We start from the raw sequence: 71602 nt of genomic DNA, 5'->3' as shown, positions 1-71602 counted from the left end.
CTTCGTAGTTTGCTTAAAACGATATATTCGCAATCTTAGGGTCAAAGGACTATTGACCTCAGTATGATTGTTAGAAGAATCTATGATGTCTGGTTATGAGGCATTGAGAGTTGGGGACTCTATAGTTCTTCTAGGTATCTTCCGAAGGTACTGAATTGACCAGTGCACTTCTAGAGACAATATAAGAACAAACCATTTAACCTCTTATGTCTCGAAGTCACTATGTATGAATTGCATCATGCTTACCTTAATCCTGAAATGAGACATGCCATTTCACACCTTAGTATTCTCATTTGAGAAAGTCAAAGTTCGGACTCACTATGTGATTCCGAACAAGGCCTATTGGTGAAGTACTAAGTTGTGAGTCTGTCATGAGTAACTTTGTGAAGTTCTCATAGATATGGAATTCATGTACAAGATTGCTGAAATGCAATGTATGTCACCTCATGCTTTGTTCCTTGAAGTGTGAATAAATGAACTGGCCAGTGTCCAAATTGAGTCCTGACTCTTTTGGATGAAACAATGTGACTTGTTAGCTCCTCGTCAATACATTGTTTCTAACTTATTCACAAGCGACAAAGGAGTTGAGGAAATAACAGCTAGAAGGGTAAAATGGTAATTTAGTAAATCCCGACTAGCTGATGACATTCATGAAGGGTAAACATAGATAATATTCAGTGGATCCGCTCATTATAATTAGGTGAATTCTTGAGTAGAAAATAAATTCATTTGAACCGAGAGATTATCAGTGTCAACTCTTTAGTGGAGTCAGTTGGCATTAAGCTAAACTTGGAAAAGGTTTATGAACTTTTGAGTCCAAGTGTTTAGCTCAAGCTTTGTTCATTTGGGTCCATGAGGTCACTGTCACGAATCACATCGAGTAGGAATAGTTAAACTGAAAGCTACGTCAAAACAAGAACGAGACAGTTTTACGAAAATTGTCAAAAGGGTATTTTTGTCTTTTTGGACATAGGACGAAAAGAATGTCAATAAATTTTTTTTGACATTGTCATATGATGACAAATGAAATAAATATTACTCAGCCATATTAGTGTAATTGGGCCTTGAGGATTAATTTCATTTCATAGAATTTTACTTGAAAATTCTTAATGGGCTTTTCTTATGTTGTCATGAACAAATGAAGAAACATCTAGAAGCTCCTTCTAGAAGCTCAAATTTCGTCCAACCCAAGGAAAATAAGGCTGAATTTCGTTCATGCCATAGTGGGAAAGAGAGTTTATTTTGTGCATTGATGTATGAAGATACTTGCCAAAAGAAAAAGGGGAAACAAATTTCCTTAAGAAGGAAAGTGCTTTTTCGGCCAACTAAGAGGAAATCAAATGAGGAAACAAATCCTAAGCCTTCATGAGGCATGTTGGACGTGCAAGGCAATAGGAAAAGAGGAAACTACCTTTTGAAGGTAATCCTCCTTCTATAAATAGGAGCCTCATTCCTCACATTTCATTCATCCAAGTTTAAGAGATTTGAGAGACTTTCTCTCTAGAACTTTGGCCGAACTCCACTCTCTCTCTAGTTTATTTTCGATTTTGTTTTGGCACCTAGGTCCTCATTTGACCTAGAGTTTAGCTCTGCGACTTCAAGACTCGTTCTTAAGTCGTAGTGTTTAAAAGTGCCCACTCACTGATTCCTTTTATTTCGAGTGATTTAGTGATAGAAACTATCGTGGTTGCTCGAGGTGCCGAGGAAAGAAAGAGAGACGTGCTGCGAGGAGACGAGCGTTGCAAACTTTCCAAAAGCTTCTACAAAGTTCAAGCTTCAAGAAAGGTTAGTAAACTTCTATACTCATAATAGGTTTTAATTACATGTACTTGCTCTTTGTCTAGGTTAGTAAAAACTGTTTTTACTTGAAAAGAAATTTTTTAAAATTCCGCCGCTTCCCGAAGCGTTTAATCTTTTTCTTAAACCCTAGATCAATTCCAACACCGACATCCCCGATATCTCTCTCACAAAGGGGAGCTCCGCTGCCCCATCATCCGCTGGGAAGTTGGCCAAACGACCGAAGCGAAGGGGTGCCTCACCAAAGGCGTCCGATGAGACCCACACCCACGCCCGGCGGCTAGGGGGGTCACTGTCCTCGACCAACCTCACGTTGCCCCGGGCACGGGCCATGTGAAACCCCGGCTGCCCTGGCGCCGGGAAGACAGCAACCAGATTGCGGAAGTCATCCACGGTCATGGCACGCCGCGTCTGGCAATGCCACTCCATGAAGCATGTAGCCAACAGGCGATAGAACGCCGGGCTCATTTGACACGCATGGACCCCTAGCCGGGTCAGAATCTGCTGGAGGATCGTCGGGAATGGGAGGCGCAACCCGCAAACAAGGCTCCCGATCGTCACGGCCGCTTACCCGTCCCTTGGACGAGAGGGCCTGTCCTCGGGGGCAGGTCTCAGCAGCCCCACCGAGGGAGGGATGTTATACGTCTCCCAGAGCGTGCTAAAGACTCGGGAAGTGAGCGTGCTCGCGGCATCGATTCCCCTGCAGTCTAAGCCGACGGGGGCAACAGAATCGCCTACTCCGTGCATGCGAGTCCTTTCCAGAGACCTGGCATAGGTGTAGCCCGAGGCCTCCACGGACTCGAAAGCTGACCAGGCCGTCTCCAGCACTTTTCCGTTATGTTTCTCCTTCCCCCTCGCGGGAGGAGCCTCCAAATCCTCTCCGGGGCCTTCCGAGCCCGACCCTATGGAGTCGTCGGAGTAAATCTCATCCAGAAAAGATTCGGACGGCACTATCGAAAGCTCAGCACCCGAGGCATCTAAGTTGGAGGCCCGGTGAAGCCCAGCACATACCGTCGCTTCACCTCGATGCGCAAGCAATGGGGCGTCAAAGGACGCCTCACGGGACACTAGGTTGATCACCAGCCGTGACGAACGCGAGTCCTTGGACCCTTTGTCCTCCCCTTCGGGGCCGCACCTGGTAGGTAGGCCACTCCCGGGCCCCGCCAGCTCGGCTACCGCCGTGGCGTCAGTCTCCAACTCTGCGAGCCATTCGTCGGCCGCACCAAAGTATTCCTCAACAAAAATGGGAATCCCGTCGAGTTCCTCAAAGGGACCCTTGGCCGCCCCCCCCCCTCCCCAAATCTTTGAGAGGGCAGAAAGAGTCAACTTTGGGATCATCAACATGGGAAAAAAGCTCACTCCCCACTGAAAAAGGGTAAAAAAGTCGGCTGCCCAGAGGGAAATTTCAAACTCAAAGGAATTTTCCAATTACCCAAAGGCTGCCAGGTGTGAATAGAAAGGGAGGGAGCTCTCCTATTTAAAGGAGAGGAAGGAGCAAACCCTGCTCCTTCCCCCCCCCCCCCCCTGCGTGCGCGACACAAGACCCGGCCCGCATGTTGGCCTCGCACGCGCACCAGTCTGCCAGCGCCAGGCCGCGCGCGGGCCTTGCTGCCCAGCCGACCCGGTCCGACCCCCCAGGGTCCGGCCAACAAAAAAAAAATGTGTGTGTGTTGCGTTCACACACGACCAAAGGTAAATGACCTCAACGCCCTCTCTTTTTCTAATGTTCACGACTTGTGTCCCGCAAGCCGTAAACTTGGGGGGGCTAATGTTACCGGTCGTTTTTTGGGCACCGGAAATTCAAAAACAATTCAAGGCCGGCCGGGTTTCCCCGGCCGGAAAGCCCAACGAGCCCCGACCCGCAAGGCCTGAGTGCCCCGACGCACCCACAGCCCGATGGGCCTGCGCGCGCGCCAGCCTTCCCGCGCCCACAGGCCGCGCACGCACCTCCCGACCGGCCAAGACCCGTCCAACCACCTCCCGGCCGGCTAAGGCCCGTCCAACCGACTCCCGGCTGGCCAAGGACCGCACAACACTTCCCGGCCATCCATGTCCCGTTCGATCGACTCCCGGCTGGCCAAGTCCCATCTGGCCGACTCCCGGCCGGCCAAGGCCTGCACAACACCTACTGGCCCACCAAGTCTCGTCCGGTCGACTCCCGACCGGCAACCTCCCGGCCAGCCAAGGCCTGTCCGGCCATTGGCCAGCCCAAGGGCTTGCCTCGGCCAATGGCCGGCCCTAGACATCCTCGGCCATTGGCCGGCCCAAGGGCTTGCCTCGGTCAGTGGCCAGCCCTAGACATCCCCGACCATTGGCCGGCCCAAGGGCTTGCCTCGTCCAACGGCCGGCCCTAGACATCCTCAGCCATTGGCCGGCCCAAGGGCTTGCCTCAGCCAATGATCGGCCCTAAACATCCTAAGCCATTGGCCGGCCCAAGGGATTGCTTCGGCCAATGGCCGGCCCAAGGGATTGCCTCGGCCAATGGCCGGCCCAAGGGTTTTGCCTCAGCCAATGGCCGGCCCAAGGGCTAACCTCGGCCATTGGCCGGTGTTATCGGCCCGTCTCGGACCGACGAGGACAAAGGAGTCACTTCGACCCGTGCGACCGGCGCGAGGCCTCGGACGGCGAAACCTTGCCTCGGCCACTTGCCGGCCCAACCAACCCATGGCCGGCCCAAGGCTCAGCCGTCCATGGCCGGCCCAAGGCACAGCCGGCCAATGGCCGGCCAAAGGGTCGGGTTCAGCCGGCCATGGCCGACCCAAGGGTCAGCCGGCCAATGGCCGGCCGAAGGTCCAGCACCTTCACTCGGCCAATGGCCGAGTGAAACATTCAGCCGGCCAGGCTGTTCACTCGGCCAATGGCCGAGTGAAACTCTCACCCGGCCAGGCTGTTCACTCGGCCAATGGCCGAGTGAAACTCTCAGCCGGCCAGGCTGTTCACTCGGCCAATGGCCGAGTGAAACTCTCAGCCGGCGAGGCTGTTCACTCGGCTAATGGCCGAGTGAAACTCTCAGCTGGCCAGGCTGTTCACTCGGCCCATGGCCGAGTGAAACTCTCAGCCGGCCAGGCTATTCACTCGGCCGATGGCCGAGTGAAATCTTCAGCCGGCCTGGCTGTTCACTCGGCCATTGGCCGAGTCGGCTCCATATGCTCAGCCGGCCATTGGCCGGCCCAAGCTGTCAGCCGGCCAATGGCCGACCCAAAATGTTCACTCGGCCAAGGGGTTCCCAAAACACCCCTTGGCGGCCTATAAATACAAGGGTCCCTCCCTTGACCCAAGTAATCCAATTTTGAGTCCCAAAACGCTGTCGAACTCGTACTTCACTCGTTTCGCTCATCTTTGGCCTCTCACCACCTCTAAAACCTCTATACTCCACCTCAATCCTAATAATGTTGAGCATCGAAGAGGTAAACAGAGGCACCCCCTCTATTTTCCCTTCCTAGTTCACCTGTTCTTTACTCCTTTTCAGGTACTCTGACGAACTCAAGGGACATTCACAGCTAAGGGAAGACTCAGGATACCGAGTACGACACGCTCGAGCCCGAACGCGACCACTTGGTCAGGCCTTGGGTCGAACCGTTTGGGGCTCCTAAATCGTTGTCCGAAAACGTGCGATAACATTTTGGCGCTAAAATGAGGGCATCTCCCGAGCAACGCTCTCCCTTCCATTCCTCTTTCTTGCTACTTCTGCGACTCTCGAGAGATGAGTCATGCCCCCGCTACCTCCGTGGGCGCCCGAGCGACTAGCTCGAGGTACGGCCTCCGAAGCCCTGCGCATCGTCTAGGAGGGCAACCTCATGATAACGAGAGCCAGCCCCGAGACCCGGCGAATGACCCCGAGGCCGCAGTCTGAGAGGACGCGGCTCGAAGGCTCGCCGAGCTCCTAGACCGCCCCGGCGTCATCGGCGCGCTCATCGCCGACCTCCTCGACTCCAACAACGTCGACGACGTCAACCATGACGAGAAAGACCCCGATTACATGGCGAAGTCGAGAACCAACGAGACCAACCTCGACCACGCTATTCACGAAAGGGGACGCACGCGCACGCTTCCAAGGGGACACCCTCGGGCGACCGCGTCGAGACGTCAACTTTCTAATGAGCACGCGCACGCGCCCTCGAGGGGACACCCTCGGGCGACCACGTCAAGGCCTCAAGTGTCGAGTAATACTCGGGGACGCTCGACCTCTAGGTCCCGAAAGGGACGCTCCAAGCTCACCGTCCGCGTCCAAAACCCCCGGGGAGATGACGACGTCAATGGCCGTGGCGTCTATCGAGGACGTCACTCGAATGACGTATCCTCGCCTAAAGTGATAGGGACGGGCACCGGAGACTTGAGAGATCACCTCAATTCCCGAAGGGAATCTCATGGGAGCAACTTGAGAGAAAAACTCAACGCCCAACGCGGGATCGAGAGAGAAGTCGTCTTGGGACATCAACCACCCAACGCTGTTAACCGAGCACCCAACAAGAAGCGCGGTACCGCACTTGTGGCACCGGCCGTCGGTCCCGACTCGCGAAGGAAAAGACGCAGGAATGGTCAAGTCCCTAATGACCTTCCTTCTCCGACCCCGAAACAATCCTTTGTCCCTCTCAACATGACGCCCGACTGGATCCTGAGCTTACACAAAGAGAAGCTAGGATCCCCGCCTCCACTGAAGAGGGACCCCGCAACGCGAGACAAAAGCAAACGGTGCGAATATCACCATGACCACGGGCACGCAACAACAGAATGCTACCAGCTTAGGAAGCAAATTGATTCCCTAATTCGAAGTGGGGACCTCAAGGAATTCGTCGCGTCTGCTAGAAAGCCGTTATTGTCACAGCTTCCGCCATTAAACTCACGCCCGAACTCACTCGACTTTGTAATTGCTTCATTTCAATTATGTGATTTTCTTTTTTCCAAGGAAGGCCAAGTGCCATGGCAACCTGTAACGACCTCCTTACTGCAATAAAGAGTTATTCTACACATGTCAACACACGCTATTGTACACCTCGAACGCGAGAGTTTCTTGGTCTTCGTCTCACAAACGCAAGAAACTCGGGGGGCTAACAGGGAGCAATAATTAATCAAAATAGCTCAAAAACAAAAAAAAAATAATAAAAAGTATAGCAAAGTCTCAAGGGGCCGATGGTTAGGCCGGAGGTCCCAGAGAGAGACAGTCTACTTTTCTCCTCGAGTTGATTTCGCTCCTCGAGTCGAGTACCGAGTCCACGAGTCGACAAGCTACTCCTCGTGCCGACTCTACATTTCTCTTCGAGTTGAGTTCACTCCTCGAGTCGAGTACCGAGTCCACGAGTCGACAAGCTACTCCTCGTGCCGACTCTACTTTTCTCCTCGAGTTGAGTTCACTCCTCGAGTCGAGTACCGAGTCCACGAGTCGATAAGCTACTCCTCGTGCCGACTCTACATTTCGCCTCGAGTTGAGTTCACTCCTCGAGTCGAGTACCGAGTCCAAGAGTCGACAAGCTACTCCTCGTGCCGACTCTACTTTTCTCCTCGAGTTGAGTTCACTCCTCGAGTCGAGTACCGAGTCCACGAGTCGACAAGCTACTCCTCGTGCTGACTCTACATTTCTCCTCGAGTTGAGTTCACTCCTCGAGTCGAGTACCGAGTCCACAAGTCGACAAGCTACTCCTCGTTTCGACTCTACTTTTCTCCTCGAGTTGAGTTCACTCCTCGAGTCGAGTACCGAGTCCACGAGTCGACAAGCTACTCCTCGTGCCGATTCTACATTTCTCCTCGAGTTGAGTTCACTCCTCGAGTTGAGTACCGAGTCCACGAGCCGACAAGCTACTCCTTGTGCCGACTCTACATTTCTCCTCGAATTGAGTTCACTCCTCGGGTCGAGTACCGAGTCCACGAGTCGACAAGCTACTCCTCGTGCCGACTCTACATTTCTCCTCGAGTCAAGATTCACTCCTCGAGTCGAGTACCGAGTCCACGAGTAGACGAGCTACTCCTCGTGCCGACTCTACATGTCTCCTCAGGTTGAGTTCATTCCTCGAGTCGAGTACCAAGTCCACGAGTCAACAAGCTACTCCTCATGCCGACTCTACATTTCTCCTCGAGTTGAGTTCACTCCTCGGGAAAACTACCGAGTCCACGAGTCGACAAGCTACTCCTCATGCCGACTCTACATTTCTCCTCGAGTTGAGTTCACTCTTCGGGAAAACTACCAAGTCCACGAGTCGACAGGCTACTCCTCGCGCCGACTCTACGTGTCTCCTCGAGTTGAGTTCACTCCTCGAGTCGAGTACCGAGCCCACGAGTCGACAAGCTACTCCTCGTGCCAACTCTACATGTCTCCTCGAGTAAAGATTCACTCCTCGAGTCGAGTACCGAGTAAGAATGAGCCACCTGAGTCCCCAAACGTGACACGCGCGCCATGGCATCGCACTCACAAGGGCACAAGACTTGACCCAAGAGACTCAACCCGAAAACGTGACCAGTGCACTAAGGTGCCACACTCGCCGGGGGATCAAGTCTGCACCTAACCCCGCCTATCACGTGACACGCGCGCCCAAGGGTGCCATGCTTATAATAAGGTATGGCCACACAAATGTGGCACCGCGCTCGCCGTCCAGCTCGTGCGCCGATAGGCAGCGAGTCACAAATGGGTTTCAAAGGCTTGCGTCCGCCGGACATACCTGGTCTAGCCAGCGTCCACGGGAAACCTGGCCACACAAATATGGCACCGCGCTCGCCGCCCAGCTCGTGCGCCGATAGGCAGCGAGTCACAAATGGGTTTCAAAGGCTTGCGTCCGCCGGATGTACCTGGTCTACCAAGCGCCCACGGGAAACCTGGCCACACAAATGTGGCACCACGCTCGCCGTCCAGCTCGTGCGCCGATAGGCAGCGAGTCACAAATGGGTTTCAAAGGCTTGCGTCCGCCGGACGTACCTGGTCTAGCCAGCGCCCACGGGAAACCTGGCCACACAAATGTGGCACCGCGCTCGCCGCCCAACTCGTGCGCCGATAGGCAGCGAGTCACGAATGGGTTTCAAAGGCTTGCGTCCGCCGGACGTACCTGGTCTAGCCAGCGTCCACGGGAAACCAGGCCACACAAATGTGGCACCGCGCTCGTGGCCCAGCTCGTGCACCGATAGGCAGTGACTCACAAATGGGTTTCAAAGGCTTGCGTCCGCCGGACGTAACTGGTCTAGCCAGCACCCACGGGAAACCTGGCCACACAAATGCGGCACCGCGCTCGCCGCCCAGCTCGTGCGCCGATAGGCAGCGAGTCACAAATGGGTTTCAAAGGCTTGCGTCCGCCGGACGTAGTTGGTCTAGCCAGCGTCCACGGGAAACCTGGCCACACAAATGTGGCACCGCGCTCGTGGCCCAGCTCGTGCGCCGATAGGCAGCGAGTCACAAATGGGTTTCAAAGGCTTGCGTCCGCCGGACGTACCTGGTCTAGCCAGCACCCACGGGAAACCTGGCCACACAAATGCGACACCGCGCTCGCCGCCCAGCTCGTGCGCCGATAGGCAGCGAGTCACAAATGGGTTTCAAAGGCTTGCGTCCGCCGGACGTACCTGGTCTAGCCAGCGTCCACGGGAAACCTGGCCACACAAATGTGGCAGCACGCTCGCCGCCCAACTCGTGCGACGATAGGCAGCGAGTCACAAATGGGTTTCAAAGGCTTGCGTCCACCGGACGTACCTGGTCTAGCCAGCGTCCACAGGAAACCTGGCCACACAAATGTGGCACTGCACTCGCCGCCCAGCTCGTGCGCCGATAGGCAGCGAGTCACCAATGGGTTTCAAAGGCTTGCGTCCGTCGGACGTACCTGGTCTAGCCAGCGTCCACGGGAAACCTGGCCACACAAATGTGGCACCGCGCTCGCCGCCCAGCTCGTGTGCCGATAGGCAGCGAGTCACAAATGGGTTTCAAAGGCCTACGCCCTCCAGACGTAACTGGTCTAGCCTGGTCCACAGAAAACCCGGTCACACAAACAAGACACCGAGGCCCCCCGAGGCCCAAGCCGCGCAAATCGATTACGCCCTCGTCGGCGAATCAAGAAAATAAGACGCTCACCGACAAAACCGTGCGAGTCGACTACGATAGTATGTCGAGAACATAAGACACGCAAAACGAAAGACATCGAAAGCCATCCCTCGTAACGCGCGAGAGCCGTCCCTCGTGACGCACCAAAGCCGTCCCTCGTGACGCATCAAAGCCGTCCCTCGCGACGCACAAAAGCCGTCCCTCGCGACGCACAAAGGCCTTCCCTCGCGATGCATTAAAAGCCCTTTTGCGGCACGCTTGCAAACCCGAGAGCGTTTGTCCCGCGTCCGCACGCCGACGTAAGCATTGAGTTTCCACTCGACCTACGCTCGACCGAAAACTCGGGGGCTAATGTTATCGGCCCGTCTCGGACCGACGAGGACAAAGGAGTCACTTCGACCCGTGCGACCGGCGCGAGGCCTCGGACGGCGAAACCTTGCCTCGGCCACTGGCCGGCCCAAGGCCCAGCCAACCCATGGCCGGCCCAAGGCACAGCCGGCCAATGGCCGGCCAAAGGGTCGGGTTCAGCCGGCCATGGCCGACCAAGGGTCAGCCGGCCAATGGCCGGCCGAAGGTCCAGCACCTTCACTCGGCCAATGGCCGATTGAAACCTTCAGCCGGCCAGGCTGTTCACTCGGCCAATGGCCGAGTGAAACTCTCAGCCGGCCAGGCTGTTCACTCGGCCAGTGGCCGAGTGAAACTCTCAGCCCGAACGCGACCACTTGGTCAGGCCTTGGGTCGAACCGTTTGGGGCTCCTAAATCGTTGTCCGAAAACGAGCGACAACAGCCGGCCCTAGACATCATCGGCCAATGGCCGGCCCTAGACATCCTCGGCCAATGGCCGGCCCAAGGGCTAACACCGGCCAACGGTCGACCCAAAATCCTGCTCGGCCAAGGGGGTCCCCAAACACCCCTCGGTCGCCTATAAATGCAGAGGTCCGTCCTCTCCCAAAGGTAATCCGAAATTGAGTACTGAAACGCTACTGAACTCGTACTTCACTCGTTTCTCTCAAGCTTCGGCCCTCTTAACACCAAACTCTCTATATTCCACCTCAATCCTACTAATGTTGAGCGTCGGAGAGGTAAACAGAGGCACCCCCTCTGTTTCCCCTTTGTAGTTCACCGCTTCCGTCTTTTGCAGGACCAACTGCGGACGAGGAAAACACCATCGACAGCTAAGGGACGATTTGGGATACCAAGTCTGACACGCTCGAGCCAAAGCGAGACCACTTGGTCTGGCCTTGGGTCTGACCGCTTTGGGCTCCTAAATAGTTGTCCGAAAACGAGCTACAACACGTGGATAATTTTTAAGTAATTTTTTTAGATATGGAGTCATTTTTTTTAGAGATCTGAAGACGTTTTATAAACGTCTTGAAAAACATAGACTTTTTAAGTCACTCACAGAGAGGTCATTTTTTTAACGACTCCGAATATTTTTTAAGTCAAGTTCATGATGTCTTAAAATGCAATATATGTAGTAGTGGGTAAACATAGATAATATTCCATGGATCCACTCATTAAAATTAAGTAGAATTCTTGAGTAGAAAATATATTCATTTGAACCGAGAGATTTTCAGTGTCAACTCTTTAGTGGAGCCAGTTGACATTAAGCTAGAACTTGGAAAAGGTTTGTGAACTTTTGAGTCCAAGTGTGCTAGCTCAAGCTTTGTTCATTTGGATCCATGAGGTCACTACCACAAGTCATTAGAGTAGGATTAGTTAAACTAGAAGCTAAGTCAAAACAAGAACTAGACAAGCTTTACGAAAATTGTCTAACTTGTATTTTTGTCCTTTTGGACATGGGATGGTATGAATGTCAATAAATAAGTTTTTTGACATTGTCATATGATGACAATGGAATAGGATCACATGGCCATAATGAGTTATTTGGGCCTTGAGGATTAATTTCATTTCATGGAATTTTACTTGAAAATTCTTAATTGGCTTTTCTTATGTTGTCATGAACAAATGAAGAAACATCTAGAAGCTCCTTCTAGAAGCTCAAAACCATCCATACCAAGAGGGAAATAGAGTTTATTTTGTGAATTGATATATGAAGATACTTGCCAAAAGAAAAAGAGGAAACAAATTTCCTCTAGAAGGAAAGCTAATGGGCGGCCAAGGGAGAGAAGAACAAATGAGGAAACAAATCCAAGGCCTTCTAGAAGGCACGTTGGATGTCCAAAGAGGGTAGAAAAGAGGAAATAATATTCGCTCATGAATATGTGATATTATATAGAAAAGAGGAAACTACATTTTGAAGGTAAACCTCCTCCTATAAATACTCCACCTCATTCACAATTCACAACACATAATTTTGAGATTGAGAGCCTCTCTCTACTTTGTGGCCGCCCTCTCTCTCTAGAATCGCTTCTTGTTCTTTGTTTTGGCACCTAGGTCCTCATTAGACCTAGCATTTGTTTTAGCTCTTTGGCTCAAAGACTTGTTCTTGAGTCATTGTGTTTAAAAGTGCCACACACTTAATCCAACCATTCTCTTAAGACTCTAGTGGTAGAAACTTTCGTGGTTGCTCACAGGTTCAAGAAGACTAGTGGGAGAGGCGTGCTACGCGGGGAGACGAACGTTTCAACCTTCCAAAGGCTTCTCAACGTTCAAGCTCCATTTGAGGTTGGTACCGAGTAAAAACTAAATGTAGTTTTAAAATTTTAAATTATATGTTCATGCGCTTTGTCTAGGTTGTAAAAACGTTTTACGTGTTTTAAAGAAATTTTTTATATTCCGCAACTTGCTAGAAGCGAGAAATCTTTTCTTAACCTTATATCTATTCCAACAAGTCCGGCCGGCACAAAATGTTTTTGTTTTTCCGGTTTCCCGAAAACGACCGGTAATAAGTCTCGTTCTCGGCCGCGGTCACCTCCCGACATTTCATCGCCCCAGCATGACAGGCCTCCTCCGCCCCAATGTCGTAGTCGTCCTGCAAATCGGATGTCCGCCGCTCTGCCTCAGCGAGCAGAGAAAAAAGGCGAGCATTTTCCTCCGCCAAAGAGTCGCGCTCGCGCTCTGCCCGAACACGTGCTGCTTCACTCGAAGTAAGCCGGCTGTGAGAAGTCTCCATGGCGTGTGACCGGGCATCCAGCTATCGGCGGAGTTCGATAGCAGCGGTCCGAAAAATCTCTGTTGACCGAGATGCCACTTCACAAGCTCGACGCTCCTCAATCAGCTCTCCCGCCATATTGGCGACCGACGCTTGAGGCCTGTCACATCGATCCTGAACGACCCGGAGCTCCATTCGAGCCTTTTGAAGTTGGTCTCGGAGCGTCTCAAGTTCCGCCCCCGAGTGCGAACCACGATTGACCTGAGCCAGCCTAGACTTCGCCTGAGCAAGCTCCTCTTGTGCAACTCCCAAATGCCGGATGAAGTCGTGCAGGATCTTTTCGCTCCGCACGGCTCTCGCGTATGCCTATCGCAACAAGCAAAAACAGAGGTCAAATATGAACCTACACATATCGAAAGATAAAGAGAGGTACTGACCCTTTGAGCGTCGGTAACCCCAGCCTGGAAGAAGGCAATGTCACTCTTTGACACCACGCCCTTCCACCAAGATAAGGGAGATTCTTCAAGATGTAGAAAACATTCGGCTCGAGACTCCCTGGCGTCTATCTCCACTGCAGAGTTCACCCTCTTGGACTCAGTACGCTCACCAGGAAGCACCGAGGCAGAGGCCCTCTTCAGGTAGTTCAACGCGATCCTCTCTCGTCCGGCGGTCGGCAACCCTGGAACGGATCTCCGCCATCCTTTTGGGGTTTCGGGAAGCTTAAGCCAGCCTCCGAGCCCTCCTCCTAGCAACTGCACCTGCTAAACCACAAACGTTAAGGTTTCAATTAATACAGGAAATCTTAAATAACAAAGGCACCTCGAGAAACAGGGACAGCTGGCTTGGCCTCGAGGCTAGGCGGCTTGTCCGCCCGGAGCGCCTCCTCGAAGCCTGGGGTGAAAGACGGGAATCACCCGGTCAGCGCCATCAGCTCAGGAGAGCGGAACCGCTCGCCCACCTTGCAAGCCTCATACATTCCCGATATCTCCCTCACAAATGCTAGCTCCATCGCTCCCTCGTTCGCCGAGAAGTCCGCCATGCGACCAAAACGAAGGGGTGCTTCACCAAAAGCGTCCGTCGAGACCCACACCCACGACCTGCCGCTAGGTGGGTCATTGTCATCAATCAGCCTCATGTTGCCGCATACACGGGCCATGTGAAATCCCGATTGCCCCGACGCCGGGAATACGACGACTAAATTACAAAAAGTCATCCACAGTCATGGCACATTGAGTCTGACAATGTCACTCCATAAAACTCATCGCCAGCAAACGATAGAACGCCGGACTCATATGGCAAGCATGAACTCCTAATCGAACAAGAATACGTTGAATAATATGCGGGAAAGGAAGACGCAACCCACAAACAAGACTTCGTATTGTGATGGTAGCAAACCCGTTCCTCGGGTGGGATGGCCAGTCCTCGGGGCCAGGCTGAAGTAATCCCATCGAGGAAGGGATGTTATATGTGTCCGAAGCGTGCTGAAAACTCGGGTGGCGAGCGTGCTCGCAGCATCGACCTCCTTGCAGTCCAAGCCCTCGGGGGCAATGGAATCACCTACTCTATACCAACGAGTCCTCTCCAAGGACCTCTCAAGAGCATGGGTTCCATAATTAGTGATCCCAGACGGCGCATAGTCTGGAGATCCCTATGACAGAAAGACCGCTTTGGCCGTCTCCAACACTTTCCCGGTATGCTCCACTCTCCCCGCCACGGGGAAAGCATCCAAGTCCTCTCTAGTACCCTCTGAGTCCGACCCGAGGAGGTCATCAGAGTGGATTTTGTCCACGAATGACTCACACGGGGCCATTACGGATTCAACGCCCGAGGCTTCTAAGTCAGACGCCCGGGGAAGCCTTGCAGACTTGGCAACATCATCTCGCTACTTGGGCGAGGGGGCGTCAAAGGATGCTTCACGGGAAACCAAGTTGATCACCAAACGCGACGAGCGTGCGTCGTGAGGACCTCTTCCCCCCCTTCGGGGCCGCACCTAGTTGGTGGGCCACTCTCGGGCTCCGCTAACTCGGCCAGCGCCGCAACGTTAGTCTCCAATTCAACGAGCCATTGATCGGCCACGCGAGAATCTTCCTCGACATAAATTGGAATCCCGTCGAATTCCTCAAAGGGACCTTTTACCGCCCTCCTAGAATCCTGAGAAGGGCAGGAAAGGTCGACCTTGGGACCGTCGACTTGGGAAAAGAACTCACTCCCATCAAAGGATGGAAAAAATAGGCAAGCCCCAAAATATTCAACTCAAAAAATGAATTTTTTAATTTTTGAGGCTGCCAGGTGTGAAGAAAAGGGGAAGGGGGCTCTCCTATTTATAGGAGAGGAAGGAGTAGGAGACCTACTCCTACACCCCCCCCCCCCCCCCCCTCCCCCCCAATGCGCGCGCACAAGGCCCGCCCCGTGCGCCTGGCCTCGCGCGCGCGCGGGCCCGCCGGCTGGCATGCCGCGTGCGGCCCACGAGTCTTGTGGTCCAGCCGGTCGGCTAGGACTCGGCCCGGCCTCGGCGGTCCGACCGCTGCCAAAAAAAAGGGAAAGGAATGACCTCAAACGCCCTCGAAGATTAAAGTTCACGACACGTCATTCACGAACTATGAACTTGGGGGGCTAATGTTATCGGTCATTTTCGGGAAATTGGAAAAACAAAAATATACGGCGCCGACCAGACTTCGCCGGCCGGATCGCCTACTGGGCCCCCGGCCCATGCGCATGCCGGCCCGCATGCACGCGGCCCTGCCAGGCCCCAGCCCGCGCGCGCCCTGCTACCCCGCCCCACGCGCGCCCCTGTGCCCTCGGGCCTCCATCCCTCGCGCGTCCCACACGCACCTGGCGCTGGCCGGGCCACCTTCCCGCACGCAACCCAGCGCCTGCTGGGCCCCTGCACCCGCACGCGCCCCGCGCCCTGCCGGGCCTCCTGCCCGCGCGTGCGCCCCGCGCCCTGCCAGGCCTCCTGCCTGCGCGCGCGCCCCGTGCCCCGCGCCCGGCCGTCCTATGGGCCCTCATTGAGGCCGGCCCATAGCCTCCACAAAATCTATAAATACCTGCCCTTCACTTGAAGGAGGAGGACCGAAACCCCTCTCTTGAGACAATTCTCTCTACTCTCCAAATGGCTCTCTTGTGACATTTCAAGAGTTCTCTCCTCCTCTCCAAGCTTGACTCAGAAATCCGAGAACCCCCCTCACCAATAGGGAGTGCATTCCAATTCTGAGACTCAAGTATTCACAACGCACACGCTGCGCCCTTGCTTCTTGACCCTTGAGTTAGAACGCTAAGCTACGAGTCAAGCGACCCCTCTAAAGTCTTCAATAGAAGCTACGAGCAAGGTCCTTCTCTAAAGTCTTAAGTTCTTAACCTCCGAGTCGAAAATAGCCACTACCGCCATATTGAACTACGTTCAGACCTGATCCCGGACCACGGGTACGTAGGCAGCCAACATTTGGCACGATCACACCTCCCAAAACACACCTCCGGGTTTAGAGGTTGCAACTCGACCTTCGAGTTCACACTTTGGCTCAGACGCGATCACTTGGTTTGGCCTTGGATTGAATCGCCCGTAGTTTTAAATCGTTGTTCATTTTCGTGTGACAACAGTTATTGCAAGGTGAAGATGGCGAGGAGCATAATGATGACGATCACGACGAAATCGAAGGCGTGTTGCTCGTTGACATTGGGTCTATTGCTGGCCTCAAACAGGGGATTGATTTTAAATTGAGAAAATCACAGATTAGAGAAGGTTTTCATGGGATTGATTTTTCTGTTGCTTTTTCAAAAAAATTATGTTCATATTTTCGCTAGAGAGGTTTGGCTTCGTCGGAGCAAAGAGTAAAAAATTTCGTAGGAGAGGTTGGCTTCGCCGGAGCAAAGGGTTCGGTGGCGAAGAGGTTGGCTTGGCTGGAGAGGAGGATATGCCCGGATATGGGGTTGGTGTCTCAGACCAGTACCAATTATGGATGTTGGATTAACCGAAAATACCTTTATTTTGAGTATAACGTGAGACGTACGTGGTTACTTTAACAGATGGTAAGCCAAAAAGAATAGACGTAAGGATAACACTGAAACAATGCCAAAGATTAACGGGGAATAGATCGAGATTTTAAAGTTCGAGGGTTGTATTTTCGTCACCGTCCATATAATCCAGTGGCAAATATGTCTTTTATTCTTAAAATAAAATAAAAATTGGTTATTTATCGACGGATACGCAAAATCGAACCCGCGGAGCCTTGGAGAGAAGACGAAGGCGAGGACGATGATGGCGGAAGATCTGGGCGTAGAGGCGAAGGAAGCGGCGGTAAGAGAGGTTGCGAAGCTCTTACCTCTGACGGAGCTTCTCCAATCTATCTCTTCCATTAAGGCCGATTACATCACTCGCCAACAGGTTATTCCACTTTTCCGATCCAATCCAAACAAACTCTCTCCATTTCTCTCTCCTCTCTCAATCACGCGACTCATTTCTTCGTGATCTCAGGCTAACGACGCTCAACTCAGCACAATGGTGGCCGAGCAGGTATGTCTTGATATGCTTGTGTGCGTTTCTTGATGACTCTCCGAGTTCTCTCTCACTCTCTCTTTTCTGTAGTACAGGTCGAACAAGCAGAGGCTGGCCTTGAATCTCTAGCTTTGTCCGAGAAGACGATTAACCATCTCCGTGACAATTTTCTTTCGATTGAAAAGTAAAAGTTGTTTTTTTTTGTTTTTTTTTGTTTTTTTTGTTTTTTGTTTTGTTTCGTTATGTTTTTTGTTTTTTTTTTTGTTTTGTTTTGTTTTTTTTTTGTTTTTGTTTTTTTTTTGTGTGGGTGTGTGTGTGAGTTTCCTAGCCTTGAATTAAATAAAGTGTTTGAGATGGCCACAAGATGGATAACTTTTGGATTGATAAAAAAGATTTGAATTTCATTTCTGTTTTTTTTTTTAATTTTTTTTTAATTTTTTTTAATTTTTTATTCTCGTGTGTCAGGTTATGCCAAGAGTGTCAGAATTTGATTGATAATCATGATCAGATTAAGCTCCTTAGCAATGTGAGGAACAACTTGAACACGACGCTGAAGGTTCGTGTGTTTGTGTTTGATCCTTGTATAGTTTCTTATCCACTACTTTCTTTTTATGTACCTGTGGTGAGTGGTTATGAGATGATTTTGTTTTGACTTTGGTAGGATGTCGAGGGTATGATGTCCATTTTCGCGGAATCAGCCGAGGCAAGAGAGTCAATGAGCGATGAAAAAGAGCTCGTTAACACGTATGAGGTGAGCTAGTATGTTGTTATATTCTTCTGTTCTTAATCTCTTTTGAACTAGTTTGGTGATTTGTCATGTTATATTTGCTGTGTGTAAACGTGTCTTTCTGATGATAATCATTGATATGTGATAGAGACTAACTGCTCTTGACGGAAAGCGAAGATTTGCGCTAGCAGCCGCAGGATCGCACAAGGAAGAAGTTAGCCGACTGAGGTAATTTTCATTTGTTAATTCGTTTGGTTTAGATTTACGTTAGAGATCTAGAACTCTGAAATTTTAGATAATGGGGACAAGGGTATCTCACAAGTTCGAAAAGCGAGTTTATTTAAATCTTGGAAATAGGATAAGTTCGATTATGCTGATAATGATAGTGTAACAGAGAGCAAAATGCCCCCTTTCAAGTCAGTGTATAAGAAGATACAGTGACGCTGACTTGGCACAAAATTACCAGTATATATAGTCATGCGTTTTTTTGTCTTTTTTATTTCTAACACAAAGTAGAATGCCATAATGGATGGCGATCATATCTGGTTTTTATTTTGGTCAGTTTCCAGAATGTTCTTGTAGTCTGAGTTGAATAAATTTGTTTCGTTTCATTATCTAAGTCTAACCAGTAATAAATTCATGCATATATATCTCAGAGAGCATTTTGAAGACGTTGATAAGACTTGGGAAACATTTGAGAAGACATTGTGGGACCATGTATCCAACTTCCACAAACTTTCCAAGGAAAGGTAAACGGTTATATTTTAAAATGAACTGTAAGATAACTCAACAGATGTCTGTGTGCGTGTTTCTATTTATGGTGTTTTAGTAAAACCTTGTATTCCAGGAAGGGCAAGAAAACATAAAGAAGAAGAAAGGTTATTTTTGGAGAACGTTTCCAGTTTTGATATTTCTTATAAAAAGAGAGAATTTTGTTAGTTCGAATCGCCTCGAATTCAATGACATACATACGGCTTTAGATAATTTTGTAAATTTTCCATGATTGGGGAAAGTTCATGCTTGAACGTACCGTAGTTATTTTCAAGCTTAAGAGTTCTTAATTTAAAAAGGGCTTTTAGTCTTTTTATGCTACATTGTTTGACAAATAAAATATTAATGGTAGACTTGTGTCTTGAGCTCACATGCATAGCAAGCTCAGATTAAGTTTGATTATTTGAACACTAATATTGTATTTGCTAATCTGAATCTTATTTTGCAGCCCACAAACTCTGGTTCGTGCTTTGAGGTAATGGCCGTAAAACATCTCTTAATATGACCTTATGTTATGTTGCAATTTTGTTTTGATTTGTCCCTTTTCTGAAATGCACTTTTTCTTTTTGTAAGCTTTTTCCTATATGTTTGTGAATTAAATTGTTTGGTCACATTCCAGATTACTTATTTATTTATTTATTTATTTATTTTTTTAATAACACTTCCAGATTACTTTCTACCTCCATTTTACCTGTAGAACTTTAGAACTAATCTACATTTTCCAATAACTTTCATATTTACCTTCAAGTTTGGCTGTGCGCATCGGAATAAAAAACTCATACGAAAGCTGAGCTTGATTCTTTGAGATACTAGTGGTAAGAGCAATTCTTGGGACCTTGGATTCCCCCTGGATGCAACAATTGGATGCCAGGGGCACGTGGATATTTGTCGGGTCTACCCCGGACACCACTGTTATATATAAAATAAAAAAAACAAATTAAGCCAGTCAAAGAAAATCTGTTGCCTCACCTCCTTATCTTTGGCCAAATTTTTTGGACTACTTGGAGGTTAACATTTGTTATCAACACTGTATATACTTTTGTTTTTATCTTTTTGGATTATCTCTCTCTCTCTTTTTCCTATACATCATATTTACTTTCAAAGGAAGTACTTCTGTAGGTTTAAATCAATAATACTACCAAAAATATAATAACAATGTTTCTCATTGATCCTTGGTATGATTCAATCTACACTGTCAAATAAATTGATACGCGTTTTTTTTAACCAAGTGATTTCATTTATCTTCTAGGGTGGTTGAAATGCAAGAAATTCTTGATCAGCAACTTGCCGAGGAGGCAGCTGAAGCTGAAGGTGGCGGTGCTATGGCATCAATTGCAAATCCTCGAAAAAATTCCAAGTATAATTACTGTTTTCAGTTTGCTTTTTTCCTTAGCCAGCTCTATAGTGTTTGCATCTAATTCATAGCTGATTTTTCCCCTTTGCTTACAGGGCATCTCCAAGTACAGCGACTTCGAGAAATTCAACTCAGCAGAAGTTAAAGGTTCAGGGTAAAGGTTATAAAGACAAATGCTATGAGCAAATTAGGAAGGCAGTTGAAAGGAGATTTAACAAACTTCTCACAGAGGTATACCATTTAGTTTTCCAAAGAGAGATGAACCACTTTTTTCGACGCCATTCATAGCATACCATATTTTATTCTTCTTTTTTCCCTTTTTTGGTTCTCCTCTCCTTTTCATAATATAGCTCACTTGACTTTATTTCTGGATCAGCTTGTTTTCCAGGACCTCAAAGCAGCACTAGAGGAAGCCCAAGTGGTATTCATAACTGATCTCCTCATCTTCAATTTTTATGTGTAGTTTTATGTTCAAGTTTTTACTGAAAACATATCTTTCTTTTACTGAGCGTCTTTTATTATTCCAATTTCCAAATAAATCTGTTATGGTGAGACCTTTTTTCAAACTTGTTCGCTAATAATAGAAACAAAGATAGTAGCACAAGGCAGCATTAAAATTATTTATTTTCTATGTATAGTGAACAGCTTCATTGAGACTGGAAAACAGTAGTATAATAAAAAATAAAAAAAAAGAGAGGATGATTTATCCATATGACTAATAAACCCATTGCATCCGTGAAAATATAGAGAAGTTGAGCCACCATGAAACCAAATTCTTATCGAATACTTCCATTAATTCTGACTTGTGGATATTGAGCATGCAACTATTTTTTAGACTGTTTGGTTGATTGAATTGAACAATTTTGTAGAATTTGCACACCAAACCAAATGCTCATCAACATTTTTAGGGATTTTGGCTTGTTTAGCTGATGTGTGCACGTGTGTCTTGTTTCTCACAAGACATACTGCTCATCAGTCTTGCAAATTCTGAAAAGATACAAGTTCTCCCAAGAGCTGTTGCTGTTTATTATCTGCAAGCACTGTTGTTCATTTTCTTCTTTGTTTTGAAACTTCTGGGTTTAGTTGATCATACCAGTGTTCTCTTATGGATGCTTTAGATAGGTGAAGAGCTTGGAGATATTTATGATCATGTGGCCCCATGTTTTCCCCCAAGGTTTGCCCCTGATTTTTGTTTTTAGTATAGTGAATATTTTTTAGATCTTCCTTTGAAATGTGAAGTTAGCATTGAGGCGCAATTGTTTACTGAAGGTTATATGTCGCAAAGCACAAGCTTTCTGTAGTTAGTCTCTGGTTAGAAATTAAGGGCATCCAATGTTACTTTGATGGGTTAATGGAAGTGGTCAAAGGTCCTTAGTTAACATGCCTGTTCCAAAATCAGTAAAATATGACCAGATAGAAAAAAAAGGTTTTTCTAATTTTGATTTCTTTCTAATGGAAGTGAATCCAATATATATTCCTTTGTACTGATAGTTTCTTCTGCAATTTCTGCAGATATGAGATATTCCATCTTATGGTGAATCTATATACGGAAAGGTTTATTCAACTGCTTAGATTGCTCAGTGATAGAGCAAATGAGTTAACAAACATAGAGATTTTGAAGGTGCTTTTCCCACTTTCTATGTTCAGACATTGTTTTCATTTTCATAGATTGCACTGTTACTTGATAGAGAAATCTAGCTTGGCTTAGTAATGTAATAATTGGTTTCTACCGACTAGTTGATCATTTTCAAGGAAAAAACCTTTATTTTTAATCATGTTAACGCAGTTCAAGCTCACTTAATACTGGGTAACAAGCAATCGGAAGAGATTCAACAGCCAAAAACATTTAATCCTGTGTATCATATTTCGCATTCTTATTGCGCTGTCTGGTGTATCGCGCCACTAGGTAACAGGCTGGGCAGTTGAATATCAAGAGAATCTTATCGGGCTAGGTGTAGATGACTCGTTGGCTCAAGTCTGCTCTGAGAGTGGTGCAATGGATCCCCTCATGAATTCGTATGTGGAGAGAATGCAAGCTACAACAAAAGTAAGACTGTCGACTGAAAACTAGGATGTAATTTTGAAAGTGTATATTGTCCAAGTGAATTTCTTGATCTGTGCAGAAATGGTACTTAAATATCCTAGAAGCTGACAAGGTTCAGCCACCAAAGAAGCATGAAGATGGAAAGCTATATACACCAGCAGCTGGTGATCTATTCGGGATTCTTGGAGAGCAAGTGGAAATTGTTCGAGATAATAGCACCGACCTCATGCTTTACAGAATTGCTCTGGCAATTATTCAGGTTAGTTTGCTCTACTATAGCTTTCGAGGTATATTTGACAGAAATATATGGTCCAGCTTAACAGACTTCAATTTATATGGGCATGTGGCGCAATCCTTTGACTTTGTACTAACATAACAAGTGAAACTATTTTGATTTAGATTAGAGAGTTTAACCGGTGTTAATAATGGCACATGATTTAACATTGTTAGAATGTGAACATAATATTGGGTAGTTATTATAGAATGTGAACGTAATATTGGGTAGTTATTAGAATAGAATATTATGTATTTACTGTAATTCATTACTTTTATGTTTCTCGTCTAAACTTGTATAAATACCCATTACGTGAATGAGAATATACAACCTTTTCTCTCCAAAACCTCTCTGATTACATGGTATCAGAGCCATCCGAAAATTCCCAAAATTCGAAATCAAACATCCCTAGGATCAATAAGCGATCTAGCGCTCCGTTTGAATTAGTTCATTAAGATGTTTGGGGTCCATGTCCTATTACGTCCAAACCAGGTTTTCGATACTGTCACTTTTGTGGATGATTTTTCTCGTGTAACTTGGTTATTTTTAATGAAAACGCGTTCTGAATTATTCTCATTATTTTGCTCTTTTTGTGCCGAGACCCGTACTCAATTCAATATCTCTATTCGCACCTTCCGTAGTGATAATGTCAAAGAGTACATGTCTAGTCAATTCCAAAATTACATGACCCAACATGGCATGCTTCATGAAACATCATGTGTTGATACTCCGTCCCAAAATGGAGTTGCTGAACGCAAAAATTGACACCTTGAAACTGCACGAGCTTTGCTATTTCAAACAGGTGTTCCAAAGTGTTTCTGGGCTGATGATATCTCTACTGCATGTTTTCTTATCTACCGTATGCCATCATCTGTTCTTCAAGGTGCGATTCGTTACAAAACATTATTCCCTCAAAAGCCTTTGTTTCCCGTTAATCCAAAAATCTTCGGTAGTACATGTTTTGTTCGGGATGTTCGTCCAGGTCTCACAAAGTTAGATCCAAAATCCTTAAAATGTGTGTTTTCGGGATACTCTTGTCTTCAAAAAGGGTATCGATGTTACTGTCCTAGTCTTCAAAGGTATCTTGTGTCTATCGATGTCACCTTTCTGGAACACTTATCATACTTTACATCTGAGAAACCAACCTTGCTACCTTCCGAGGACGATGATCTTTTAGTCTATTCTATTACTTCACCAGACGTTCCATCTCCCTCACAGGTACCACCTCCTTTAGCACCCGACTCCACAGACACCATAACACTTGACTCCACAGACACCATAGCACCTGACTCCACAAACACCATTGAACCTGCTCCTAGCATTGCACCTCCTCCTCCTCCGATCAAGATCTACACTCGTCGTATCCGTCCGGTACCACACACGCTCATTGATCCTTCAGAGACATGTCCTACACCGGGTCTTTCGTCATCAGATCCACCTCCGATCGATGATCTTCCCATTGCATTATGCAAAGGTAAAAGACAGTGTACTTATCCCATCTCTTCATCTATCTCATATAATCTTTTGTCATCCTCCTCATATGCCTTTGTTTCATCCCTCCACTCTATCACCATTCCTAAAACTGTTCGTGAGGCATTAGATCATCCAGGTTGGCAGAAAGCAATGACAGAGGAAATGAATGTCTTAGATGACAATGGTACTTGGGAGTTGGTTACTCTTCCTTCAGGGAAACGGGCAATTGGATGTAAATGAGTCTTTACGGTCAAAATGAATCCAGATGGCACGATTGCTCGATTGAAGGCCCGCTTGGTCGCTAAAGGCTTTGCCCAGACATGCGGCGTTGACTAATCCGATACCTTCTCTCCTATTGCCAAGTTGACATCCATCCGACTCTTCATCTCCTTGGCAGCAACTCATGACTGGCACCTTCACCAACTTGACATAAAAAATGCATTTCTACACGGAGACCTACATGAAGAAGTGTATATGGAGCAACCTCCTGGTTTTGTTGCTCAGGGAGAGTGTGGCCATGTCTGTCGTCTTCGAAAAGCGTTGTATGGGCTGAAACAAAGCCCTCGTGCTTGGTTCGGAAGGTTTAGCCATGCCCTTGAAGAGTTTGGGCTTCGAAAGAGCAAATCTGACCACTCTGTATTTTTCAGGAGCACCAGAGATGGTGTCATTCTCCTAGTTGTTTATGTTGACGACATAGTAATTACAGGGAGTGATACTACCGGCATTTCGTTTCTCAAAGCATTTCTCCACACTCAGTTCCAAACAAAAGACTTGGGCATGCTAAAATACTTCTTAGGTGTTGAAGTATCGAGAAGCAAAAAAGGTATATACTTATCGCAAAGGAAGTATGTACTTGATTTGCTTTCCGAAACAGGAAAATTAGGCGCCAGAACATGCAGTGCCCCAATGACTCCCAACATGCAGCTTACTAAGGAGGGAGAACCAATGGATGATCCTGAAAGATATAGAAGATTGGTCGGCAAGTTGAACTATCTCACTGTTACTCGTCCAGACATTGCATACTCCGTCAGCATAGTAAGTCAATTCTTGGCGTCCCCGACAGTTGATCATTGAGCAGCATTGGAACAGATCTTGTGTTACTTGAAAGGAGTACCAGGGCGTGGAATCCTATACTCAAATCATGGTCATAATCGGATTGAATGCTTCACAGATGCAGACTATGGAGGGTTTAAGATAGACAGAAGATCAACTATTGGATATTGCGTATTTTTTGGAGGAAACTTGGTCTCATGGAAGAGCAAGAAGCAACATGTCGTATCAAGATCAAGTGCGGAGTCGGAATACAGAGCGATGGCCCAAGGAACATGCGAGTTAATGTGGATACAACAGCTATTGACTGAATTAAGCTTCAACGTCACTTTGTCAGCAACATTATGGTGCGACAATCAAGTTTCCATCCATATCGCATCCAACCCAGTTTTCCACGAGAGAACAAAACATATTGAGATCGACTGTCACTTTGTTCGCGAGAAAATTCAACAAGGCTTGATTTCCACCTCATATGTAAAAACAGGCGATCAAATAGGAGACATTTTCACGAAGGCACTTAATGGGTTTCGGGTCGAATATTTTTGTAACAAGCTGGGCATGATTAACATATATGCTCCAGCTTGAGGGGGAGTGTTAGAATGTGAACATAATATTGGGTAGTTATTATAGAATGTGAACGTAATATTGGGTAGTTATTAGAATAGAATATTATGTATTTACTGTAATTCATTTCTTTCTTTTACGTTTCTTGTCTAAACTTGTATAAATACCCATTACGTGAATGAGAATATACAACCTTTTCTCTCCAAAACCTCTCTGATTACAAACATGATTCTTTAGGTGATGATGGACTTCCAAGCAGCTGAAAGGCGTAGGCTTGAAGAACCTGCTTCTGAGATTGGTTTGGAACCTCTGTGCGCCATGGTTTGTAGTTTCGTATTTTAATTTAACAGTCGTTGAACAGAGTTTTTGACTTGTTTAGAACATAACTCGCAGTCTACTCGTTTTGAAATTTATAGATAAACAATAATCTTCGCTGTTATGATCTTGCAATTGAGCAAAGTAATGGAATCATAGAAGCTCTCCCGCCTAACTATGCTGAGCAGGTTATGCCATATCTTCCTCAGTCATATTTATCTTCTTATTTAACTGAGTTATAACTTTTGGGGCTGATATGATTTGTTTTATCATCTTCATGAGATTACAAACTTTATCTTTCATTCTTGTGATTGATCATCTGATTTATTCACAATATATTGTGGTGAACTACAGAGTTCTCATAAACTCAATGCAGTTGGGCCTGTTATTCTTCCATTTCTGACCTATTGTTGCTGGTATTGGGTAAGTTTGGCTTTTCACGTTTATCTTATTCTTTCTACACAGGTCAACTTTGAGGATACTTGCAAAGGGTTTCTTGAGGTTGCAAAGGTATTAATGTATATGCATAAATATGCACCTTTTCTTAGGTTTGGCTTCAATAATGAAGATTATACCTATAAATCTGTGTGTATTACCAACATGTTTCCTCCATTTAGTTCACCTTCAGTGAGCAATATACTTGTACCTTCCTTTATTTACGTCTCTTTTGTCCTAATGTATAAATAAAATAATTTTAGTTTGGTATTTGATGGCTAATTTGCATCTTGCTTCTCTATATCCATTTGATGATTACCACAACGTTTAAATGCTTCAACTGATGGCAGGAGGCTGTACACCTAACTGTTAGCGTCATATTTGAAGACCCAGGAGTACAAGAGTTACTTGTGAAACTGTACCAGAAAGGTAATTTACTTATTATAGCTCTATGCTTCGTGTAGTCTCTCCCCATATATATATATATATATATATATATATATATATATATATATTTAGTTAAAGGTAACTCTAAATGAAATAAAAGCAGTATATATATAAATTCATATCCAAAACACTATCCGAGTCATAAGATTAGGAGTGTTATGGAAACTGGAACACTGACTCAAGTTTCATGAAATATAGTTATGAGTTTGTCAGATTGTAAATTATTGCACGACTATCGCATTTGTTACTCGATTCCTGTATAAGTTAAATTTTCTCTTGATGTTTCAGAGTGGTGTGAAGGACAGGTTACCGAATATCTTGTTGCAACATTTCATGATTACTTTACAGATGTGAAGATGTAAGCCTATCTCTTCCTCGTGCTTAACTTACGAATTGGTTATTTTGGTTTATTATGGTTGATTGTATGAGATTACGAGTAGAACATAACAATCAGACGTGCAAGGTTTATACCCTTGGCATTGCTCAAAATGCATTGTAGGTGGATTTGTTTTCTTTGTACCACTTTTAGTGTCAATGAAGATATTGGATAATATTAATATTTCCGCAGATTTCAGTTTGTACTCTTTAGCAGACGTGACTAGGGATTGGTATAGTGGTGTAATTCCTGTTTCGGGTTGTATTTCTGCTTTTTTCTGACCGACCGAGGTTTGGCTTTTTTGGGTGACGGGGTGGTTTTTTGGTTTGGTTTTTGGGTGCGCTCCGTACCATTCGTCGGCAAGCTTTGTATTTTACAGCTTGTCCGCTTATTATCAAAACATTCCCTTGTTTCTTAAAGTAAATAAAAAATGAAACCATTTCCTCAGATGTCATAGAAAGCAATCTTTAAAACATTGAGAGGAATGATTTCATTTTTTATTTTTTTATTTACTTTAAGAAACAAGGGAATGTTTTGATAATAAGCGGACAAGCTGTAAAATACAAAGCTTGCCGACGAATGGTACGGAGCGCACCCAAAAACCAAACCAAAAAACCACCCCGTCACCCAAAAAAGCCAAACCTCGGTCGGTCAGAAAAAAGCAGAAATACAACCCGAACCAGGAATTACACCACTATACCAATCCCTAGTCAGGTCTGCTAAAGAGTACAAACTGAAATCTGCGGAAATATTAATGGGTGGTTTTTTGGTTTGGTTTTTGGGAGCGCTCCGTACCATTCGTCGGCAAGCTTTGTATTTTACAGCTTGTCCGCTTATTATCAAAACATTCCCTTGTTTTCTTAAAGTAAACATTCCCTTGAGATTTAAAGCACCCTTAAGGAAATCAGCCTAAAGGAAAATCGAAAGCTCCACATCTCCTCGAAGATTACTTGGGCCAAAGAAGGAGACATCAACTCCAAATATTTCCATCTGCTCTTAAACTCGAGGAAAGCCAAAAATGGGATTTGGAAATTGGAGAGAAACGACGGAGTGGTGATTGATGACTCTGTAGAGATTGTTCGAGAGATCAACGAGTTTTACTCCTCTCTGTTTCGGGCGGAACCGGTCAGAGTTTTCGAAGATGAAGGCATTCTGTGGCAACCCATTTCGGCTGAAAGTAAAAGAGACTTGATTGCCCCTTTCTCTGAAAAAGAAATAAAAGTGGCTTTGTTTAGTTTGGCTCGAGATAAATCCCCGGGTCCGGATGGTTTCTCTATGGCTTTTTTTCAAGACATGTGGGAGGTTTTGAAGACCGACATCTTATCAGTCTTTTCCGATTTTTGGTACAACGGAGTCATCAACCATAGTGTTAACGAGACTCACTTGTGTTTGATACCCAAAAAAGTGGAATCGAGGAGAGTCGCTGATTTCCGTCCGATAAGCTTGATCTCGAGCTTATACAAACTCATCTCTAAAGTGCTTTGTAACCGTATCCGCGAGATAATGTGGGAAACAGTGGCGGAAGAACAGGCTGCTTTCGTGGAGGGCCGTCACATGTCCGATCTCATTCTTATCGCTAACGAGGTGGTTGAGGCTGTTTCCAAGAGCGGGGAGGAAGGAGTGGTCCTTAAACTCGATCTAGAAAAGGCGTATGATAGAGTTAATTGGGAGTTTCTCGACTTGGTTCTCGCCAAGAAAGGATTCGATCCTTGATGGAGAAAGTGGATCTCCGGCTGTCTATCTTCTTCTTCGATTTCGGTTATCGTGAACGGAAAACCTCGCGAAAAGCTTTTTTGTTCTAGAGGATTGAGGCAAGGCGATCCGATGTCTCCTTTTCTCTTCACGCTGGTCGCAGATGTCCTCTCTAGGATGATATCACGAGATTGTGCTTCGGGTACGTTTACTCCTCTTTACGTCGGTGCGGAAAGGCTGCCTATCTCTCATCTCCAGTTTGCGGACGACACTCTTATTTTTGGCCATAACTCCCAAGAAAACTGGTCTCAACTCCACAATACAGTCAAGCTTTTTTGTGAGGTCTCCGGGCTGAAGGTGAATCTTCCCAAAAGTTCTTTTGTCGGTATCAATATCTCCTCTTCATCAGTTGCGTCTTTGGCTGGCAACTTTGGTTGCTCTTCGGAGTGTTGGCCGATCTCCTACCTCGGAGTGCCGCTCGGAGGAAATCCAAGGAACAAAGACTTTTGGGATCCGGTTGTTGCTAAAGTGGCTAAACGCCTTTCAGGTTGGCAGCGAGGTTTTCTCTCAAAAGGGGGAAAGCTGGTTCTTATTAAAGCCGTTCTTTCGGCCATTCCTAACCACTTCTTGTCAATCTTCCGTATGCCGAAGGGGATTTGTGGGATCATCGAGAAGCTGATGAGAGACTTCCTATGGGACGGGTACGAAGATGCTAAGGGGGTTCACTCGGTTTCTTGGGATGTTTGTTGTCTCCCGAAAAACAAGGGAGGTTTAGGAATTGGCAAAATCGAAGACAAGAACACTAGCCTCCTCGCAAAGTGGCTCTGGAGGTTCCCGAAGGAGCCCGAATCTTTATGGCACCGTACTATAAAGGCTATCCACGGTCTCAGGGACAACGGTTTCGACCCAGGGATCGCCTCCTCTTCTACGCTCCGAAGTCCTTGGAAATCCGTTTTCTCAGCTAGTGACTCCTTCTACTCTCGCGTTAGCTGGAAAGTTCACGATGGATCTTTAGTTCGTTTCTGGAAAGATCCCTGGCTTACCGACTCTACCCTCGAAGCGGAATTCCCTGGTCTGGTTAGGATCTGCCTTGCCCTTTCAGAAAAAGTCGGTTTCTTCGTCATTCCGGACCCCTTGGAAATCGGGAAGGTTTCTTGGGACCTTAAGCTTTCAAGAAATCTTTCGTCGAGGGAAGTAGATGAAGTCTCGAACCTTCTTTCTAAGCTAGAAAACGTCAAGATTTGGAATGGTATGGTAGACCGGCGAGTGTGGCTTGACGACTCCGAAGGTTTCTCGGTCAAATCCATGTCTTCTAGCATTTCCATCTCTTCGGGCCGCCCCGAGTGGCCTTTCGTTGACCTGGTTTGGAAAGCAAAAGTTCCGTCGAAAGTCCAAGTTTTCGGATGGCTTCTCGTCTCCAACAAGCTCAGTACAGAGGACGTCTTACAGCGCCGCAGCCCTCAGATGACTTGTTTTCCCTCGCGTTGCTCCCTCTGCTGTAGTGATGTTGAAAACCGCGTCCACTTGTTTAGAGACTGCAGTTTCTCTTCCGGAGTTTGGCACAAGATTTGCTCTTCCCTCTCAGTGGTCTTCCCTCCTCAAGTCGGAATTTCTTTCGAGGATTTTTTTCTCTGGTTCGGATCGGCGGGAAAAGACAAAAGAGCTCGGTCCGGGTTGAAGACCATTTTCCTCGCTGTTTGTTGGGCCCTCTGGAAGCTTCGCAACAAACGTATTTTTGAAGAAGAGCCTGTTTATTTCGACAGTTTTTGGGATCACTTGTTCCGGTCTATAGGTTTTTGGCTGGGAACTCTCGACCCCGATTTCAGTTCTTTTAGCCTCGCCGATCTTTCTAGAGATTGGCCCAGCGTTTTCTAGCTTGTATTTTGCTTCTTCATAGTAGAAGCTTTCTTTTTTTACTCTTTTTAATATATTTTTCGAGTTTCTTTTAAAAAAAAAAAAAAGTAAATAAAAAATGAAACCATTTCCTCAGATGTCATAGAAAGCAATCTTTAAAACATTGAGAGGAATGATTTCGTTAATTTTCTTGCCTTAAATAATGCCAATCAAACGGGGTTTGATCTTTATCAGGTATATCGAAGATAGATCATTTAGAAGATTTGTTGAGGCTTGCCTTGAGGAAACAGTGGTTGTTTATGTCGATCATCTTTTGACACAGGTATTATATGAGGAATAAATTTGTGGATTTTAGCCACATAACATTAAAAAAATGTGAAAGAGAATAATGGGACTTGGCTTGGCTCCTAGTCTTCATGTCCTTGTTCATGAGTCTTATATAACTCTTTTGTTTTGATATAACTATGACTTTAGAGAAACTACATCAAAGAAGAGACCATTGAGCGGATGAGACTAGATGAAGAGGTTCTGATGGACTTTTTCAGGGAATACATAAGTGTTACCGTAAGCATACCCACTTTCTTTCTAAAATATTTTTATTTTTTTGTTATTTAAAGTTCCTTTCGAGCTTGTTTCGTTTGAATTATTTTAATATTTGGTTATGGCTCGTCATATTTGTCAACTGTTACTTATGCGCTTTATGATTACACCAAACAGAAAGTGGAGAACAGAGTCAGAATCATGAGTGACCTGAGAGAACTTGCTTCAGCAGAGAGCCTTGATACATTTACGCTCATCTACACAAATATTCTTGAACATCAACCTGACTGCCCGGTAACTACAATCTTATTTCCTATTTTGCTTTAGTATCCCACTTTTCACGTCGCTTTATTAGTCAACCACGGCTTTTGTTTTATCACTGAATCGTCACAAATTCCACTACACTCAAAATTATAAACCATATTTGAGCTATATCATAATGATATTATAGTACTAAAGTTTGTGCTCTTGAATTATGTTAATACGACTTACTGAGTGTCTGGATACCTCCATTGCAGCCTGAGGTTGTCGAGAAACTTGTTGGTCTCAGAGAAGGCATACCACGGAAAGACGCAAAAGAGGTAATGCCAATTTTTATTTATTTTGTTTGTTTGTTTTTTTTTTGTTTTTGTTTTTTTTTTTGTTTTGTTTTTTTTTGTTTTTGTTTTTGTTTTTGTTTTTGTTTTTTTTTTGTTTTTTTTTTCGCGTCCATTAGGATTAAATATTAAACTGAAGCAGTCTTAGCATTTGGGTTTTATTAGGTTCAAACATTAACTTGGGTTAAAAAAATACTGTCAAAATACAAATGGTCATTGTTTAATTTCCAGCAACATATGCATGGCTTTTGCCTGGTTTTCTTTCATGCGGAGATGATGTGCATTTATATATTTTTCACAGGTCGTACAAGAGTGCAAAGAGATTTACGAGAATTCTTTAGGTGATACCAGAAACCCACCAAAAGCTGGTTTTGTATTCCCAAGAGTTAAATGCTTAACAGCTTCCAAGGGATCTTTGTGGAGGAAGCTAACCTAGTAATTCTGAAGGTTTTTCGAATCAGAATATTCACCTTCGAATTATTTGTATTTTTTCCCCCTCGGTTTTATTAAATTTATTTTCGTTTTCTTTGTATGTATATTAGCATCAACACTGCGCATGAGTTCATTTTTCAGAGGAAATAGGTATATGATGTTTTTAGTGGAAGCGATGGTTTTAGAAAATAAAAATATTTGTTAAGCATTTTATTTAGTGGATTGTATTGAAACAAGAGAATGGCTTTGAACTGATGTTGGATGGGATTCTAATTATTCCTGACCTAAACATTTTTCTCAGTAAATAAATTTTTTTTGAATCGTGCATTAAAATATTATTATTATTATTATTATTATTATTATTGTTATTCTTATCAATGGCTAGACCTCCGCCACCAAGACTGGCATCCTCTTCCAATCTCCAAGAGCTGATCAAGCACAAAGTTGGGGTGATTTTTGTCGACGGTGAATAGCGTAGTGGCGATCCTTAGTGGTCAAGAGTCAAGACCTCCCAAGGTGGAGCTTAATCCCGAGCTTCTTCCAAATAATAGTCGAGACATGTGGTTAGGTGACAAACTCTTATTACTGTAGTAATATTAGCTTTATATTCTACGTGAGGGTAATTTAGGCTTATAGTATTTTATTATCTCGACAATAAAACTTGCTCTTTGTATTCTTTGATTAGCTCTTTCCACTGTTATATTATGAAAACCTAGTCCCTTTTTTGTTCTCTCACAAACTTCATCTTTACTTTCCATCCTGATAACACAGGACACCCACGCTTAAGTAGCTTTGACTTGTTACGATATGATTCGCGTCTCATTGGCCGAACTATTTTTTAGAATTTTCACTCTTTTTCACTTCAATTTTTTGGGTTTCCATTCGAATCTTGGGCGATTTGCTACGATTTCCATGCTATTGTGCGACCCTGTTCTGGTATGACTCTAGTTTTACTTCGACTTTCATCAATTGATGGCAGATTGATTAGGGTAATTTTGATCTCTTGATTTTGCCTAGATCTCGATTGGGGATTTTGTTTGCTTGGTCTGGTTTGTTGCAAGGTAAATATTTGGATTTTGTTTGTTTGTTCGTCTTGACGGGTGAAAAAGAATAAGGTAAAAACCTAGTCTACTTTGAGAATGGTAGACTTCTATGTCATTTTCATGTTTTTCTCTTAAAAATGCCCCACATTTAAAGCACAAAAAGGGGCATTGATTAAAATTTGCACCTAGGATGAGGCATAGATGCTTACCGTAAAAAACATTGGGGCAACCATGTTCATTTTCCCATCTATCTCAAAGATGAGTCGTTTTAATCCATCATTGTGCAATGAAAATAATGATTTTTATTGGAGTTATTTCATGATGAATTTTTGAAAGTAAAACATTAGGGGTTTATGTTTTTGGAACTTACACGAAGTTGATGAACGATAAGGATGAGAGCTTTGCAGAGGCGTTTGATCTCTGAGATGCCTCCAATTTAAAAATTATCACTTGGGTCAACTGTTCAATAATCTATATGTATACAGTGGCAAACGACTAATGAAGTTTCGAAGCACTTCAAATGTTGTATTCGCGGTCTAATTTCACAAAGCAGTATCAATTGGAGATTATTATTTGAGCTCTTCAACTTGATAACACGAGCATCCAAAATATCATTTAGTATGTTTAATATTTGCGATCTACCTTGCTTTCGCTGAATCACACGAAATACGAGCATCTTACACTGCTTGAAGAGAGGAACAATCAGCGACGAAGCCAGGAAATTACTCTGGTATTTTTCTTGTCGCCCGCCTTCTACCCTTTAAATAGTTTTACCTAAACCGAAACATTCTGGAGCTACAAAGATAGTTATTATTGGTCATGATAAATCCCAATTTATTACCTCCTCACGTCCAATAATGCCTACTTGGGAGGCTAAGGATAAATTTATGTTACCAATTTGACAATTATTTTGATCTTTATACAAAAAAAAAGGATTCGAAGAAAAAAAAAAGGTACTTCTTGTCGACAAAAATCGGACAACGTGGAAGACTTCGGGCGATTCGACCCAAGGTCGGACCAAGTGAACGTGTCCGAGCCGGATTGTAAAAACTCGAAAGTTACGAGTTCCCTATCCTAGCTCAAGAACCTTATTCGCTCTCCGCGAAGATCTAAGAAATAAGAAGAATAAGAAAATAAGCTGGAAGGGCACAGAGGCGGTGCCTCTAGCGCGAGCTCCAACGTTTAACATTAGTCTGATTGCTATGCGTATGAGGTGGGGGTGCCATTATTCTTTGAGAATATTTAAGAGAATCAGACACGGTCAGAGTGAAAGTGTGTGTGGAGGGTCCTAAGCAGCGTTTCAGAACTCTGGAAACGAGTGATTTTGAGAGAGAAAATTGTGTGTGCCTGCCCTTTCTGAGGAGGGGTATTTATAGTTCTGAGGAGAGCTCCTTGGTCGTTTGGCATGGAGAGTGCGGAGTGGATAGGCTAACGCGATGGCACAAGGTGGTTCGCGCACGCGTCGACACACCGGCGCGCTGTGCCAAGTGATGGGCGTGGCACGCTGAAGTTCCTTTGCGCCGCACGCGCGGTGTGATTTTGAAGGAGCACATGTGGGGCGGTCCTCCGTGCTTGGGAGTGGCGCGTCGAAGGGATGGCGCGGCGCACCAAGCCCTTTGTGCACCGTGCGCCTCTTCGCGCAGTGCGTGTGTGCTCTGATGGGCCCGAACTTGGTTTTTAGGCCCGTTTTGAGTAGGCGTTGGCCTTTGTGCACCTTGATGGGCTTGTTGGCCTGCATTCCTTGCCAGTCACAAAGAATTTAATAACTTTAAAAAACGACCGGCAACAGTACCCCCCCAAGTTCGTTGCTTGGAAGACTTTTAGAATCTTCCAAGTTGTTTGAGTGAATTTTGCTCTCTTGAGTCTTCATCTTTTAGTGAGCGTGTCTCTTTTCATCTCGTTGAGGTGGATGGATTTGTTGCGCTTTGTGGACGTCTTTAATGCATCGCTTGGATGTCTTTGATACACCGCCTTGCTTCTTCAGTAAGCCGTTTTTTGGCTTGTTCAACAGTCATTGATTTGATTGTATCTCGGAGGACATCCTTTATTGCATCTTGCTGGTGTCTTCAGTGTATCTCGATGGATGGCTTTTGTGCACCTTGTGGGCAACTTTGGTGCGTCGTGAGAGACGGCTTAAGTGCGCCTTGCGAGACGACTTAAGTGAGCCGACTCAGAGCGTCTCTTGTGCGCCAACTCAAGGCGTCTTTGGTGTATCAACTCGGGGCGTCTTTGGTACGCTACTTGGAGCGTCTTAGGTGCGTCGACTAGGAGCATCTCTAATGTGCTAACTCGGGGCGTCTTTGGTGCAACAACTCGGGGCGTCTTTGGTGAGCTACTCAGAGCGTCTTAGGTGCGCCAACTAGGAGTGTCTTCGGTGCGCTACTCGGAGTGTCTTAGGAGCGCCAACTCATGGCGTCTTTAGTGCGCTACTCGTAGCATTTTTAGTGCGCTACTCGGAGCGTCTTTAGTGTGCCTAGGAGAGGCATCATTTGTGAACCTAGGAGAGCCGTCTTTTGTGCACTGCTTAGAGCGTCTTAGGTGCGCTTAGGAGAGGCGTCTTAAGTGCACCAACTCGGGGCGTCTTTGGTGCGCTACTCAGAGCGTCTTTGGTGATCGGAACGTCTTTGGTGCACTACTCGGGGTGTCTTAGGTGTACCTAGGAGAGGCTTCTTAAGTGCGCAAACTCGGGGCATCTTTGGTATGCTACTCGGAGCATCTTTGGTGCATTACTCAGAGTGTCTTAAGTACGCTACTCGGAGTATCTTTGGTGTGCCTAGGAGAGGCGTCTTTGGGTGCGCTAACTCGGGGCGCCTTTTGTCATTGCAGAACAAGCTAACGCACGAGATTGTTTTGGCACTCGGCCCAAGAAGCGTACTCGCTTAGTCACGTTAGGACGAGAAACGTCATCGCATGATGGAGTAGCGCAAGGCGTACACGCTAATTCACGGGATCGCTTAGGCACTTGGGCCCACAAGCGACATCGTGAGATAGAGTAGCGTAAGGCGTACAAGCTACCAAACAAGATCATGCCAGGCCGTGTGTCCAAACCAAGCTATCTGTTAGCTTAGGCTTTTTTCCCGCAAGTGCGCGAGAGCTACCATTTTTCTCCGCAACTCGCAGTTTTCAGAGTCTTCATCCTCCCCACAACGGTCATCATGGAATATTTTTTTTGAATGAAGTCCTCTAGGGAAAAGAAGTGTCATTGCGAGCTGCTGGTGTATATAGCTTTCCATCTTCATGCTTCTTTTTTGGATGAACCTTGTCAGCTTCTAGGATATTTAAGTACCATTTCTACACAGATCAAGAAATTCTCTTTATTATTGATCATTGAGCAAGTCTGCATGTTTCGATCTTTGCTCTTTATATGCTTTATTATTGATCAAAGTTTAAACCAATATTTATGTATGCTTTGATCCGACTATATGTGGTGGAGTCCCTGGGCCGAGGCAATGAGCGTGCAACAAGCCTTGGCGCACACACACGAAAAGGCTTACGTGTGCGTCTTGGATTTAGGTGCGCCGCACCATGTGCTAGGCATGCGCGGAAGGATTTTAGAGGGCGCGCACGTGCGGCCTACTTCGTGCGTGTCCGTGGTGCATACAAGCTTGGGCTCAGTTCGGGCCCGTTTTAGTGGGCTATTGAGATTTAGCTGAACGGCACGCTTGATGGCGTCTTTCCTAATGTCGGGGTCGGGAGTATCTTCGCTCTTGGCTGGGTGAGAGTGGGTGTGATCACCCTTATCCTCGTTCGGGCTGCTAGCCTGGCCGAGGAGTTCCTCGATGTGGCTCTCTTGTTTTCTTGCCTTGCGAGGTGGTCTGTCAGTCAACGGACGCTCTCTTCAAGCTCAATGATACGAAAGTTCCACGGGATTTACTCCGGGATAGGAGGTGCGATCGCTTTTAGAGGCAAGTTTTGGTTTTTTTGCACAAGCCAGCGCAGATTATATTGGGATTTTTCACCGCAGGGATGTGCGCCTCCCTCAGATGTGTTGCGAATTTGATCGTTCATATTTTCTCAAGTATGAGAAAATTGAATTTTTAGAAGAATAAGAGAAGATGATTGGAATTTTTTATTATCTAAGTCGGAAAGAATTGTTGTGGGAGCTCGTGAATGTTTCTAGATACTTCTAGCGTCAAAATTTTGTCGATGAAAATCAGACAACGTGGAAGACTTCGGGCGGTTCGACATAAGACCGGACCGTGTGGCCGCGCCCGAGCCGGGTTGTAGAAACTCGAAATTCATGAGTTCCCTCTCCTAGCTCAAGAACCTTCTTCGCTCATCACGAAGTTCTAAGAAATAAGAAGAATAAGAAAATAAGCTAAAAGGGCGCAGAGGCAGCGCCCTTGGTCGTTTGGCATGGAGCGCATGGAGTGGATTGGCTAACGTGGTCGCACTAGGCCGTGCGGGCTGAAGTTCCTTCACGCCGCACGCGCGGTGTGATTTTGGAGGAGCACTTGACGGGCAGTCCTCCGTGCTTGGGCGCCGCGCGCCAAGCCCTTTGAGGGCCGCGCGCCTCTTCGCTCGGTGCGTGCGTGCTCTAATGGGCCCGAGCTTGGTATTTGGGCCCGTTTTGAGTAGGCTTTGGCCTTTGTGGGTTATGATGGGCTTTTTGGCATGGAATTCCTTGTATGTCCCAAGGACTTTAATCATTTTCGAAAACGACTGACGACAACAGTAGTTGCTTGTTAACTTATTATCAAGCTTATTGAAGGTAAATTTTTAAGAGTACAGATTTAGCGTTCTTAATGATGATCACTAAGAAGTTCAAAAGTATTGAATTCGACTTTACTCGATTCTTTAGCATCGTTATTTTTCCCTCGTAAATAGGTTTTACAAGCTTAACTACATTTTTCATAAAAGTATTTTGTTCTCCATCAAATTCGTCAATACCATTGAAAAATTAGAATATTACCTAAAATCTACATAACTACTGAACAATAAGAATTGGTTAACATTATTTAATTAAATACAATCTTGCTAATATTATTTAGTACGAATATTAACTACTCTTTCATTTTACAATTAACTGCTCTGAGAAGCTTTATGCAAGGAAAAAAAAAAGTGAGGGAAAATAAGCTTACGTGTGATTTTCCAAAAATAAAAAAAATAAAAAAAATAAAAAAAGATGAAAGGTTATTGTTGTCGCACGAAAATGAACAATGATTTAAAGCTTCGGGCAGTTCGACCCAAGGTCGGACCAAGTGGCCGCACCCGAGCCAAGGTGTGAACTCGAAAGTCTCGAGTTGAGGTTTCCTCCAGTCGGAGGTGCTCTCTGAGGAGAGAATTGGGTGAATGGGGGGTGTGACTGTGCTTCCTGTTAGCTTCCTACGTACTCGCGTTGCGGGATCAAGTCAGAACGTAGTTCAAGGCGTATATAACACTGTATGAGGCGCGGAGCCTAGAGGGTGTGCTCGACAGAGGAGACGGAACGCAGAGGAGTCCTCGGAGACGTCTCAAAACTCTAAAATCAAGTGACCCGAGAGAGAATGTGTGTTTTCTTTCTTTTGGAGACGTAGGAGATTCTAAATGGAGAATTCCGGGCGCGTTGGACGCGTAGGGGATTTTCAGTAGAAAATCGTGGACGTAGCTGATGCGTTGGACGCGTATGCGATTTTCAGTGGAAAATTGTGGACGCGTCTTGTGTGTTAGACGCGTAGGGAATTTTCAGTGCAAAATCCTAGGAGAGGCTTGCGCTCTAGATCAAGCGCTCAATCAGTAGCAATTTTTCTCAGAAAGTCTCTGACAGCGTTTCAAAACTCTGAGAGCAAGTAATCTTTAAGAGAAATGAATGTGTCTATCCCCCTCAATGAGAAAAAGGTATTTATAGTGAATGAGGATGCTTAGGAGGCCCTAGGGATGCATCTCATGGAGTGGAGAGCAGGTTTCTGCTGCGCGTTCCTTGACAAGGAGCGAAGCGTTTCAAAACTCTGAGAGCCGTTTGCTATTCGCGCCCGCACGCGCTGTTTCAAGGAGCGCGCTCATGCGCTCCTTGATAAGGAGCTCGCTCGCGGCTTCAAGGAGTGCAGCGCGTACTCCTTGACAAGGAGCGGACTTCGAGCGCACGCTCCTTGACAAGGAGAGCGCTTGTAGCTTCAGGGAGCATGGTCTTGGACTTTTTGGGCCGTTCATATGGGCCTTAGCCTTTATGGGCCTTAGCGGTGTTCGGCGACCCGGCCCGTTGGGCTTTTGGAGTTCGAGATTTCGCGCAACTCGCGGAAATGGGAGAGACTCTACTCGAGGAATTAGGGTCGACACGAGGACTCGTCGATCGACTCGTGGACACAAAATTCGACTCCAGGGGCAAACTCGACTGAGGAGAAAGACTCAACTCGAGGAGCCAGCTTGACTCAAGGAGCTGAAAGTTTCGACACGAGGACTTGTCAGTCGACTCATGGAAGAAGGCTACCATTCTTTAGGACCTCCGGCCTGACCATCGGCCCCTTGAGCGGCTTGTCTTCCTGATGTTTCGGGTTTTTTGAAAACGACCGACAACCGTTATGAAAGAAAATTGGTTATATTCTACATAATACATCTTAGATATGTTATAACTCGCTCATATATACGTTTGCAAGCTATTTATTTATGTCAGTCATATTTTATAGTTTATGTATGAAAGTTATTAAAAAAGAAATTAATATCTAAAAGGTGAAAATTCAAAACTCATATGAATGTGATGGTCTTCGTAGAATAATTGGGAGTGCAATCTTCTCCTTTCACCTGATTCAGTGTTAATAAGCCATTAGCAGAAGAGATGTAATAGAAGTCTCGAGTTGATGAACGAGGCAAAAAAAAAAAAAAACAAGGATTCTTTCTTCTCTGAATCCCTCTATCTTTGTAGTTCCTTACCGACTTACCTCTTACAATCAACACAAGACTAAAGTGAAGGTTGACTATAAGGAAAATTATGAATACAACTTTTGAAAGCAAAAATGTCATTGACAGGCTCAGTGGCCCAAACTATTGAGCTACGGTAATCATCTAGTTAATCTCAACATTGAAAATCTTTGGATAAAGCTCATCCACCTCTTCACTTTCTTCTTTTTGGCTAATTTGCTTATAGTTGACAAACTATGGCTATTTTGCAAAAAACTTAAGTTCTATTTGGCTATATAGCGGCTTGACCCTTTTTTTAATATGTTTGTTGTTTTTTCTCTTGTAAATTTCGGAAGTACTTCTGGTATCTCGATTGCTAGACTCACATAGTAGTTCACAAGTTCACTACCTCGCAGCTACATAGCGTGCCAGCTTCATCACACATAGATTTTACGTCTAATAACATATTAGGTACATCTAACTCTGTACGAGTCTTTGATATTGGAGTTTCACATCACATGTTACGTGACGTCAGTACATTTTTAATCTGTCCACTAAGCAATTCTTAGTGTTGTCCTGTCCACTAAAAGAATTTCATCAATTTTCACTTTAGACTTGTCTCCATACGAAAAAGTCTATAGTCGTCATTCTTCTTCCTCGAAAATCTTTGATTCCACTGGTTTTGTTCTTCAACCTGATGTCGAACACAATACAAGTCAAAACTGATCTCCAAACAAACTGTACTGGAGCGTTTAAGAAAATAAATCAAATTCAACCAAACCACAAAACTGTTTTGATTTTTTTTTATAAATTTAATAAGAGAATATAAATAAATATTTTTTTGAAAAAATATTAACAAACATTCTATTAGTTAAGATTTTCAACTCAAATTAGTAGGTTGTTTTTGAATTATGGAAAACACTAATTAAGACTTACAACTGGACTGGTCTAGTTTAAACCGCTGTTTTAATTTTGAAAACTAAGTTGTACCAGTTTAGACTAGTAAAAACTCATAGATAACAACCATTTTAAATTCGAACAATTATTTACAAAATCAGTGACCCAATCTGTTTTACAGTTTACGATTTTCCAATTTTTTTCCGCACCTTAAAGTTTTTGGTTGATTTCACAAATAAACTAAATTCCTTTGGTTTACATTTAATTGGGAAAGGAAAATTGATGGATCTATTATCTCCTATAAAGTCATTTCTCATAATTAACCAAAATGATAATTTGAACATATATATTAGTGGACCTAGTGTGTTATTACAATTTTTTTTCCTTTTAATTACAATTTTCGTTTCTCTATATCCTCTCCTCCACCAGCTCTATTTCTGGTTTCGGTATCCTCTCTCTCTCTCTCGGAAATGCAACTATCCACATGGGATCGATGACGACGGGGGAAACCTCCAGCGATGTCTCCTTCTTCTTCTTCTTCTTCTTCTTCTTCTTCTTCTTCTTCTTCTTCTTCTTCTTCTTCTTCTTCTTCTTCTCTTCTGATCCCCCATCGCTTTGAATTCAATTGAACGAGAAGAAGTATTTTTGTTTTTTTTTTGTTTTCTTGCGTTGATCTTTTCCTCATTTGAGTGATAATCCTAGTTTCAAGATTTGATTTGAGTCGATTGTTTCATTCAAGCCTAGTTCAAGGTCCATTGGTTTTAAGTTTATTAAGGAAACGATTAAATCATATAGTTTAAGTGTCACTAAGTTTCTTTGTAAGACTAAATTGTACCTCTCGTAGATTAAGTATATGATTTGCCACAGTTTTTTTTCCATTAGAATATACACACCGTAAATAAATTGGTGGTGAGCTTCATGATATTCAGCTTCATAATATACACAGTAAATATACACACTTGGATATATGGTGCCACGCCCCGCGAGCCGCGGCAGATTTCTTCGTATCTTGCTTATCATAAAATAAAATTCATAAAACCGTGGTGGAAGCGCTTCCGAAAAAAATTTCTAGAAAAATTTTAAAATATTTACATAAACGTCTCAAAGGTACGGTCGATATCAAGATAATAACTGGGAGTCGAAAGACTCAGTAAGTGGATATCTACGTATCTAATGCACCATGCACATAACACATAAGCAATACATAACAGAAAGTTCATAACTTATCATAACTTGCGGAAGCATCGACTTAGGTCCCGATAAATCCACCTTACTGAAGAATCAATCGGCTTAGGTCCCGATAGATTCAACTTACTTAGGAATCAATCGGCTTAGGTTCCGATAGATTCATCTTACTTAGGAATTCACCAGCTTAGGTCCGGTGATTCACAAACATGACATACTTACTTTTATCATAAGCTATGGAATTACCAGCTTAGGTCCCGGTAACTCCTACTTACTTGAGAATATGCCAGCTTAGGTCCTGGCAATTCCCATCATACAATACATGTCCTGCTCGGGATCCCTCAATGATATCCGCACGACACATGTCTTATTGGCGCCGGACAGGAGGGTGCACAATCTCCTGCCTAATCCCCATGTGGTACCATCTCGAAGGATAACAGGTACCTGCTAACATGGGGTATATGTCGGAGGCGGTACCATTCTATGTCTTCTCATTAATTAACTTAACATGAGAGACTGCTTAGTTTGGGTTCAATCCCGATATTAACATATATTCTTTTTTCTTATTAACTCGTGACTTATAAGATCTCAGGATGTAACTCCCAAAGATCCTAACATAATATCCTCGCTTTTGAATACGATTCTTAATCACGGTGTCTCATACCCTAGTTCACTAGAACTGGATGTCTTGAGGAAAGCTAACTAAACACGTAACAAAGGCTCGAGTTCCTAGTTATCTCTAGCCAATTTTGTTAGCCAGACTAATTCCGTTTTCCGATTCGTTAGTGGCTTAAAGCCCTTAATCTTGATAGTGATTTATCTTTTGGTTTACCCTACTCCTGTTTGCTAGAAAGCACATAAAGATGCACGTACAATATACGTATATATATATATATAATATTTCTTGATATTGTAGGTGCCTAAAATCCACTTACCCAGATATGATCCTTCGAATCCCGAATCTTCTCTTCCAGAAAAAAGGTTCTTCTTAACTTCACGTATAACCCTGGCCACATAAGCTCTTCCTGCTCGCTGCTAATCCTTATAGCAATCTGGACTTATCTATGGAAGAGAAAGATCGAACATCGAGCGTAGTATCTCATACGGAACAGATTCAAAACGTCCTCCTAGTCACACTACTCAAAGCGTCTCAAACACGAGAAACAGAGAATATACAAAGACAGAACAGAGATACATAAAAGAATCGAAACCTAAATACATGGCCTTGACATCGCTTTTCTGACTTAAGCTAAAGAAACGTCCCACACTATTCGACCACCTATTCTTTCGACTGGGACAAGCCCATTGCTTAAAATAGATTCCCGAGGGCCGAGACTAAGAGAAAAGAGCATATAAGAAACTCTCACTAAAAATCTATAGCATACATAAGTTATATCAAAATAACACGAAACAACACTTCTCAAATATGTTTTAGAATCTATTTTTGACTCGTCTCTTTTTATTGACAAGTTATAGATATTTGAGAATACAAATAAATAACGTAAAACCTTTTCATTTAAAATAAACTAAGTCGTTTATTTTAAATGTCTAACCGTTTTGTAAATAAATTTTAGATTCGATTTAATAAAACGTTCACGAGTTAATCGAAGCCCGGGTCGTAATTGAATCTTTTCTTTGAATTCCAAAATAACTTAACTAAATGTACATATCAATACTGGATACAAAAACTAGTTTATGGTCATAAATAAAATGATTAACTAATTAACTAGCCCGAAAAAATAATTTGAGTTCGTTCCGGGATTGCCCGTATCGTTTTAAAAGAAACCATTTCCACTTGTGTACGAGCATGCATTTAAGAGAAAATACATAATCTTATTTCGGGAACCAAAATCTTTCAAAATAAAGTAAATAAATAACCATAATAGGAAACAACTTATAATCGAGGTTAAGAGCTAAGCTAATCGCGTCGTCATAAGTTCGAGTCGAGACTCAGGATAACCCCGACTTGCCTTAACTAATCGGAGACTCCTCAAGTCCCCGAACCGAGGCCCAAACCCTCTAAGTCCGCGCCGCATCGCTGCTCAGCTCTCCGTCGCCGATCAGATTTTTCCGTCACTATCGAGCCTCTCCGTGAAGACCCTCGATAACAACAAGAACACACACACGCAGACAAAACCGAATCATTAATTTTCAGCTATACACAACACAGATAATAGTTCGGACTCAACGCAACATCAAACCACTCCACGTACCCAAGCTTTAAAATCCATAAACAAGCTTCAGTTGAGAAAATAACAAGCGTCAAAACAACCTCTCAATCCGAAACCAACTCAAATCCAATTCAAAAAAACCTTAAAATCGAATAAGCCCCAAATCAACACCACAAAATCAACCTGTCACGACCAACGAGCGTCATCATCTCGCCCGCAAGCCGCGACCTCGTCGGAACCAACATCACGTATCGGGAGCATGTCATCGTATAAATAATGAAATTAAATAAAATACTCAAGGCAAATATTTAATTTCTTAAACATATAATAAATGAAATACAACATTATTTAAAGTGCGAAAACATTTAATACAAAAGTGGTTATAAAAAATCTCGAGAAATTTTTCGTTTTTCGGTTAGAACTAGAAGTCGCTTATCGACCCTTATACACACACATATATATATATATATATATATATATATATATACATAGGAGCTCTCGACTTTACTGATATACACGCGGTATTATTCTAGGAAAGGTTGATATTATACAAAATATTATATAGAAGATTACTTCCCGAGTTAGAACCCACAGTAGGTCAAGAGATAACCGTCCCATCTCGGTTTTCCTTCTCGCTGCTTACATTGCCGCCTTGCCCTTATCTACATTACAAAGGGACATAGAACTATGAGTCGAATGACTCAGTAAGCGGGAGTCTAACCTAGGAAAGAAAACTAGCTAATGCAAAACATATGACGTGCGAACAAGCATACAAGAATGCAAGATGCAGCTATCACCTAACAGTGACTAATCAGTGCGCATCCTAAAAAACACTTGTCGTCCCGTAAGGTTATACACTCCTCACCGTTATAACCCTCGGTCCGACCAGAGACTAGCTTCAGAATTCGAACAACAATCGTCAGCTGATCTAAGTTTTAACACTTGTCTGGGATCCACTAGTGGTACTTTCTTCATCGTGACGTCAGCGCCGCTGGTCTCTGGCATAGTGAGCTTGCAAACCGCCACCTGCACCCACTGCGCCCCGGGGTGCTCAAGGCAGCTCCCGTTGAGTCTTCCAGCTAGCAATGAGCTCGCGATACGCGACCTTCACCCACTGCTTCGAGTACTTGGCGCACGGACCGGTATGGCCCGCTAAGCACAAATCGTTGACTTGTGGGTACCACCGACACTAGTTTAGTTAAAATTTGGGTACTCTGTAGCTAGTTGTGTACGTGTTGTTGCACGAAAATGAACAACTATTGAATACCTCGGGCGGTTCGATCCAAGGCCGGACCAAGTGATATCACCCGGGCCAAGAGTGTGAACTCAAAAGTCTCGAGCTAGGTTTTCTCCGGTCACCCCGCCTCTCAGGAGAGGTAAGGGGTGAGGAGGAGGAGTGACCGTGCCTTGGGTGTCGACTGCTTACGTACCCGTGCGTGGGATCAGGTCAGAACGTAGTTCAGGCGTGTAAGACGCAGTATGAGGCGTAGAACCTTGGTGGAGAAGCGTACTCGACGAAGGAGATGGGGCACATGGAGTCCTTGGCGTCGTCTCAGAACCTCGGAGATCCTGTGCGCGCCTAGCGTATTAGACGCGCAAGGGGAACTCTAGTCGAGAACCCTAGGGGCGTGTTTGAGCACCGGGGGGCGTTCGGTCAGAGGGAGCGACGTCCGGGAAGTTCCCGTGAGTGCTTCGGAACCTCTGAGAACGAGAGAGAGACTTGTGAGAGTGCTTCAGGCCAAAAATGGCATCAAAAGAAGCAGAGGAGAGTGAGAAATCGAGGGTGTCAATAGGAGATGAAGGGATGCCTTTCCCCTCAGTGTCAGGGGGTTTATATAGGTGTTTGAGGACCCTAAGGGGGCCCTTCGTTGCCAATGTGGGACTCGGAGCGCGCACCTTTCCAAGAGGAGGCGCACAAAGGCAGCGGCGCACCACGCGCGGCGCGCGACCCGCGGCGCGCGGTCTGCGCCGTTCAGTGCGCGGCGCGGCCTTGGCCGGGCACGGCGCGCGACCGGCGCCGCGCGGCCCTGCCGGCGCAGCGGGCGGTGGGCTTCATCTTTGCGGCTTTTCGCGATCGTCTCGCTTCCGGGCCCGTTGAGCTATTGTGGGCTTGGTATTTCGGCTTTGTGACACAAATGTTTGTTCGACGGATAGGACTCGAGTCGGTGCTCGACTCGAGGAGCGAAGCTCGACTCGAGGAGACCGACTCGAGGCTCAACCCAAAGAGCGAGGCTCGACTCGAGGAATCGAATCAAGTCTCAACTCGAGGGGCCAAGCTCGACTCAAGGAGTCAAGAGTTTGGACGAGGGTTTGGAGGCTTGCCGCTCTTCAGGACCTCCGGCCTGACCATCGGCCTTTTGAGCGACGTACCTTCTCGGTATCTCGGGTTTTCCGAAAACGACCGACAACAGTACACATTAAACTTATATAGGGAATAGCGTAACATGATAAACCATGAAAGAACTTATTGTTTCCCTTTGATGCTCGTTAAATGTTTTAAGCTAGAAAGCTCGAAATGTGACTTTCGAACCCTCTACTCCGAATTGAATTCGAGAGTCTATCGCTCTTCCGTCATCTCGATTCTAACCTACTTTCTAGAGTTAGAAGAGAAGTCTAACTATACACATTGTAAACGTGACTGGTTCAAGGTAGCGTTTGAACCTAACGGGCGTACCTGAACTAAAATTTTCAAGCAAGATTGGCAGAAACCTTAACTTTCAAGTTTATTCAATTTAGGGCTTTCACCTACTCTTGTTTACTAACAAATAAATGCACAAACATACAGGGCTATCCCCTTGGTAAGTAATTGACTTATGTCTCCTCGCTTACCTGGAATAGTTTGACCAAAAGCTCGACGGCTTCAGGCGATGTCTTGCTTTTCACGCTCTTCGAGATACTTGACACTTGTCGAAACGTCGAAAGAAGAGTTAATCGAGATTTAACTTCAATAACTCTTTCTTGAAAACTTAAAATTCCGGCTTCCCTGCCTTCGACTCTATCGGTTTCTGCTCGTCCATCTAAATCTCAATCCACGAAATCAACCTTCCTCGGTGAGTTCTTACTTCTTCCCCGACGTTTACTCCTGGTCCGGCCTAATCGTGGCTCACGGCGGAGTCGTTCTTCCTCAGTTGCAGCGCGCGGTGGAGAGGGCTCACAGGGTGATGGCACGCGAAGGAGAAGGAAAGGAAGGAGAGATGAGGTCGGGTGGTGATGGTGATAAGGATCGGCGATGATGATAATGGCCAAATTTTTTTTCTCTTGTTGCAGGTGTTGCGCGCGGGATAGGAAGGAGAAGAAGAAGAAATAAAGAAGAAGAAGAAAGAAGAGAAAGAAAGAAGAGAGAGAAGGGGGAGAGGAAGTGTGGCCGAAAATGGGAGGAGGAGAAAAAAACATCCATGTTGCAGCTGCTGCTCAAGCCACGTAGGAGACAAGTGGCTGCTCAACCACTAGACACGTGTGTATCCAAACAGCCCCCTTTTTTTTTCTTTAATTAATAAAACTTCACAAATTTTTCCTTAATTAATAAAAAAATATACTTGAAAAATAACCGAGAAAATTCTCACTAATTCCCCCTACCTTGAATATATTTAAGGGTTTTCGGAATTTAGTTTTACTCTCGAAATTTTTAAATCCCCGTGTATGTTTCGAATAATTTTATTCGGAAAATAATATCGAGTTTACTCGAATATCCTCATTCCGAAATTTCGTCGACCTTAAATATTATCTTTTTTTCAAGATATTTAAAATTTAAGGACGTCTCATATGCAACAAGAATTTGATTAAAAATAAAAATAGTTTATTTATTCAAATTCACAAATCGAGCGTAACAAAAGTTTATACATTATAATCCCTACCCCCTTAGAAGAGTTTCGTCCTCGAAACTTAGAACAAGGCAGGGTATTTCTTTTGCATTTCGCTTTAGAGCTCCCAAGTGGCTACCTCTGCAGAGTGTCTCTTCCATAGTACCTTGACTAGAGGAATAGTCTTATTCCTTAAGACTTTCTCCTTGCGATCCAGGATTGCAACGGCTGACTCCTCATATATGATGTCAGGAGAAATCTCAACTTCTTGATCTTGCAGTACATGTGAAGGATCAGATATGTATTTCCGCAACATTAATACGTGGAACACGTCATGGAGGTTGGAGATAGATGGTGGTACAGCTAGGCGATACGCTGCATTGCCTACTCATTCTAGAATCTCAAAAGGTCCAACATATCTCGGGCTGAGCTTCCCTTTCTTCCCAAACTTCATGATACCACGCATCGGTGAAACCTTCAAATAGACTTTCACCTGCTTCAAATTCTAGTGGTCTCATTCGTTTGTCTGCATAACTCTTCTGTCGACTCTGAGATGTTTTCATTCGGGCTCGAATCGTTTTAATTGCCTCTGTAGTTTTCTCTACCAATTCAGGCCCAAACAACTTGTTTTCGCCAGCTTCATCCCAATGAATTGGAGAGCGACTGTTCTATCCGTAGAGGGCTTCGTGAGGAGCCATCCCAATCGTCGCTTGATAACTGTTGTTGTATGAGAATTCAAACAAAGGGAGATAACGACTCTGTTTGCATTGGCGCCCACAAGAAGAGTAGTAGTTATAACTTATATACACTTGATGTAATAAAGTCTCACGAAGACCCTTGATGTTGTCAATGGTGCCCACAAGAAGATTATTAGTCATTATTTATATACATTTGATGTAATAAAGTCTCACGAAGACACTTTCTTGTAACTGCTGAATAATTAATAAAAGTTGAAACGTTCATTCATTCTTCTTTGTCTGTTTGAAGCTTTATCATAAACTATAGTCTTCAGTCCTTAAACAAACCTAACAACAAATGAAGAGTCAAAAATATAGATTTGCATGAACAAACTCTTCATGGTTTGCTTAAAACAGTATATTCACAATCTAAGGATCAAAGGGCTATTGATCTCAGTATGATTGTAAGGAGAATCTATGATGTATGGTTATGGGACATAGAGAGTTGGAGACTCTATAGTTCTTCCTAGGTATCTTCTTAAGGTACTCAATTGACCAGTGCACCTCTAGAGACATTGTAAGAACAAACCATTTAACCTCTTCTATCTCAGAGTCACTACGTATGAATTGCATCATGCTTACCTTAATCCTGAAATGAGACATGTCATTTCATAGCTTACGTATTCTCATTTGAGAAAGTCAGAGTTCCAGATTCACTATGTGATATAGACAAGACCTATTGGTGATGTACTAAGTTATGAAGATGTCATGAACAACTTTGTGAAGATCTCATAGATATGGAATTCATGTACAAGATTGTTGAAATGCAATGTATATCACGTCATGCTTTGTTCCTTGGAATGTGAATAAATGAACTGGCAAGTGTCCAAATTGAGTCATGACTCTTTTGGATGAATCAATATGACTTGTTAGCTCCTCGTCAATACATTGTTTCTAACGTATTCACAAGCGACAAATGAGTTGAGGAAATTGTTGTCGCACGAAAATGAACAACTATTTAAAACCTCGGGCGGTTCGATCCAAGGCCGGACCAAGTGATCGCACCCGGGCCAAGAGTGTGAACTCGATAGTCTCGAGCTAGGGTTTTCTCCGATCAACCCGCCTCTCGGGAGAGGTAGGGGGTGAGGAGGAAGAGTGACCGTGCCTTGGTTGTCGGCTGCCTACGTACCCGTGCGTGGGATCAGGTCAGAACGTAGTTCAAGCGTGTAGGACGCAGTATGAGGCGCGGGGCCTTGGTGGAGAGGCATGCTCGACGAAGGAGACGGGGCGCGAGGAGTCCTCGGCGGCGTCTCAGAACCTCGGAGATCGCGTAGGCGTCTAGCGTGTTAGACGCGCGAGGGCAACTCTAGTTGAGAACCCTAGGGGCGTGCTTAAGCACCGGAGAACGTTTGGTCAAAGGGAGCGACGTCCGGGAAGTCCCCGTGAGTGCTTCGGAACCTTTGAGAACGAGGGAGGGAGAAGAGAGTCTGCTTCCGGCCAAATATGGCATCCAGAGAAGCAGAGGCGAGTAAGAAATCGAGCGTGTCGATAGGAGATGAAGAGAATTTTGTGTATTGAATAGGATTCAATGGGATGCCTTTCCCCTCAATGGGAGGGGGTTTATATAGGTGTTTGGGAGCCTTAGAAGGTCCCTTTTTCGTCCATGTGGGACTAGGAACGCGCATGCCATCAAGTGGAGGCGCACGGCGCGGCGCACAACGCGCGGCGCGGCGCGCGGGTCACCGGGCGCGGCGCGAGGGTCATCGGGCGCGGCGCAGGTCGCGCGGCGCGCGCCTGTCTGGCGCGGCGCGCCGTCTGCTGCACGGCCGGCCGGCGTAGCGTGTTGTGTGCGTGATGAACGGCTCGTCTTGCCGGGTTCTTGCAGGCCTTCGAATATCATTCTCCCCACGTGAAATATGAAGATTTTCACGTGATGAGAGTGACTCGGTTCGAGGAGCAAGGCTCAACTCAACGAGAGCGACTAGCGACTTGACTCGAGGAGTGACTTGAGAATGACTCGAGGCTCGACTCGAAAATGACTCGAGGCTCGACTCGAGGAACAATTCAAGGCTCGACTCGAGGAGCGAAGCTCGACTCGAGGAGATTGACTCAATGCTCAACTCGAGGAGCGAAGCTCGACTCGAGAAGTCAAGAGTTTGGGCGAGGGCTTGAAGATTTGCCGCTCCTCAAGACCTCCGGCCTGACCATCGGCCCTTTGAGCGACGTGCCTTCTTGGCGTCTCGGGTTTTCCGAAAATGACCGACAACATTAGCCCCCCAAGTTCGTCGCTCGGGAGGCGTCCCAGCGATGAACTTTTTATTCTTCTAGTTGGGTGTTTGAGGAAAATATTTCCCGTGTCTTGTGACCCCGAGGAAAAGTCTTTTCCTCTTCTTTTTTCTTCTTTCTTTTTTTTTTTTTTTGTTTTTTTTTTTAGGGCCGCGCGGCGCGCGGTCTGTGTTGCATGACCCGCGCGGCGCGCGGGCTTGGCGCGCGGCGCGCCTCGTGCGCGGGGCTGGTTCGCCTCGCGCGGGAGAACTCCGACTTTTTGGAGTTTTTACTCCGATTTTGCTCCTTGTGGGAGTATGATTTCGACTCCTACCCCCTTAGAAGTCTATAAATAGACCCCCCCCTTCTCTTCTTTCCTCACTTTATTTTTTTCTCTCTTCTCTACGCTTGTTTCCTCTTTTACGCTTGTATTATGAGTGTCCCTCCCCTTTTCTCAGCTGAGAGTCCCGAGATTGATTTCTCTCTCTTGTTTCAGGGTTCTGAACACGCAGAGGATGATCTCTTCGCGGGATTAAGGGAAGTTCCTTTGCACGTGGAAGAAAATCCAAGCGGAGTAGAGCAGTGGCTGGAGGAAGGCGAGCTGGGTGCGACCGTGCCCGCTGCTCAGCCTCTCAAAGAGTGCGCGCCAACTGGGCGCGATACAGGCGGGGAGTTTGATCATCCCGCGTCCGGGGAGCCTGCCCCTCGCCTCGTGATCAACTTAGTTGGCGAGGGGGTTCGTGACAAAGTCCGCTTCGACGTGCCGCGGTCCGACTTGGACTTTCAAGGCGTGCCGGGAGATGCTACGGACGCGGATGTGGTGACTCTGCTAGAGTCGGTTCTCGACGAGATAGACTGCGTGGACGACTTTGGTCCCGAGTCTGAAGATCCCGGAGGCGAGTCAGAGACAAGTCCGGGGGCCGAAGGCCTCGCATCGGAGCGTCCCGAGGTACCGTCGGCGGCTGCCGCGGTCGTGTCGGAGGGCAGGGACCCTTCCGTGGAGTCAGGGGGTTCTCAGCCCGAGACCCCTGACGCAGAGGCGTTAGTATCGGCGAGGTCACTTGCTAGGACGGAGTGGTATCCCGAGGAGGGCCTTGCTGCTCCCGAGGACTTCGATTGTTCGGGGGTCGATGCTTCGAGCTCGCTCACCTACCGGACATTCGTTGGTCTCCGGGAGGCATTCGCCATTCCGTCGTCCGTGGCGCTTCTCCGTCCTTTACAGGACGACCGTCCTTTCCGGCCTCGTCGTGGATTTGCCGCAGTTTCAGTTGCAAGTCTCAACTGCGGGCTACGGCTGCCGTTTCAACCCATCATTCAGCAGCTTCTCGCCCGTCTGGGGGTGCACGCATGTCAGATGAGCCCGGCATTCTACCGTATAGTGGCGATGTGCCACATGGAGTGGCATTGCCAGACTGAGCGGGTAATGACCTTGAGTGGTTTTCGCAACCTCATCGCGGTCTTCCCTGCGCCCGGGCAACCCAGTTTCTTTGTGGCCCGCGATCGCCGGAACACTAAGCTGATCGTTGATTCAGAGAAGTATAATCGACGACCATGGGTGTGGGTCTCGGCGGAGACTTTTGGCGATGTGCCGCTCCGGTTCGGCCCCTTGGCCGAGTTTTCTGCTAACGTAGGGGCCGATGACCTCGACTTTGTGAAGGAGATCCGGGGAATGTCGGAGGCTCGGAAAGCCGTCGAACGATTTCGTTCCCCTGAGCTGATGGCTTCTACCGGGTGGTTCCCGCCATTTCCACCTAGCCAGCAGACTGAGAGTGCCCCCAGTGCCGCTTCATCTCTCTCGAGTGGCGATCCGCAAGGTATGTCGATGTTTCACACTTCTTGCTTCTTGTTTTTAGCTTAGGTTTTTGACTTTTGTTGCTTTTGTAGTCTCTTCGGCTAGGGCAAGGGCTCGAGCGCGCCTAGCGAAGGCTTCTCGGGACCCGAAGTCGTTGGCGGCGGTCCGTTGCCGGATTGCCGCTCGGAACGGTCGGGAGAAACCCGATACCGATCATCGGACGGGGAGTGGTCCTCGCACTTCTTTGAAGAGACCCTCCTCCTCGGCTTTACCCGACACGTCTTCGGACTCCAAGCGCATAAACTCGATGGTTGACGTGGAGGTTGCGGAGGTTAGGGGGGAATGTTCCCTGGGCCTCGCTCAATCTTCGATGAAGATGTGGAAAAGCGTCGTGGCCAGCAGCGACGTGGAGTTCTTTCGTCACGGCGTTTCCGATGCACAGAGAGTAAGTTTCCCTTGCCTCGTTTGTGATGAACCTTTCTTTTGCTAAATTATCTTTTTGCCTTCTCAGGTGCTTGCTCGAGCGACCCGGGGCGAGAAGATCCTTCACGATCTCATCAGGCGGATGAGCCGTGCCCAGGAAGAGCTTGCTCAAGCGAAGTCTCAGCTGGCCCACGCCGAGCAAGGTTCTCACTCAAAGGCGGAGTTTGCGAGTCTCCGCGAGCAGCTTCAGCAGGCTCGCGTGGAATTGGGAGTTACCCGCGGCAAGTGCGACCGCGCTCAGGCGGCGGTAGCGAAGATGGCTGAGGAGCTAACGACGGAACGTCAAGCCCTCGAAGTGGCGACTCGATCGACGGAGGTCTTCCGGAGTGAAGCGCGGGACCTTCGACGTCAGTTGGAATCGCGCACGGAAGAAGTTGGCATTCTTCAGGGCCAGCTTACATCGAGTGAGGCTGCCCGTGTTCGCGCGGAGCGTAAGCGCGACTCCTTGGCGGAGGAGGTGGTTCGGGTCTCCGAGGAGAAAGTCGCGGCGGAATAGCTTGCGTCCGACCTCCAAGACGACTTTGATGTCGGAGTCGAGGAGGCAAGGCATGCAGCGGCGGTGGAGTGTCGGAACGCCACAGCTACCGAGAATGTTTCTCGGGGGGTCACCTTCGACTTCTTCGACTCGCTATTCCCACCACTCGACGGGGCCGATCCTGTAGGCGATGTTCCCGCCGAGTGACCTTTTCCTTTATTTATTTTTCTCGCGCAAGTGTTTAGCGCATGCTTTTTAGGTTTTTCCATTCAGCGCACCTGTCTTAGCGCTCGCTTACTAGGATTTTTCCCTTTAGCGCACTTGTCTTAGCGCATGCTTTCTAGGATTTGAGGCAGTTGCCTCTTTCTTTTATGAAAAGTTTTTTATTTATTCTTACGAATGTTTTCGCACATTCATCTTTTATGGCATGCTTGGATGGTCGATTTGTTTGTGTCATGGTTTTTCCCATCCTTTTACCTCAGCAGGGTACCTTTTCAAACACGCCAGTCACTTGGATGGTTCGCGTTTTTAAGTATTTTCAACTGCGGGTCAGCCATGCTACGTAGGCGCCTTACGTGTGCCGGATTGCGTCAAGTGGACGTATCAGGCCGCGCTAGGTAGGCGTTTTAGGTTGCGCCATGTAGGCGTCTTACGGGCTGCGCCTTTACGCGACTTACGTGCGCCATGTAGGCGTCTTAGGTTGCGCCATGTAGGCGTCTTACGGGCTGCGCCTTTACGCGTCTTACGTGCGCCATGTAGGCGTCTTAGGTTGCGCCATGTAGGCGTCTTACGGGTTGCGCCTTTACGTGTCTTACGTGCGCCATGTAGGCGTCTTAGGTTGCGCCATGTAGGCGTCTTACGGGTTGCGCCTTTACGCGTCTTACGTGCGCCATGTAGGCGTCTTAAGTTGCGCCATGTAGGCATCTTACGGGTTGCGCCTTTACGCGTCTTACGTGCGCCATGTAGGCGTCTTAGGTTGCGCCATGTAGGCGTCTTACGGGTTGCGCCTTTACGCATCTTACGTGCGCCATGTAGGCGTCTTAGGTTGCGCCATGTAGGCGTCTTACGGGCTGCGCCTTTACGCGTCTTACGTGCGCCATGTAGGCATCTTAGGTTGCGCCATGTAGGCGTCTTACGGGTTGCGCCTTTACGCGTCTTACGTGCGCCATGTAGGCGTCTTAGGTTGCGCCATGTAGGCGTCTTAAGTTGCGCCATGTAGGCGTCTTACGTGCGCCATGTAGGCGTCTTAAGTTTTTTGGTGGAGCGTGTTCTTTTGAGAGTTTCCTTACCATAGCTAGCCCCCCCAAGTTTTTGGGTTATAAATTAATTGTTTGATAACCAGAAAACTTGCATAAAACAAAATTTGAAACGGAAAACTTGAGTTTTATTACTTTTGCGAAAAAACTTGCGAGAAAATTTAAATCCTAAAACATTGGCTCGTAGGCCTTATTGAAAATGGGAAATAAAAGCGATAAAAAAGCGGGGGACGCTAGCTACTGATAGTACTGCCTCAAGTGCTCCGCGTTCCACGGGTGGCGAATCGGAGTTCCGTCCGTGTGCTCGATGTAGTATGTCCCATCGTGAATGACTTTGCGGACTCTGTAAGGGCCTTCCCAGTTCGGGCCTAGGACGCCGTCGCCTTGGACTTGTGTGTTCTGGAACACTCGTCTGAGGACGAGGCTTCCGACGGCAAAGGTTCGCCTTTTGATCTTGGAGTTGTAGTATCTTTTGACCTTGCGCTTCTGTGCGGCGAGGCGTCTGAATGCTTCCGCTCTCTTTTCATCGATCAGGTCCAACTCAAGGCGCATGTCCTCGTCATTGTCCGCTTCGTCAAATGTATCGACTCAGAACGTGGGTACCTCGGTTTCAATTGGAACCACGGCCTCGACCCCATATGCAAGGGAGAATGGCGTCTCGCCGGTGGCGTTTCGCGCGGTTGTCCTATACGCCCATAGGACGAATGGCAATTCCTCGGCCCAGGCGCCTTTCTTGTCTTCGAGCTTCTTTTTCAGGTTGCTTTTGATAGTCTTGTTGACTGCCTCGACTTGGCCGTTGGCCTGAGGATGACGCGGCGAGGAAAAGGTCTTGCTGATCTTCAGTTGATCGCAGATATCTCTTACTCGCGCGTTGTCAAATTGTGCTCCGTTGTCGGTCACAATCGAGGCGGGGATACCGTGCCTGCATATGATGTTCTTCCAGATGAAGTTTTTCGTGTTTGCTTCAGTTATTCTGGCAAGCGGCTCGACCTCTACCCACTTAGTGAAGTAGTCGATGGCGATAATGGCGTACTCGTATTGCCTTGGCGCTCTAGGGAGCTTGCCAATGATGTCCACGCCCCACTTAGCAAAGGGACGTGGGACAACGATGCTGCTTAATGGGGTCGACGGCTGTCGCGGAATTTCCGCGAAGCGCTGGCATTTATCGCAACGCCTTGCCCATTCGCAAGCATCTCGCTTCATAGTAGGCCAGAAATAGCCTTGCTTAAGCGCTTTGAGCGCAAGGGAAGTTCCAGCGGTGTGGTTTGCGCAGATGCCCTCATGGATTTCGCGGAGGACCTTGGTCGACTCAACGGTATCGAGGCATCGGAGCAGCGGTGTCGAGTAACCGCGCTTATAGAGTGTGCCCTCACGGAGCGTGTATTTGGATGCTAAGGCCCTCAGTTTATCGGCTTCCTTGCGGTCTTCGGGGAGTTCCCCTCTTCGCAAAAACTCGACAATTGAGTCCATCCAAGTAGGCTGAGATGCCATCTCTATGGTCCCGACTTCGTCTCGGGAGACGGATGGTCGTGGGAGAGATTCAATGGGTACGGTCCCCAATCCGTCTTCGTCGATGCCAGATCCGAGGGGAGCAAGCGCGTCAGCCTCCGAATTTTGTTCTCTCGGGATTTGGTGAATCTCAAACCAAGAGAAGGCATCGAGTTTGGAGTTTGTCTTAGCCAGGTACGCGATCATGTTGGGTTCCTTGGCGGTGTAATCTCCTCTAACCTGGTTTACGATCAACTGCGAGTCGCAGTGTATTCGTAGGTTATGGGAGCCGAGTTTCTGTACCAGTTCTATCCCTACAATGAGCGCCTCGTATTCAGCTTCATTGTTGGAGGCTTGGAAGCCATAGTGAAGGGCATATCACAGCTTTTCCCTGTCGGGATTAATCAGGATTATTCCGGCGCCAGCCCCCCGAGCATTAGATGCTCCGTCTACGTATAACTCCCAGATGGGACCCGTTGGGTCTACCTTCCTTTTCCGAGTTAGCGTATCGTTGCTAAGGTCGGCTTCCGCTCTTCCCATATCGCGAGCGTAGGATAATTCTGCCACGAAGTCGGCTAAGGCCTGCCCCTTTATAGCCGTTCTTGGGTGGAACTCAATCCCGTACTCGCTCAATTCTTGGGACCAGATCGCCATGCGAGTCGATGTTCCCTTTTGAAGAGCTTTACCGATTGGATGCTCAGTTCGCACCGCAATTGGGTGAGCTTGGAAGTACGGTCGTAGCTTCTTAGCTGTCGTTACGAGAGCCAGAGAAAGTTTCTCAATCTCGGTGTAGGCATCCATGAAGCTTAGAAGTTCATGGCCGGCCATGGCGTCCACCAGTTGTTCGATGCGCGGGAGTGGAAAGCAGTCCTTAGGGCAAGCTTTGTTAAGATCTTTGTAGTCTATACAAATTCGCCACTTCCCGTTCGGCTTTTTTACCATTACCACGTTGGCGACCCACTTGGGGTACTTAGCCTCTCGAATGAAGTTTGCGGTGAGGAGTTTCTCGACCTCTTCATTTATGGCCAGGTATCATTCTGGGTGGAACGTTCGTCTAGCCTGCACTTTTTCGGCGACTTTTGGGTCGTCGTTCAGTCGGTGCACTATTACCTCGGGATCGATTCCGGGCATGTCCGCATGAGTCCATGCAAAAACATCCTTGAACTCCCTAAGGAAGGCGGTAAGCTGAGTTTTGATGGCGAGTGGAAGTCGGGTGCCGATTTTTACAACCTGATCAGGCTTCGACTCGTCCAGGACGATTGGCACAAGATCATCGGAGGTTTCCACCTTAAGTCTTTCGATTTCATCACGGGGGTCAAGTTCTCCGAACTTCCTTGCATCCCTTAGGTTGCATGGGTAATCGTCTTCCAGTTGGAAGATTGTGTTGACCGCTTTTCCCGCGGACTTGCCATCAACTCCTTGCACGTAGCATATTCTGGCTTGGGATTGGTCTCCAGCCATGATGCCAATTCCCCCTTCGGTGGGGAACTTCACCAGTAGGTGATACGTGGAAGTGATCGCCCTTAGCCGGTTCAACGTGGGTCGCCCGATGATTAAGTTGTAGGGCGACTCTTGATCGACCACTAGGAATGGGACCATGCGAACGGCTTCGATTCCTCCAGGGGTCCCAAAGGTGACCGGCAGGTCGATGATGCCATCGGTCATAACCTTTTCCCCAGTGAACCCAAACAATGGCGTTTGGGTCGGAGTCGGGCGCAGCCCCCCGAGCTTCATGCGCTCTAGGGTGGACTTGAAAATTATGTCGGCAGCGCTGCCGTTATCGATGAGAACCCTTTTCACCAAGTTATTGGCCACTTGGGCCTTGAGCACGATCGCGTCATTGTGCGGATGCACAACTCGCTTGGCCTCTTCATTGGTGAAATACATCGTCTCGTGAGGCACGGACGGAGGTTCTTCATATGTGAAGTTGACGTGCATAGCAGCGTCTTCCTGAGACACGGCCCTAAGGAATTTCTTCTGTTGTCGGGCCGAATCCCCATCTTGTGGACCTCCCAGTATGGTGGTTACCACGTGGAGTTGCGGGTTGGCGTTGGCAGTAGCCGTGGTTTGGTTGGCAGAAGCGACTGCTCCTCCTCCTTGACCAGACTGCTGTCTGTTCGCGGTGGGGCCCGCAGCGCCAATCATGCACAACACGAACTCCTTCAGCTCACCCCGTTGGATCAAAGCCTCGATTTGCCTTTTGAGGTTGTAGCATTCCGAGGTCAAATGACCATATTCCCGATGGAACTCACAATACCTGGATCGATCGCGAGTTGCGGGATCCTTCTTCATTGGAGCCGGGGGCGTGAACTTGTCACGTGCCAGAGCCAAGATCCTTTCTGGCGCTGTGTTCAGCGGCGTGAATGACGAGTACCCTTTAAAGTTTTCCGCAAGTCGCGGTTTCTAAGGTACAGGGGGTTGGTTGCTAGGAACCTGGTTCCCCTTGTTTCGCCTTTTACGAGGTTCGTTCTGCTCGCGGCTAGGTTCTTCTCGGCGGCGAGAGCTTTGGTTAGTGCTCTTGCGGCCGTCGAGGTAGTCTTCGACTCCCATGAAGGTCTTAGCTCGAGTCATTAACTCGGCCATGGTGGAAGGGACACGGCCGACGACAGACTTGAGGAAGTCACTCGTGCGCAAGCCTTCAATGATAGCGGCAATTGCATCACTGTCGTCAAAGCGGTCGACCTTGTTTGACTCTTCAGTGAATCGGGCAAGGTATCGTCTAAGAGACTCGCCACTCTCTTGCCTGATTGACCACAGGTACATCTTGGTCTTCTTTTGGACCATAGACGTAGCGAACCGTGCTAGGAACATGTCCTTCAGGTCTTTGAACGAGTGGATGCTTCCTGGCCTTAAGTTTTTGAACCACTCAAAGCCGGGTCCGGCGAGGGTCAAACTAAAAGCTTGGCACATGGCACCAGGAGAAACACCCTGCATCGTCATCCAGGTTTCATAGTGCTGGATGTGGTAAGCAGGATCTGCTTTCCCATCATAGGGAGCGAGGTTCGGGAGCTTGAAATTCCCCGTACAAACCTCAGCCAGTATCTGAGTAGTGAAAGGCGATGAGTTCTCCTCAACGACTCCGTAGGCACTTCCACCTATTCCGTATTCTCGGAGATCTCGTACCTCATTTCGAAGGTTGTGGATCATAGTGACCACATCGAGACCGGTCGTTGGAGTAACCCCTTGATCGGGAGGAGTCACCTGTAGCCTCTCGTTAGACCCTTGTCATGCGCGGCGGTTCCCGTTAGTTGGGGCTGCCAGCGGGATATTGGGTCTAGAGCTTAGCCGCTCTCTCAGATCATTGCCACGCCCAATGCGTTGAGCAGTGAGGTGGTCCCTAAGATCAGGGCTGGCCGTACGGAGGCGCCGGCTTTGCTTGCGGCGGTGCGCTCTCCGCGCGCCCTGACTTTCCGCAATATTCTCCCTTGGACCTAGTCGGTCGAGAGCCGAACGTCGGGAATTCCCCTCTTGAGAAGCTGCCGGTGCATCGCCTGTTTAGGGTAAGGGATTCGACAGACCGGCTTCAAACACGGTGGGGAGTCCCCCGTCCTTCGTGAGAGAAGTCTCGATATCCTCCGACTCACCAGTACCCTCATAATCAGGGTCGCGGCTTTCCTCGTTGAGGTTCTCAGGATCCCCGTTGGGGATCGTCGTGTCACGCATAGGTTGCTTCGCAGCCAGTCGGCTGTGGTACCTTGCGTTCTTCGCCTTCAGTCGGCGGATACTCTCCTCTAACTCCACGATGCGGTTGTCCCTGCTATCAGGAGATGGAGATGGTGAGCGGGTCGAGCTCTCTTCGTGGAGCGACTCTTCGTCACCATGCGCTCGGGAGCGCAAGAAGTATTTCTTGGTCCTAGCGACGTTTTCGGGGTTGTTCACGCCCTCAGAACGTACGGGTGGTTGGCTACTCATCGTTTCTCAAGTTCGAGAAGGTTGAGTTCGCAGAAGAAAAGAAGAAGATGAATAGAAGGGATTTCGGGCTGAATAGGTCGGGAAGCCCCCTCCTTCTAGCGCCAAAATGTTGTCGCACAAAAATGAACAACTATTTAAAACCTCGGGCGGTTCGATCCAAGGCCGGACCAAGTGATCGCACCCGGACCAAATAGGTCGGGAAGCCCCCTCCTTCTAGCTAATGATCAGAATCATATGATCTCTAACGGGAGTTCCAGCCTTCATACGACAGTTCATGAATTGTCGGACCGCTTGTTGCCTAGCTTGACGTCCTTGCCCTCCAAACATCTCATGGAGATTGTAGAGCATATCGGTGGCAGTTTCGTAATCACGATGTTGTTGTTGCAACACATTGTTCATCGATGCCAGAATGTAGCATCTCGCAATCTCATCGGATCGAAGCCAGGCCGCCAGGGCGTCTTTTTCCTCTTGCGTCAAATCTTCATTCGTTTGAGGACAGGGGGTGGTGAGAACCCATTTGTGCTTTTCGACAGTAAGGACTATGTCGAGGTTACGTTTCCAGTCGACGTAATTGTCGCCTTCGAGTTTATTCGAGGAAAGAATGGTTGAGAGAGGGTTGAGAGACATATTGCCTATAAAAGTTGAAACAAGTTTATGATTAGTCTTTGGTTTAGGATTTAAGTTTTATTAAGACTTTTATAAAATCCAAAGGTGTTATAAACCAAACGATAATTTACTCCCTCAAGAGAAGGCCGCAAAAAATCTCCATTTATAAGTAAATGACACATCATTAATGCTAAGCCAAGATGTCAATACATCAATTTTGACTAGCCACCTTTTAAATTGGTTTGATCACTCACATCATTTCGTAGAGCCTCAAGGGAGGATTACTAGGGATTGAGCCTAAGTGTGCAACCAACCACTTAGTCCAAAAGGTCAACTTTGAAAAACAATCCCCCAAGGGGAGGCCTTGCCATCATCGTCTCACTCTCGGACGTAGCTCATTGAGCAATGATCGAAGCAATAACGCCTTGGAGTACTCCCATTTAAGTGAGGGTCGCAAGAGCGGCTCTTAGTCCCACGTTAATTGCTTCTTTCATTAATGTTGGGGATCGTGGGTTACAAACAACAAGTATAACCCTCCCACTTAGTTTTTAGAGTTGGTTCATCGACTCTTATAAGTTCGGAAACAGATTTCCTAGTTAAAGAGCGACAGAGCGGACAACTAGAAGAGAATCCTAGATCGACATGTTCAGAGCAGTATTAGTACATAAAGGCACAAGGTACTTACTCGATCTTTTCGTATTTTCTATTTCGGGAAAGTGCGTGAGGGAAGTGTGAACTTCAACTAACTCAAACACTTGAAAGTTTGAGATTACACATCTTTTTATTTTTCGGCTTGTCTACAAGGAGACCTCCCACTCAAATTTTCAAGAGCATATAGATTTTGAACATATGTGATATAGATATAGTTTTGAAAACATTTTGAAAACTTATTTGATTTGGATGACAAAATATTTTCAAGTTTGAAAGTGAAAACGGTTTTTCAAAATTCAAACTAGTTTTGTAAAACTCAATTTCAATTAAACTTTCAAAAATCAAAAAATTTTAATCTTACACATCATGTTTATAATCATATGAAAAACATTTTTGCTCAAGAAAATTTTCTCATTAGAGTTCTATAACTCATGGTAGTGGGGTTTGAAAATCCGGATTTCTAAAAAACTGGAGTTTCGGAACAGCCGCGCACCTCGGAGTAAAATCGCTATGTCTGGCGGCTCCGATGTCCTTTTGAGCCGAAACCGGTGGCATTGGACAGAGGATAGACAGAGCTTTAATTTGATTCAAGAATAATTAAATTTAGATTTCTGAGAAGAGAGTTATGCCACTTTTAATGCAGGTTTACTCCAGCTCGAAGAAAAAGAAATAATTAAAGCTTGGTCCTTTTTAGGTGCGAAAAAGAATCGAGTGTAACGGAACGTTTTATGAAGGTTGTTAAAGCTTTTATTTGTGTTTTATTAACAAGGTAATAACAAGGCATAAAATAAATAACAACATGCATAAAACGATTCAAGTAAATAAAAGAAACTAGCAAGACAATATAACTAGTCACAAAATGTTACTCGAAATTTCTCAAACCTTTAAAACACGTTTTTCAATATAAAAAATTAAAAACTTTTAGAACTGATTATAATGTGTTTTAAAAACATCCCAAACTCATAGAAAATAAACATGATTTTTAATTTAAAGGCATGATCAATAAATTAAAAAAAATCTAAGATAACAATTCTAACTTGTCACAAATTTAGTAAACTTTCGAAAACGATTTTCAAGCTCATATTTTTAAATACATGTACATGCTAATCTTTGACCATAGCTCTGATACCATTTGTTGGAATCGATCTAGGGTTTAAGAAAATAATTAACGCTTCGGTAAGCGGCGGAATTTTAAAAATTTTCTTTTACAAGTAAAACCAGTTTTTACCAACCTAGACAAAGAGCAAGTACACGTAATTAAAAACTATTATGAGCTAAGAAGTTTACTAACCTTTATTGAAGCTTGATCTTTGAAGAAGCTTTTGGAAAGTTTGCAACGCTCGTCTCCCCTCGCAGCACGTCTCTCTTTCTTTCCTCGGCACCTCGAGCAACCACGAAAGTTTCTATCACTAAACCACTCGAAATAAAGGAATCAGTGAGTGGGCACTTTTAAACACTACGACTTAAGAACGAGTCTTGAAGTCGCAGAGCTAAACTCTAGGTCAAATGAGGACCTAGGTGCCAAAACAATAAAACGAAATTGACTAGTGAAAGAGAGGAGAGGGGCGGCCACAATGTCTAGAGAGAGAGTCTCTCAATCTCTAACTTGTGTGGAATGAGAAAACAATGAGAATGAGGGCCCTATTTATAGGAGAAGGGTTGGCCTTAGAAATGGGAGTTTCCTCTTTTTTCCAAGCATTCATGAGCAATCTCTTATTGCCCATTCTCTCCATATGCGCCCAACATTGCCATTCCCTTAAGGGATTTGTTTCCTAATTTGTTTCCTCTTCTTTGCTTGTCTTGGTCGCCCATATACTTTCCCACATTGGGAAATCTGTTTCCTCTTTTTCTTTTGGCAAGTATCATGATACATTTATGCACAAAATATTCTCTCTTTCTTTGGGTATTATGGGCGCCCAAGTGGCTTTCTAGAAGGGGCTTCTAGAAGCTTCTTCATTTGTTCATGACAACATGAAAAAGGCCCATTAAGAATTTTCAATAAAACTCTTATGAAATGAAATTAATCCACAAGGCCCAATTAATCATATTATGGCCGAGTGTTACTTGTCATCAAATGACCATGTCAAAAAATTTATTGACATTCATTTCATCATATGTCTCAAAAGACAAAAATACCCTTTTGACAATTTTCGTTCTTGTTTTGACTTAGCTTCAAGTTTAACTATTCCTAATCGATGTGATTCGTGACAGTGACCTCATGGACCCAAATGAACAAAGCTTGAGCTAAACACTTGGACTCAAAAGTTCACAAACCTTTTTCAAGTTTAGCTTAATGCCAACTGACTCCACTAAAGAGTTGACACTGAAAATCTCTCGGTTCAAATGAATTTATTTTTTACTCAAGAATTCAACCTAATTATGATGAGCGGATCCACTGAATATTATCTATGTTTACCCTTCATGAATGTCATCAGCTAGTCGGGATTTACTAAATTACCATTTTACCCTTCTAGCTGTTATTTCCTCTACTCCTTTGTCGCTTGTGAATAAGTTAGAAACAATGTATTGACGAGGAGCTAACAAGTCACATTGTTTCATCCAAAAGAGTTAGGACTCAATTTGGACACTGGCCAGTTCATTTATTCACGCTCCAAGGAACAAAGAATGAGGTGACATACATTGCATTTCAGCAATCTTGTACATGAATTCCATATCTATGAGAACTTCACAAAGTTACTCATGACATTCTCACAACTTAGTACTTCACCAATAGGCCCTGTTCGGAATCACATAGTGAGTCCGAACTCTGACTTTCTCAAATGAGAATACTAAGGTGTGAAATGACATGTCTCATTTCAGGATTAAGGTAAGCATGATGCAATTCATACATAGTGACTTCGAGACATAAGAGGCTAAATGGTTTGTTCTTATCTTGTCTCTAGAAGTGCACTGGTCAATTCAGTACCTTCGGAAGATACCTAGAAGAACTATAGAGTCTCCAATTCTCAATGCCTCATAACCAGACATCATAGATTCTTCTAACAATCGTACTGAGGTCAATAGTCCTTTGACCCTAAGATTGCGAATATATCGTTTTAAGCAAACTACGAAGAGTTTGTTCATGCAAATCTACATTTGTCTCTTCGTAAGTTGTTAAGTTTGTTTATGGACTAAAAGACTAAGGTTTTATCATAAAGCTTCAAACAAAGAAAGAATGAATGAACGTTTCAACTTTATTATTAAATGAATAGGCAATTACAAGCAAGAGTCTTCATGAGACTTTATTACATCAAATGTACAAAATAAAGATTACAACTCTTCTTGTGGGCACCATTGACAACAACAAATGCACGTGGTGGGCTCGATCATGGGAGAACCCGAGTTCGGGGACTCAAGTACACAAAGAAAGAAGTCTCTCAGGGGAGGATAGCCCATCATATCAACCACACATATGAGGTGCCACCTCCGACCCCCTTTGAGTCCATGTTCTTCACCAACCAGGAGGCGGTGCGAGTACTCCACCCTTACAATGACGCGATAGTCGTCTCGGCCCCAGTGGCTAACAACCTCGTTTGGAGGATCCTGATTGACAATGGCAGCTCAGCTGATATCATCTTCAAATCAGCTCTGGATAGGATAAAACTGACCGGGCTGAGACCGACCCCGATCTCGCCCCACTCTTCGGCTTCTCCGGGGATAGGGTCATGACGGAGGGCACCATCGACCTCCCAGTTACCTTCAAGACTCCTGGGGGGATCGAGGTCACCCACATTGTGTCTTTCCTGGTTGTGGACCAATTGTCCGCATACAACATCATCATAGGTCGCCCGACTCTCAACCGACTGAAGGCCATAACTTCCACCTACCATCTGATGATGAAATTCCCGACCGAAAAGGGAATCACCATAATGTCGAGAGACCAATCGATGGCACGAATGTGCTACATTCAGGGGGTAGATGGTAAGATGAAGGAAAAAATGGTGAGCACCGTCTTCAAGCTTGGAGAAAAGTTTCCATGCAAGATCGAGGAAGGAGGCACCTTCGGGGAGTTGGACCAAAGGGACGATGTCAAGCGTCGAAAGGTGGAGACACCGGATGACCTCGTTCCCGTTGTGCTGGACGATGCCAAGCCTGACCAAGTAGTCAAGGTAGGTGCCCAGCTCCCGACCGAGATCCGACTCCAACTTGCGGCCTTCCTCCGCGAGTTCAAGGACGTCTTCGCGTGGACACACGCCGACATGCCGGGGATCGACCCCGATATAATGGTCGACCGCCTCAATGACAACAAAAGAGTGACCGAACGCGTCCATCCGAGACGAGCGTTCAGTGGGGAGAGATACCAAGCCATTGGTGAAGAAGTTGACAAACTTCTCGCCGCCAACTTCATTAGGGAGGCGGAACACCCGAAGTGGGTGTCCAATGTCGTCATGGTGAAGAAGCCAAACGGGAAGTGGCGGATCTGGATCGATTACAAAGATCTCAACAAGGCATGCCCGAAGGACAGCTTTCCTCTCCCAAGAATTGAACAACTCCTGGATGCCACGGCGGGCCATGAGCTGCTAAGCTTCATGGATGCTTATTCGGGGTACAATCAGATCCACATCCACGAGCCGGATCAAATCAAGACCACCTTCATTACGAACCGTGGACTCTATTGCTACAAGGTCATGCCTTTTGGCCTAAAAAACGCGGGTGCTACATACCAAAGGTTGGTAAATCGAATGTTGCCAACCAGATTGGCAAGACAATGGAGGTCTACGTGGACGACATGTTAGTCAAAAGTCTCAAAGCCCATGACCATGTCCGAGACCTCAGGGAGATGTTCACGATCCTCCGGCGCTACAAAATGAAGCTCAATCCCAACAAGTGAGCTTTCGGGGTTGAGTCTGGAAAATTCCTGGGCTACATGGTGAGCCGACGTGGGATCGAAGCTAATCCCGAAAAAATCAAGGCGATCTTGGAAATGAGGTCACCACAGAAGGTTAAAGAAGTACAGAGTTTGACGGGAAGAATCGCCGCCCTAACGCGATTCGTGTCCAAGGCCATTGACAGGTGCCAGCCATTCTTCAAGGCGTTGAAAAAGACCGACGGATTCATGTGGACGGAGGAGTGCGAGAAGGCGTTCCACGAGATGAAAGCCTACTTCAGCTCCCATCCGTTCCTCGCAAAACCTATGGATGGCAAAACCTTATACGTCTACCTCGCGGTCTCCGACAGGGCCACGAGCGCAGTCATGATACGCGAAGAAGACAAGGTCCAGTGGCCGGTTTACTACGTTAGCAAGGCGCTCCTTGACGCCGAGACTCAGTACCCGGAAATCGAAAGATTGTCCCTCGCCCTTGTCATGAGCGGGAGAAAATTGCGCCCTAACTTTCAAGCACATCCAATCGTGGTGCGCACAGGACATCCCATTGAAAAGGCTCTGCAAAAAGAGATCTCATCACAAATGGCCATATGGCCCCAAGAGCTGGGAGAGTATGGAGTCGAGTTTCAACCGAGAACCACTATCAAAGGTCTAGCCCTCGTCAACTTTGTGGCGGAATTCATCAGCATGCCTTCAACAGATGGAGACAAGGAAGGCAAGGAGAACGACCGTGATGGGCCGTCGAAGAAAAAGACCAATGACCCGATAGGGCCGGTCTGGGACTTGCACGTGGACGACACATCAAATGCCCGGGGGGCTAGCGTCGGCGTCGTACTCACAAACCCCGACAGGGAAAATTGAGGTACGCTTTGCGATTCGAGTTCAAGGCCTCCAACAACGAGGCAGAGTACAAAGCTCTGATCGTTGGCTTGAAATTGGCAAACAAGCTAGAAATCCGAAACCTGCGCATCCATTGGGACTCACAACTAATTGTTAACTAGGTGAAGGGTGACTACGCAGCCAAGGAGCCGAGTATGATCGCATATCTATCCAAGACCGAGAAGAACCTGGAAGCCCTGTCATGGTTCGAAATAGTCCAAGTTCCCCGCGAGGCGAGCATCGAGGCCGATGCCCTGGCGCGCCTTGCATCAGGAATAGACAAAGAGGGAGAAGGCAATGTCTCGATAGAAGTGTTGACACGACCCTACGTCTCGAGAAGCGACGTAGGGGTGATTGACGAAGTGCCACCCCCGTCGTGGATGACGCCGCTCGTAGAGTACCTCAAGCGAGGAGTCGTCCCCGAAAGCAAGGAGGAAGCGAGAAAGCTGAAAAGCTTGGCACCTAAGTACACGATGAGGGGAGACACCCTATTCAAGAGAGGGTACTCGATGCCTCTCCTCCGATGCTTAAACGAGGTCGAAGCGAAAAACACGCTCCGCGAGGTACACGAGGGGCTGTGCGGGAACCATGCTGCCGGACAGTATTTGACTATGAAACTCCTAAGGCTTGGATACTTTTGGCCAACCTTGAAAAAGAACTCCCACGAGTGGGCCAAAAAGTGTGACAAGTGCCAAAGGTTCGTCCATGTCCCGCGAAGTGGGGAATCAACCTCATCGGCGAGCTGCCTATAGCCCCGCGATAATACAAGCACGCAATCGTGGCTATCGATTACTTCACGAAACGGGTGGAGGTAGAACCATTGGCAAAGATCACAGAGGCAAACACGACTAGTTTTATCTGGAGGAACATCGTCTGTCGCTTCGGGATCCACGCATCGATCATGACCGACAATGGAAAGCAATTCGACAATGCGCGCGTCCGTGACATATGCGAGCAATTCGGAATCAGCAAGACCTTCTCCTCCCCTCGTCATCCTCAAGCGAATGGCCAAGTCGAGGCGGTCAACAAAACGATCAAGGAGAACCTGAAGAAGAAGTTAGGAGAAAGAAAGGGGGCATGGGCCGAAGAGCTTCCTACGATCTTGTGGGCATACCGAACGACCACGCAGAACGCAACCGGCGAAACCCCGTTCGCACTCGCATTCGGCGTCGAGGCCATGGTACCCGTTGAGACCAAACTCCCGACTTTTCGCATCGAAGAATTCGAAGAAACCGCCAACGACGAAGCAATGAGGCTCGAACTGGACCTCATGGATGAGAAGAGAGCAGATGCTCTAACCTGCCTCGCCGCGCTAAAGAGGAAGGTCGAGAAGTACTACCACTCCAAGGTCAAGCTTCGAAAGTTCGCCGACGGAAGCCTCGTCCTCAGAATGGTGTTCCAAAACACCAAGGTTCAAGGGGCGGGAGTTCTGGGACACACCTGGGAAGGCTCGTATCGTGTGCGCCGAGCCATACATGGTGGTATGTACGAGCTCGAGAACCTAGAAGGGTTGGTGTTTAGTCATCCATGCAACGCCGAGCATCTGAGGCAGTACTACCAATAAAGCTCGCCGTCGGCTCATTGTGTTTTCCTCGTTTTATTTCCAACTTTGTTAAGTGACAATTTCAAGTTTGAACAAGGCCAATGGCCAGGGGATGTAATTTTAATTCTATGACGCGATAATGGGTTTACATTTCATCTTAAGCTTTGTTACGCGTTGTTATAATTTCTAGTCTCTTCTATGAGTACACAAGAAACTTGGGGGACTAACAGGTATACACCCTTCGTGCGACGCCCTCGCACGACTCCATGTCTCGCACGCCGAAAGGTAGCGAATCGTCAACGGGTTGCATCCGCGCACCGAACTGCTGATCCTATTACAACAATCAAAACCCAAAAATGTGACACACGTACCGACAGGTACACCGCTCGCTGGGAACTGCGCTTACTTCGAGCCCATCTTGATACACGACACACACGCCAACAGGTAGCGTATGCGCTAGGAAAAGGGCCCGCTAGCCGCCTAGCTCGTGTGCCGAGAGGCAACGAGTCACCAATGGGTTTCAAAGGCTTGCGCCCGCCGGACAAAATTGGTCTAGCCAACGTCCATGGAAAACTTAGCCACTAAGTATGACGCTAAGCCGTGCAGACCGGTTACGCTAGACATAGTAAACCGAGGTTCGTGAGACACGCATTGTTATCAATGGTGCCCACAAGAAGAGTTGTAGTCTTTATTTTGTACATTTGATGTAATAAAGTCTCACAAAGACTCTTGCTTGTAATTGCTTATTCATTAATAAAAGTTGAAACGTTCATTCATTCTTCCTTGTCTGTTTGAAGCTTTATGATAAAACCTTAGTCTTTAGTCCATAAACAAACCTAACAACTTACGAAAAGACAAATGTAGATTTGCATGAACAAACTCTTCGTAGTTTGCTTAAAACGATATATTTGCAATCTAAGGGTCAAAGGACTATTGACCTCAGTATGATTGTTAGGAGAATCTATGATGTCTGGTTATGGGGCATTGAGAGTTGGAGACTCTATAGTTCTTCTAGGTATCTTCCGAAGGTACTGAATTGACCAGTGCACTTCTAGAGACAAAATAAGAACAAACCATTTAACCTCTTGTGTCTCGAAGTCACTACGTATGAATTGCATCATGCTTACCTTAATCCTGAAATGAGACATGTCATTTCATAGCGTACGTATTCTCATTTGAGAAAGTCAGAGTTCGGACTCACTATGTGATTCCGAACAGGACCTATTGGTGAAGTACTAAGTTATGAAGATGTCATGAGTACCTTTGTGAAGTTCTCATAGATATGGAATTCATGTACAAGATTGCTGGAATGCAATGTATATCACCTCATGCTTTGTTCCTTGGAATGTGAATAAATGAACTGGCCAGTGTCCAAATTGAGTCTTGACTCTTTTGGATGAAAAATGTGACTTGTTAGCTCCTCGTCAATACATTGTTTCTAACATATTCAGAAGCGACAAAGGAGTTGAGGAAATAACAGCTAGAAGGGTAAAATGGTAATTTCGTAAATCTCGACTAGCTGATGATATTCATGATGGGTAAACATAGATAATATTCAGTGGATCCGCTCATCATAATTTGGTTGAATTCTTGAGTAGAAAATAAATTCATTTGCACCGAGAGATTTTCAGTGTCAACTCTTTAGTGGAGTCAGTTGGCATTAAGCTAAACTTGGAAAAGGTTTGTGAACTTTTGAGTCCAAGTGTTTAGCTCAAGCTTTGTTCATTTGGGTCCATGAGGTCACTGTCACGAATCACATCTAGTAGGAATAGTTAAACTTAAAGCTAAGTCAAAACAAGAACGAGACAAGTTTTACGAAAATTGTCAAAAGGGTATTTTTGTCTTTTGAGACATAGGATGAAATGAATGTCAATAAATTTTTTGACATGGTCATTTGATGACATGTATCACTCGGCCAAAATTAGATTTATTGGGCCTTGTCGATTAATTTCATTTCATAAAATTTTTTTTGAAAATTCTTAATGGGCCTTTTTCATGTTGTCATGAACAAATGGAAAAGCTTCTAGAAGCCTTTTCTAGATGGTTTAGGCGCCCACTACCCAAGAGAAAGAGAGAATATTTTGTGCATAAATGTATCAAGATACTTGCCAAAAGAAAAAGAGGAAACAAATTTCCTATGCATGGCATAAGGGAAATTCGGCCAAGACAAGTCAAAGGAGAAGAAAACATAAAAGGAAACAAATCCAAGGGCTTTCTAGAAGCTCCTTGGCCGTGTGACTCTATGGGCTAATTGGAAAATTTGGCTCATGAATATGTGATATTCTATAGAAGAGGAAACTACCTTATTGAAGGTAATCAATCCTCTATAAATAGAGGCCTTATTCTTCTCATTTCATTCATCCCAAGTTTTAGAGATTTGAGAGCTTCTCTCTCTAGCTTGGCCGACTCCTCTCTCTCTCTCTCTCTGTATTCAATTTCGTTTTTGGTTTTAGCTCTTCTAATCTTAGACTTGTTCTAGAGTCGTCGTGTTTAAAAGTGCCCACACACTAATTCCTTTTTCTCTCGAGTGATTTAGTGATA

At 46.1% G+C, this 71602-nt stretch overlaps 1 protein-coding gene across 2 annotated transcripts; it reads left to right on the top strand.

Moving 5' to 3' along the window:
- The first annotated feature begins 16997 nt into the window (after positions 1-16997).
- On the top strand, positions 16998-32553 carry LOC149402547 (exocyst complex component SEC6). 2 transcript variants are annotated; one of them, XM_089609077.1, is made up of 25 exons: positions 16998-17245; positions 17336-17374; positions 17452-17540; positions 17822-17912; positions 18018-18107; positions 18232-18311; positions 18740-18832; positions 19303-19329; positions 20104-20211; positions 20316-20439; positions 20585-20629; positions 21327-21382; positions 21721-21829; positions 22115-22255; positions 22332-22511; positions 25851-25934; positions 26030-26116; positions 26394-26438; positions 26714-26792; positions 27099-27168; positions 30967-31054; positions 31207-31296; positions 31450-31566; positions 31791-31853; positions 32170-32553. In XM_089609077.1, exons 1-25 carry the CDS (start codon positions 17117-17119, stop codon positions 32302-32304), a joined length of 2259 nt encoding a protein of 752 aa, XP_089465203.1. In that variant the 5' UTR covers positions 16998-17116; the 3' UTR covers positions 32305-32553. The 2 variants fall into 2 exon arrangements, with proteins under 2 accessions (XP_089465203.1, XP_089465202.1); XM_089609076.1 differs by having other exon boundaries at positions 20304-20439.
- The last annotated feature ends 39049 nt before the right edge of the window (positions 32554-71602 follow it).

Source organism: Urtica dioica, chromosome 3, assembly GCF_054948205.1.
Source record: "Urtica dioica subsp. dioica isolate 48M chromosome 3, U.dioica_male_clone48M_v1_H2, whole genome shotgun sequence".
Taxonomy (NCBI): Eukaryota; Viridiplantae; Streptophyta; class Magnoliopsida; order Rosales; family Urticaceae; genus Urtica; species Urtica dioica.
The sequence above is the reverse complement of the archived record's forward strand: the minus strand, read 5'-3'. Positions and strand labels throughout refer to the sequence as shown.

Excerpts from the sequence above, each read along its gene's own strand:
- LOC149402547 (XM_089609076.1), top strand. The coding sequence starts at position 17,117 with ATGATGGCGGAAGATCTGGGCGTAGAGGCGAAGGAAGCGGCGGTAAGA. Across the intron at positions 17,541-17,821 it reads AATTTTCTTTCGATTGAAAA|GTTATGCCAAGAGTGTCAGA; the intron begins GTAAAAGTTGTT and ends CTCGTGTGTCAG. Across the intron at positions 26,793-27,098 it reads TGTGAAACTGTACCAGAAAG|AGTGGTGTGAAGGACAGGTT; the intron begins GTAATTTACTTA and ends TTGATGTTTCAG.